At 37.9% G+C, this 72,089-nt stretch overlaps 5 protein-coding genes and 1 pseudogene across 5 annotated transcripts; 1 reads left to right on the forward strand and 5 right to left on the reverse strand.

Annotated features, from left to right (window-relative positions):
- Window positions 1-142: 142 nt before the first annotated feature.
- LOC136319303 (taste receptor type 2 member 19-like) lies at window positions 143-1,137 on the reverse strand. The gene is given in 2 exon segments (XM_066252616.1): window positions 143-228; window positions 231-1,137. Coding segments are annotated over 2 exon segments (993 nt in total).
- Window positions 1,138-9,771: 8,634 nt separating this feature from the next.
- On the reverse strand, window positions 9,772-10,673 carry LOC136320047 (taste receptor type 2 member 46-like). Its single transcript, XM_066253192.1, is given in 2 exon segments — window positions 9,772-10,487; window positions 10,490-10,673. Coding segments are annotated over 2 exon segments (900 nt in total).
- Window positions 10,674-13,259: 2,586 nt separating this feature from the next.
- Window positions 13,260-14,204, reverse strand: LOC136319304 (putative taste receptor type 2 member 33). Its single transcript, XM_066252617.1, is given in 1 exon segment — window positions 13,260-14,204. A coding segment is annotated over 1 exon segment (945 nt).
- Window positions 14,205-36,861: 22,657 nt separating this feature from the next.
- On the forward strand, window positions 36,862-40,503 carry SMIM10L1 (small integral membrane protein 10 like 1). Its single transcript, XM_066264301.1, has one exon. The coding sequence runs from the start codon at window positions 37,007-37,009 to the stop codon at window positions 37,484-37,486; it is 480 nt and encodes a 159-aa protein (XP_066120398.1). The 5' UTR covers window positions 36,862-37,006; the 3' UTR covers window positions 37,487-40,503.
- Window positions 40,504-45,105: 4,602 nt separating this feature from the next.
- On the reverse strand, window positions 45,106-50,186 carry LOC136319305 (taste receptor type 2 member 42-like; annotated as a pseudogene).
- Window positions 50,187-52,450: 2,264 nt separating this feature from the next.
- LOC136320048 (taste receptor type 2 member 42-like) lies at window positions 52,451-53,398 on the reverse strand. The gene has a single exon (XM_066253194.1). It carries the CDS (start codon window positions 53,396-53,398, stop codon window positions 52,451-52,453), a length of 948 nt encoding a protein of 315 aa, XP_066109291.1.
- Window positions 53,399-72,089: the final 18,691 nt, after the last annotated feature.

A 72,089-nucleotide genomic window follows, 5' to 3' on the forward strand; every position in this document is an offset into this window, starting at 1 on the left:
TGGAATTTCTTATACCATTTTGTAAAATTGGATTGCTTGCCTGGAAAGAAATAATGTGTTAATCTTATAATAGCTCTTGTATTTTTTATAAACATGCACACATCCATATTTTTGTGTGTGTCTAGGTATACCTTACCCAATTCTATGCACATAAGGAAATGTAGTGGGAAGTAAAAAACTTTACAGACTCCATCAGTCTGTTTTCTGCCAGAAGACACATGGCACCCACTTACTTCCTTTCTTTCACCAGCGTCTCAGCTGCCACAGAATTGATAGAAATGCCTGTCGGAGCTTCTTGTTCCCCCAGATCAAAATTAATGCATGGTTTGAAGGATATAGGATAATAAGAAAGTGACAAACCATAAAAACTAAATTGTTCTTTATAGAACTGCACAATAAGATGCTTTGTGCCAGAATATAGAAGACAAATAGCAACAAAAAGGAGATCACACTTTGTATGGCTCTTATGTGGACCTCGGTGCTGGGATCTTGAGATCCTGTGCTACTGAGCTGCATCTTCCTGAGATGTTTCCACAGGGAAAAGATTAGCAACAGAAAAGCTGTCATGTTCACAGTAAAGCATATGAAGGTTGTAAGCATGAAAACAGTCATACTTGAAAGCCGTACAATGCCCATCGACTTGGTCTCTCCAGTAATGTTTCCTTCATATTCACCACTATGCATCCTTTCATCTATGCCTATCACTACAACATAACAAACCAAGAAGACTAAGCTCCCCAACAGTATCATGAGAACCACTCTTTCAGCTTTCCATTTTAGGCGAAGGAAAAAAGGGTTGGAGAAATTGGCTATCTTGAGCAAATAGAGTATGCACAGGCTAGTAGCAAGCCAGACGCTGAAATGGCTGCTTACTGCCCAGGCAATATAAGCAATAGTTCTTACTTCTGGACTATAAAAAGCTGAGTTAAGCAGAGTTCCGTACCAATGTAATCCTGTTGTCCAGAGCAAACCAATTCTGGAGGCCGCCAGAGCAGTGAGGATTTGATCACTGCAGGAGATCTTCCGTGTCTTCACCCAGTCAATGCAGTTCACCAGTGCTATGAAGCCATTGGCAATATTTCCTAAAACAATTTCTGTCATTACTAGGATGGAAAAAATTCTCAATAGTAAGGTCATGATGTCTAAAAAGTCAAAACAATAAGCTAAGTCTAATATCAGTGGTTGTGATTCCTTTAATAATCTGACCTTAATTTTTATGTGCAGCTGATTTCTGAATTTGCAGTGAAGCTCTGATTTCTTTTCAATACTGTGACCAATGCAAAGCAGGAAAGAATCAGTGTATGCTATTAGATGAGCTCAATGCTATGTTTATGGAAAATATTGTTATTCCCTAGTAGCTCAAATTGACTTCCTTTCAAACAGTGTGTGTCCCAGCCATGGGCTCTATTATTTCATAACCCATGCTGAAATGAAAGCTGAATTCTCATTTGCTAACATGCAAATAAGATATATTGTTTTGCAGTTATTTTTCTTGTTTGACCTCTTCATAATCTGTGTTCATCAACATTAGTTGTTTGTTAATAAAATTAAAACACCCAAGATACAGTGAATGTCTAAATTATTAGGTGGATCTTGGTCATAACTAGGATAATCATCACTATGAATGTTTTTTTAATGCCAGAATTGCATAGAAAGAATTCCAGCTTTTCCTATCAAAAGCATCCAAGATTCTCTTGGGAACCCTGGGAAGCCAATATACCCTAATATCTGGCTGCTGATAACAAACACTTTTGTATAATTTTATTGTCAACAAGCTCATACACAGACACACACAAACACACATACATCTTAGGGATAAAATTATTGTCTTATACCTTCCAAAATATTTATTCAGTGTCAGGAAGTCAGTTAGGTTTAAATCCCACTTCTCTCCCATGCTGACTTTTCAACCTATTGTTAACAGTTCTCATACATACCATTTATGCTTAAGTCTGTGATAAAGTTTCCCTTTTGAGTTTATGTAATATTTAAATATTAATATTTAATTTAAATATTTAGTAATTTTGTGTTTTCTTGTTGTTTTTTTAATGCAGGTTCCAGATTTCCATATAATATATGTATATTTAGTTTTATTTACTCTGTTTAATTCATGTTTGACTACTTAAATACATGTATTTTAACATTAATAGATTTTAAAGTCAACCTCTGCCCTGTGTTTTATGCAGTTTTAATTTTTATATCATAATATAATAAATTTCAGCAAGGGTCTTAGAGCCTGACTGCCAGGATGGAAAACTCTTCTTTGCTTTGTATATCTCTGAATTCGGACTTTGTTCTGGAACTACTCTTTGTCTCAATGTAATTATCAGTAAAAAGTCAGTTAACAATGATATCCTCTTTGCATTGTCCTTGTGAAGAATAGGTATACTATTAGTATAGAGTGCTTTCAATTGTGCCTGTCTGATTACAGACAGCAGGCAAAAGGATTGTTACACATTTTATACTACAGAGTTTACCTGGGAGAACCTGGGTGTATGAGTATAACGTAGCACTAGGGAAAGGCAAAATTTCCTCCTACAACAACGAATATAAAGGTAGGAAACTTCCAAAATTATATTTTAAATTCATCAGAGAGCTGAACAAGGAAGCTGGATCAATTGAATTAAAATCTGGAGTGAGAAGAGTCTTTTCAGATAAAGAGAGGATCTGTCTATTCACTGGATTTCTTATCAAATCCCAGCAGGCTTTATATGTAGTGAGTGAATAACTATTCCTAAAATGTATATGAAAATATGAAGTAGCCCTGGCCTGTGGCTCAGTGGAGAGATCATCAGCCTGGCTTATGGACATCCAGGGTTCAATTCCCAGTCAGGGCACACAGGAGAAATGAACATCTGCTTCTCCCCACCTTTTTCTCCACCTTCTCTTTCTCTTCCACTCCAGCAGTCAGTGGCTCGATTCAGTTTGAGCATGGCCCTGGGTGCTGAGGATAACTTCATTGGAGCGTATCAGACTCAGTTGCTAAAAATAGCTTGGTACTCAAGAGCATTGGCCCAGAAGGGGTTGCCAGGTGGATCCTGGTTGGGGCTCATGCAGGAATCTGCCTCACTATCTCACTTCCTCTCACGAAAGAAAGGAAGAAAGAAAGAAAGAAAGAAAGAAAGAAAGAAAGAAAGAAAGAAAGAAAGAAAGAAAGAAGGAAGGAAAGAAAGGGCAAGAAAGAAATAAGGAGAGAGAGAAAGAGAGAGAGAGATAAGAAAGAAAGAGAGAGAGAGAGAGAGAAAGAATGAAAGAAAGAAAGAAAGAAAGAAAGAAAGAAAGAAAGAAAGAAAGAAAGAAAGAAAGAAAGAAAGAAAGAAAAGGAGGGAGGGAGGGAGGGAGGAAAAGAGAGAAAAGAAGAAGAAAGAAAGAAAATACAAAGCACCCAGAATAGCCAAAAAAATTATTTTGCTTTTAGGTGAGAGGAATAGAGATAATGAGGCAGACTCCCGCATGCGCCTGACCAAGATCCACCAGGCAACCCATTCTGAGTTGATGCTCGAGTACTTTTCTATTTATTTATTTATTTATTTATTTATTTATTTATTTATTTGGAGCGAGAAAGAGCAAGAGTGAGGAAAAGAGACAGACAAGGAGAGAGAAGGGAAGCATCAACTCATAGTTGCATCACTTTAATTGTTCATTGATTTTTTTCTCGTATGTGCCTTGACAGAAGTGTTCAAATCAAGCCAGTGACCCCTTGCTCAAGCCAGAGACCTTGAGCTTCAAGACAGTGACCTTTGGGCTCAAGCCAGAAACCATGGGATCATTTCAGTGATATCATGCTCAAGCCAGTGACCTCAGGGTTTCTAACCTGGGACCTCAGCATCCCAGATCGAAGTTCTATCCACTGCGCCACCACCAGTCAGGCAAATAGTTGTTTGTATTTATTACCTAGTTTATAGATAACATATGTGGTCATTACTTTAAGTAAAATATATTGTATATACATTTTTACTCCTTTTCATGTTTTCCTTGTTGTCCAATGTTTTCACGTAGGCTAGATTAGTGATCACTGGTTTCACAGTATATTCTATAGATTATAAATTATAGAAGAAAAATCAGGACAAAAATAGTGGACACATTGGTATTGTCCAGAGACCACAGGATGAAATAGGAAAAGTATTTTTTGGATCTGTGACTTTGGTGGTTGGAAATATGACCGAATACTTTGACACAGCCTACATAAATAGGTGGACTCTAATTTTCCTACCATCCAGTATGGGCCATACTGATTCATTTTAATAAATAATTTGTCATAGAAGTGACACTGGGCAACTTCCTAACTAGAATGAAAAGCTGATTCTTCTTGGGATATCTGCCTTTGGAACCCTGAGTCACCATGCTGGAGATACCAAAGAAACCAAATAGAAATAAAGACTTGAGATGCCTAAGGTCTTCCAGTTCTCAGCTATTCAAGTGTTTCCAAGTGTCTGCACTAGAAACCTTCAGGATGCCCCCAACCACTGTTTGACTGCAGCCTCTATGAGATTCAGAGTCAAACCATCCAAATGAGTCATTACTGAATTCCTGGCTCTAGGAACCATGAGATTACAGTGATTACTGCTGTTTTAAATTACTAAATCTTGAGATGATTTGTACTGCAAAACAGACACTTCATATGGTGGTGGAGAGCTTCCTTTGTTAGACAGGAGCAAGGATTTTTTGTAAAATTAAAATGTGGAGTAAAGGATGAATGTAGAAGTAAAGAAATAGGCTATGTCAGACAATTCTTATTCTTTTCAGTCACCCAGGAACTGAAGCTTGAAACTATGCTTTATTATTTTTAATATTTTTTTATTTTTTTATTTTATTTTATTTTTTTTACAGAGACAGAGAGTGAGTCAGAGAGAGGGATAGACAGGGACAGACAGACAAGAACAGAGAAAGATTGAGAAGCATCAATCATTAGTTTTTCGCTGCGCGTTGCAACAACTTAATTGTTCATTGATTGCTTTCTCATATATGCCTTGACTGCGGGCCTTCAGAAGACCAAGCAGTCCCTTGCTGGAGTCAGAGACCTTGGGTTCAAGCTGGTGGGCTTTTGCTCAAACCAGATGAGCCCGCGCTCAAGCTGGCGATCTCGGAGTCTCAAACCTGATCCTCAGCATTCAAGTCCTATGCTCTATCTACTGCACCACTGCCCGGTCAGGCAATCATCACTATTTATCTTTACATACCATCATCCACTCATTTTTTATATATAGCCTAGTACACATGCACCAAGAAATTCTGTAGTACAAAAAGTAAGAGTACAGTTAATGGGTCTTGGGATGTGCATCTCCAACTTAACAACACCGTACTGTAGTACAAAGTCATTTTACCAATTCATAATCCGAGAAATATAGTAAAAAAATTCCCATTACTTCAGGTGTTTCCCAAATTAGAAGCATCAGACTAATATTTACACTTTAATATTTTTATACAGTATTATCACACTTAATCTTACAATATTTATTCTAATTTCAAAATTATCTTTAGTTAGAAAATTTTGCATTGCTTGTTCCCTTTCAGTGACTATAATTTTATATATTTCATTGTTTATACATATATAATTATACATGTATATAGTTCATTGTTTCTACATTTATCAATATTACATTATATACATTTTCTTTGGTTCTTGATACAGAATACTTTTTTTAATTTTTTTTAATTTATTGCTTTGACATGGATTTTATTCTATACTTTTATGAACTATCTTCTCCATGTCTCAAATATTCTTTTGCTGCCAGGAAGTGTTATTTTAGCAGAGATATTTCATGTAATCAAGTATAATATAATATCATTTTGAGAAAATATAATCACTGAAAAGCATGTTGTGAGGGAAGTTTGAGCGCTGTTTAACAAAACCTGAAAGGACCTGATGAAAAGAATGCAGAACTTGAAAAGGAACCTACAGGGTTGCTTCTATTTTGGACCTAATAGAAAGTACAAAATACCTTCTATTAAGGTATTTTCCCATGAAATACAAAAAGTTATTTTAAATTCTCTCTTTAAAGTTAGAGATTTTGCTTGTCTCAGAGAATTTAAGATGCCAGAGAAGTCTCAAGGCGGTGTGTTGTAGCTTGCTGTTTCCCAAAATTATCAATAAAGAATGTCCTGAGGGAAAGAGAGTTGAAATCACCATGACAAGCATCATGGCCTGATATCTCTGTACCTTAATGAAGATCCAACTTGCTATCAGAGTGCAAATAAAATAAATGATGGAGAAAGGTGGTCACCATTTCCATGGCCCTTCTATGGGCCTCTGTGCTAGAGTCCCTGGAGCCTGTCAGGTTGAGCTGCAAATTCTTGGAGTGTCTCATTAACGACAGAAATAAAAGGACCAAAGAGATCAGGGACAGGAGAAATGAGAAACATAGGTCAAACTCAGAAAAAGAAGACTTTTAAGATAGAAAATTTTATTTGCATCTAAATGCAAAGTCATATTTCTTGCATGTACTCTGTAGGTATTAATCCACAACTCATTGAGAGCTTCCTGCATCAAGAGGTTAACGCACAACAAAGAAAAACCCCAGGAAAAACACAAGAACCACTCTGTTGACTCTCCATTTCAGCCAGATGAAAAACAAATGGGAGAAATTGGCTATCTTAAGGAAGTAGAAAATGCTAAGGCAGGTAGCAAGCCAGGTAGTTAAGTGATTAGTTAGTGTCCAAAGAACTGTAACCACTTTTGCTAGTTTCCCGTTGGCATAGAGATGTGGAGATAGTCTCATTATAAATGAATCCAATAGTGTTACCCACATTGAATGGTTCTGGCCATAGCCAAGCTGGTGAGGATGAAATCAAATGAGGAAATCTTCCCATTTTGACCCATTCGATGCAGTTCACCAGTCCAATGAACCCATTTCCCAGCATTCCTTAAAGGAGTTCTCCTGTTGCCACTACCAGAAAAGGAACCTTCACTCCAGCTGACATTTGTATATAAACGTTTCTAATGTTGTGCCTCATGGACAGCTTTATAGTGATACTGTTGCAGAAGGATATCTATTTATGATGCTTTCTGTCAATATTTTCATCATAATTTTGGAAAGTATAACCAAAATTCTGCTCTGTGATAATTTCAGAGATCTTTACAAAAAAATAGTTCATCCTACTTATATTGTAATCCTAGTGATAAACAAAACAGTTTTTGAATGCCTATCCTATTACTTACAGTCAGCCACCACAAAATTTCCAGAATAAAGGCAAATGATAACCATCCCTCTGGCATCAGCTGCAAATTTCCATTTGTTTCACTGACTAAAATGGTGAAGTAAAGTATGTAAGCATGCTAATATGATCATGATGATTTTCCACCAATTTGTACTTGCATCTCCATGAGCCACACATTTAAAAGCAAGTATGAAAAATTTGAATAGTAATAGCTATGAAAAAAACTTTATATAATTCAGTCACCATTTGTTACTCATCAACAAGATCCTTCTACCTGTCAAGTATTTTGTTGATACAATTTGTTTTATAGATATAATTTATTGTAATTCCTTTTAGTTCAAAGACCACACCCAAATCAAAAATAAATATCTAAAAATAATTAGTAAAAATATTTATAAATGCTAAATCAGAACTTATAAGCAAAGTATACTGGGAATACACATGAGGCAGCTATAAATGCTATAATACAGAATCAAGTATTGTTTTAGGAAGATAGGAATATTTAGTGTGAATTTGAATGATTTAGAATATATAAAGAAATACAGAAACAAATTCAAGACTGGTAAAAGGGCATGTCAAATTAGCTAAATAGAGGAACTTTTTGTTTTACAAAAACTTACTGGTTTTTCTATTGAAATGTTGCAAAATGCCCTCCAACAATCACATGTACTGTATTAAGTGTTTTCATCTTCTCTCTGGGCTATAGAGTGACTGTCTTTTCCAGTCTCCCTTACAAATGGTGGGCACTGTGACTAAATCTGATCAATGTCTTATGAGGGAAAATCATGTGCACCATTTAATGGCCTTTCCTAAAATAATCTCCCCACACATGTTCCTCCGTGCAGCTTTGCTTTCTGCTGTCTAGAATGAAGATGACTCATAGGCCATCTTGGAAGCCACTTATTTAAGATGGTGTATTGTGATCAGCCTCATTCCCTAGATAACAGCTTATAGGGGGCTCCTCAAACACATCAGTATTGTTTTAAAAGCAAAATAAATTTAGATTATGGATGAGGTACTTTTTGTATGATGAGCCTATGTGTGACAGCAGTTGAGTTACCCAGTCTAAGGCAGGTATTGGAATTGAGCATGTGCAGAGTGATATAGAGGCATTTGAATAGTGAAGAAATAGAACCAAGAAATCTATGCCACCTACATATTTTATGTTGGGTGTGATTTTCATTAGTTTTCAGACCAATTTATTGGTAGTTTATTAATCCATTTATTGAGACCATAGGCTGGCTTTTGTGTCCTGCGGAGTCAGCAAAAAACAGGATAGATATCATCCTGCATTATAATGCTTATATTCTATTGGGACAGACAGATGATTAAAAACAAATGAATAAGTCGGATGTAGGGAAGATTTATCTTAAGGTATAGATAATGTTGTTAAAATTTCATAATACTAAGATTTAATATACATGGGTAAATTTTCAGTTCTTGAACAATATTATATTTCTTTTCTGTGAGAGAACTTATTACAAACTTATGCTAACAGTTTCTATATTATTATTCTCTAATAATTTATCATAAAAACAGATCTTAAAGACATTTTTATTATTACATAGATGTCTTAGATAACAACTTTCATATATGCATTAAGTAATTGATTTCTGTACTATAATTTTTTACTATTCTTATATTGAACATGTGTTTAAAATGGGAAAGATTTGAATCTTCTTTCTGAAGATTAAAAGAAATTTTAGTAGCAAGACAGAGAAGATGACTGGCAATTCAGAGACCAAATGGTGATTTAGGGGAAAACTGAATAAATTGACATCAGTTTTCACCTTCAAAAAGGGTCCTCTGCATTCAAAGCCTTTAAGAAATGACTTTTCTAACTGGATATAAACCAATAGCAACATTACAAACATCATAATTTTGCTTTCTTCCTCATCTCTGTTGTAGAACTTAAGTTTTTTTCAAAGCTTTTTCTTACTTATATTACATCTATTAATCTTTAGTACAGTTTATTGTACATTTGCATACAATATATTCTAAATGTTTACCACTCTTTAGTTTCATTATCTGCATCTTTTCTTAACAATGTTTGAATTGTTCACTATTAAACAAAGTAAGAAATCACAATGAAATCATATTTATTCCAAATATCCATCCTTAATGTGTGATATAGAATTCAATATCCTTACCACCCAAAAGATTAGAAAATCAAACTAAAAATCTAAACACATTGTGGTACATACGTGTGGTATTAATTACAATGGGGAAATGGCAGTGGTTTCTTGAGATGAGTCATCAATCTTTAAAAATGAATAAATTCAGATCATAAATTCTTCAACTGTAAAATGATGAGAAACTTTAAATGTGAAAAATTTATGTTTCTATAATCAAGAGGAATTTTTTACACTATTTTGTAACTTAGATTGTTTGCCTGAACAATAATGTAATTATAATCTTTCTTGTTCTTGTCATAAACATGCAAGTATACATTTTGTGATACGCTTAGGTCAAAGTTTTTCTAGATATAACCTACCTAATTCTATCTACCTAATTCTATACACATAAAGAAAAGTAATAAGAAGAACAAAACTTTACAGACTCCATCTTCTGTTTTTTGCCAGGAGACACATGGTGCCCACTTATTTCTTTCTTTCACCAGCACCTCAGCTGCCATAGAAATGACAGAAAGGCTTGTCGGAGCTTCTTGTTCCCCCAAATCAGGATAAATGAGTGGCTTGAAGCATACAAGACTGCAAGAACCTGGCAGAGCATGAAAACTGACCTATTCTTCAGGGCATTAGAATTCCATGTTAAGGTGATTTGAGTCACAAAGTAAATGACAGATAGAAAGAGGAAGGAGATCACATTTTGCAAGGCTCTTATATGGACCTTGTTGCTGAGATCTTGAGATCCTTTACCACTGAGCAGCATCTTCCTGAGATGTTTCCACAGGGAAAAGATTAACAACAGAAAGGATGTCATGGACATAGTAAAGGATATGAAGTTTGCAAGAATAAAAATAGTAATATTTGAAATGTGTACCATATCCATGAAGTTGGTCTCCCAAGTAAAGTTTCCTTTATATTCATTCATATACACTTTTTCATCTATGATTACCACTGCAATATGACAAACCAAGAAGACGAAACTCCCCAACAGTATCATGAGAACCACTCTTTCAGCTTTCCATTTTAGGTGAAGGAAAAAAGGGCTGGAGAAATTGGCTATCTTGAGCAAATATAGTATGCAGAGACTAGTAGCAAGCCAGACGCTGAAGTGGCTGCTTACTGCCCAGGCAATATAAGCAATAGTTCTTACTACTGGACTATGTAAAGCTGGGTTAATCAGAGTTCCATACAATGTAATCCTGTTGTCCAGAGCAAACCAATTCTGGAGGCCGCCAGTGCAGTGAGGATTTGATCAGTGCAGGAGATCTTTTGTGTCTTCACCCAGTCAATGCAGTTCACCAGTGCTATGAAGCTATTGAAAAAACTTTCTAGAACAAATTCTCCTATTATTAGGATGAAAAGAATGCTCAGTATTGAACTTATCATGTCTAGAGAAAAAGAAAAAAACCCAATTCTACTATTGCTGGTTGTGATTTCTTTAATATTTTGAACTTAAGTCTTATTTGCAACTGATTTGAATGTGCATAAAATTCCTGGTTGTTCTTTTAATCCTATAATCAATGCAAAGTAAGAAAGCTTCAGGGTGTGCCAATATAAGAGCTCAGTCCTTTCTTTATCAAAAATATTGCTATTCTTCAAACAGCTTAAATTATCTCCTATTCAAATACTTTGTCTTTGCTGTAGGCTGGAGTATTTTATAACTGATGTTTTCTAAGCTGAATTCTCATTTGTTCACATGCAAATATACACATATTCTCTTTCATTGTTTTGCACTTTTCTTTAGTTAACCTCTCCATAATTTCTCTTCATCAACTTTGTCATTAGTAAAATTTAGAAACCCAATACATTGAATATATAATGAATGCTATGAAGCTTGACCCTAGATAAGATCAATATGACTACAGATATTTTTTTATTTTTATTGAACTCATTGGAATAACATTTGTTAATAAATTATATGTTTCAAGTCTAGAATTTTATAATATATCACCTTTATATTGAATTGTTTCTTCATCACCCAAAATCAAGCCACCTTCCATCATATTTTATCCTTGTTTTTTTATTTTTGTATATAATGTCAAATGTATATAGAAAGAATCCAAGCTTTTCTTATTAAAGCATCGAGGTTTCCTTGAGTACCCCAGAAAGGCCAATACTCAGTAAGTGCTGATTGCTGATAACTAACATTTAAGTATAATTTTAAGCTTATAGACTCATAAACATACAAACACACACACACACACACACACACACACACACACCCCTCATGGTTGGAAGGAATTATTGTCCCATAGTTCTCAAAATGGAAAAAGTAATTCTCAGTAAGGTCATTCAGGTTTAAATCTCTTTTATTTCATTCAGGCTTTTCAGCTTATTAATGGATAACAAACATATCTCTCATGTTATGGCATTAATAAAGTTTCTCTTTTGTATCTATTTAATATTTAAATATTATTTACTTAATTAAAACTGTCAAAAATGTTTAAAAAAAAATTTGGTGTTTGACCAAGTGGAGGTGCAGTGGATAAAGCGTTGTCCTGGGACTCTGAAGACCCAGGTTTGAAACCTTGAGGTCACCTCCTTGAGTGCGGGCTCACCATCTTGAGCAAGGGGGAACCGGCTTGAGTGTGAGATCATAGCCATGACCCTATGGTCACTGGCTTGAGCCCAAACATTGCTGTCTTAAAGCCCAAGGTCGCTGGCTTGAGCCCAAGGTTGCTGGCTGGAACAGCAATCAATGAACAACTAAGGTGCCGCAACTGTGAGTTGATGATGCTTCTCATCTCTCTCCCTTACTATCTGTCTGTCCCTGTCTGTCTCTGTTTCTCTCTCTCTCTCTCTCTCTCTCTCAAGAAAATAGTCCTGATCATTTTGCTTTCTTTTTTTTTTTTTTAATCTATAATTTATGGTTTACTCTTTATACCTTACACAGCATTTCCAGGTGCACTTTAAATCTTTTTTTTTTTTTTTTTTTTTTTTTTTTTTTTCATTTTTCTGAAGCTGGAAACGGAGAGACAGTCAGACAGACTCCCGCATGCGCCCCACCGGGATCCACCCGGCACGCCCACCAGGGGCGACGCTCTGCCCACCAGGGGGCGATGCTCTGCCCATCCTGGGCGTCGCCATGTTGCGACCAGAGCCACCCTAGTGCCTGAGGCAGAGGCCACAGAGCCATCCCCAGCGCCCAGGCCATCTTTGGAGCCTTGGCTGCGGGAGGGGAAGAGAGAGACAGAGAGGAAAGCGCGGCGGAGTGGTGGAGAAGCAAATGGGCGCTTCTCCTGTTTGCCCTGGCCGGGAATCGAACCTGGGTCCTCCGCACGCTAGGCCGACACTCTACCGCTGAGCCAACCGGCCAGGGCTCATTTTGCTTTCTTCTTCATCCATACTGTAGAACTTTTACAAAGCTTTTACTTACATGGTTTAAATCTAATAATCTTTGGTACTGTTTGTTGTACATGTATACAAAATATATTCTAAATATATTTGTCACTCTTTAATTTAATTATGTGCATCTTTTCCTCTATTAACAAAAAAAAATAGTTCGTGATGAAATAATATCTATTCCAAACATCCATCCTCAACATGTGATTTAGAATACAATATCTGTACCATCTAAAAGATTGCAGGTTCAAACAAAGAAAATCTAACTCACTGTGGTAAATATTTCTGGTAATAGTTAATAGAAAATAGCAATGATTTCCTGAGATGAGTTGTCAGTTCTTAAAAAATGCATAAATATAGATCATAAATTCTCAATTTCAAGATTATAACTTATAACTAGAATATGTATGTGAAATATTTATGGCTCCCTAATCCAGTGGAATTTCTTATACCATTTTGTAAAATTAGATTGCTTGCCTGGAAAGAAATAATGTGTTAATCTTATAATATTTCTTGTATTTTTTATAAACATGCACACATACACATTTTTTATGTGTGTCTAGGTATAACTTACCCAATTCTATGCACATAAAGAAATGTAGTGGGAAGTAAAAAACTTTACAGACTCCATCAGTCTGTTTTCTGCCAGAAGACACATGGCACCCAATTACTTCCTTTCTTTCACCAGCATTTCAGCTGCCACAGAAATGACAGAAAGGCCTGTCGGAGCTTCTTGTTCCCCCAGATCAAAATTAATGCATGGTTTGAAGGATATAGGATATTAAGAAAGTGGTAAAGCATAAAAACTGAATTGTTCTTTATAGAATTGCACAATAAGATGTTTTGTGTCAGGATATAGAAGATAAATAGCAACAAAGAGAAGATCACACTTTGTATGGCTCTTACGTGGACCTTGGTGCTGAGATCTTGGGATCCTGTGCTACTGAGCTGCATCTTCCTAAAATGTTTCCACAGGTAAAAGATTAGCAACAGAATAGCTGACACGTTCACAATAAAGCATATGAAGTTTGTAAGCATGAAAACAGTTAGACTTGCAAGGCGTTCAGTGCCGATCGAGTTGGTCTCTCCAGTAATGTTTCCTTCATATTCACCATTATGCATCTTTTCATCTATGCCTATCACTACAACATAACAAACCAAGAAGACGAAACTCCCCAACAATGTAATGAGAACCACTCTTTCAGCTTTCCATTTTAGGTGAAGAAAAAAAGCACTGGAGAAATTGGCTATCTTGAGCAAATATAGTATGCAGAGGCTAGTAGCAAGCCAGATGCTGAAATGGCCACTTACTGCCCAGGCAATATAAGCAATAGTTCTTACTTCTGGACTATATAAAGCTGAGTTAAGCAGAGTTCCGTACCAATGTAATCCAGTTGTCCAGAGAAAACCAATTCTGGAGGCCGCCAGAGCAGTGAGGATTTGATCAGTGCAGGAGATCTTCCGTGTCTTCACCCAGTCAATGCAGTTCACCAGTGCTATGAAGCCATTGGCAATATTTCCTAAAACAAATTCTATCATTACTAGGACGGAAAAAATTCTCAATAGTAACTTCATGATGTCTAAAAAGAAAAAAACAATAAGCTAAGTCTAATATCAGTTGTTGTGATTCCTTTAATAATCTGACCTTAATTTTTATTTGCAGCTGATTTCTGAATTTGCAGTGAAGCTCTGATTTCTTTTCAATACTGTGACCAATGCAAAGCAGGAAAGAATCAGTGTATGCTAATAGATGAGCTCAATGCTATGTTTATGGAAAATATTGTTATTCCCTAATAGCTCAAATTGACTTCCTTTCAAACAGTGTGTGTCCCTGCCATGGGCTCGATTATTTCATAACCCATGCTGAAATGAAAGCTGAATTCTCATTTGCTAACATGCAAATAAAGACATATTGTTTTGCAGTTTTTTTTCTTGTTTGACCTCTCTATAATTTGTGTTCATCAACACTAGTTGTTTGTTAGTAAAATTAAAACACCAACTATACAGTGAATGTCTAAACTATTAGGTGGATCTTGGTCATAACTAGAATGATCATCACTATGAATGTTTCTTTAATGCCAGAATTGCATAGAAAGAATTCCAGCTTTTCCTATCAAAAGCATCCAAGATTTCCTTGGGAACCCTGGAAAGCCAATATACTCTAAGAGCTGGCTGCTGATAACAAACACTTTTGTATAATTTCATTGTCTACAAGCTCATATACAGACACACACAAACACACTTACTTCTTAGGGGTAAAATTATTGTCTTATACCTTCCAAAATATTTATTCAGTGTCAGGAAGTCAGTTAGGTTTAAACCGCACTTTTGTCCCATTCTGACTTCTCAACCTATTGTTAACAGTTCTCATACATACTGTTTATGCTTAAGTCTGTGATTAACTTTCCCCTTTGAGTTAATTTAATATTTAAATATTAATATTGAATTTAAATATTTAGTAATTTTGTGTTTTCTTATTGTATTTTTAATGCAGGTTCCAGATTTCCATACAATATATGTATATTTAGTTTTATTTTACTCTGTTTAATTCATGTTTGACTACTTAAATACATGTATTTTAAGATTAATAGATGTTAAAGTCAACCTCTGCCCTGTGTTTTATGCAGCTTTAATTTTATATCATAATATAAAGGATTTCAGCAGAGGGTCTTGGAGCCTGACTGCCAGGATGGAAAACTCTTCTTTGCTTTGTATATCTCTGAATTCGGACTTTGTTCTGGAACTACTCTTTGTCTCAATGTAATTATCAGTAAAAAGTCAGCTAACAATGATATCCTCTTTGCGTTGTCCTTGTGAAGAATAGGTATACTATTAGTATAGAGTGCTTTCAATTGTGCCTGTCTGATTACAGACAGCAGGCAACAGGATTGTTACACATTTTATACTACAAAGTTTACCTCGGAGAACCTGGGTGTATGAGTATAACGTAGCACTAGGGAAAGGCAAAATTTCCTCCTACAACAACCAATATAAAGGTAGTAAATTTCCAAAATTATATTTTAAATTCATCAGAGAGCTGAACAAGGAAGCTGGATCAATTGAACTAAAATCTAGAGTGAGAAGAGTCTTTTCAGATAAAGAGATGATCTGTCTATTCACTGAATTTCTTATCAAATCCCAGCAGGCTTTATATGCTGTGAGTGAATAACTATTCTTAAAATATATATGAAAATATGAAGTGGCCCTGGCCAGTGACTCAGTGGATAGATCATCAGCCTGGCATATGGACATCCAGGGTTCAATTCCCAGTCAGGGCACACAGGAGAAATGAACATCTGCTTCTCCCCACCTTTTTCTCCTCCTTCTCTTCCTCTTCTACTCCTGCAGCCAGTGGCTCGATTTGGTTGGAGCATGGCCCTGGGTGCTGAGGATAACTTCATTGGAGCGTATCAGACTCAGTTGCTAAAAATAGCTTGGTACTCAAGAGCATTGGCCCAGAATGGGTTGACAGGTGGATCCTGGTTGGGGCTCATGCAGGAATCTGACTCACTATCTTCCTTCCTCTCACAAAAAAGAAAGAAAGAAAGAAAGAAAGAAAGAAAGAAAGAAAGAAAGAAAGAAAGAAAGAAAGAAAGAAAGAAAGAAAGAAAAAAGAAAGAAGGAAGGAAGGAAGGAAGGAAGGAAGGAAGGAAGGAAGGAAGGAAGGAAGGAAGGAAGGAAGGAAGGAAGGAAGAAAGGAAGGAAGAAAGAGGGAGGGAGGGAGGGAGGGAGGGAGGGAGGGAGGGAGGGAGGAAAAAGAAGAAGAAAGAAAGAAAATACAAAGCCCCCAGAATAGCCAAAAGAATTCTTTTGCTTTTAGGTGAGAGGAATAGAGATAGTGAGGCAGACTCCCGCATGTGCCTGACCAGGATCCACCCAGCAACCCATTCTGAGTTGACACTCGAGTACTTTTCAATTTATTTATTTATCTGTTTGTTTGTTTATTTATTTATTTATTTGGAGTGAGAAAGAGCAAGAGTGAGAAAAGGGGACAGAGAAGGAGAAAGAAGAGAAGCATCAACTCATAGTTGCATCACTTTAATTGTTCATTGATTGTTTCTCGTATGTGCCTTGACAGAAGGGTTCAAACCAAGCCAGTGACCCCTTGCTCAAACCAGAGACCTTGAGCTTCAAGACAGTGACCTTTGGGCTCAAGCCAGAAACCATGGGATCATTTCAGTGATATCATGCTCAAGCCAGCGACCTCAGGGTTTCTAACCTGAGACCTCAGCTTCCCAGGTCGAAGTTCTATCAACTGCGCCACCACCAGTCAGGCAAATAGTTGTTTGTATTTATTACCTAGTTTATAGATAACATATGTGGTCATTACTTTAAGTAAAATATATTGTATATACATTTTTACTGTTTTTCATGTTTTCCTTGTTGTCCAATGTTTTCACGTAGGCTAGATTAGTGATCACTGGTTTCACAGTATAGTCTATAGATTATAAATTATGGAAGAAAAATCAGGACAGAAATAGTGGACAAATTGGTATTGTCCAGAGACCATAGGATGAAATAAGAAAAGTATTTTTTGGATCTGTGACTTTGGTGGTTGTAAATATGACCGAATACTTTGACACAGCCTACATAAATAGGTGGACTCTAATTTCCCTACCATCCAGTATGGGCCATAGTGATTCATTTTAATAAATAATTTGTCATAGAAGTGACACTGGGCAACTTCCTAACTAGAATGAAAAGCTGATTCTTCTTGGGATATCTGCCTTTGGAACCCTGAGTCACCATGCTGGAGATACCAGAGAAACCAAATAGAAATAGAGACTTGAGATGCCTAAGGTCTTCCAGTTCCCAGCTGTTCAAGTATTTCCAAGTGTCTGCACTAGAAACCTTCAAGACGCCCCCAACCACTGTTTGACTGCAGCCTCTAAGAGATTCAGAGTCAAACCTCCAAATGAGTCATTACTGAATTCCTGGCTCTAGGAACCATGAGATTAGTGATTACTGCTGTTTGAAATTACTAAATCTTGAGATGATTTGTACTGCAAAACAGACAGTTCATATGGTGGTGGAGAGCTTCCTTTGTTAGACAGGAGCAGGGATTTTTTCATAAATTTAAAATGTGGAGTAAAGGATGAATGTTGGAGTGAAGAAGTAGGCTATGTCAGATAATTGTTATTCTTTTTAGTCACCCAGGAACCAAATCTTGAAACCATGCTTTATTTTTTATATATATATTTTTTTTAATTTTTATTTATTTATTTATTTATTTATTTATTTATTTATTTTACAGAGACAGAGGGTGAGTCAGAGAGAGGGATAGACAGGGACAGACAGACAAGAACAGAGAGAGATGAGAAGCATCAATCATTAGTTTTTCACTGCGCGTTGCAACACCTCAGTTGTTCATTGATTGCTTTCTCATATGTGCCTTGACCGCAGGCCTTCAGCAGACCGAGCAACCCCTTCCTGGAGCCAGCTACCTTGGGCTTAAACTGGTGGGCTTTTGCTCAAACCAGATGAGCCCGCGCTCAAGCTGGCGACCTCGGAGTCTCAAACCTGGGTCCTCCACATCCCAGTCCGATGCTCTATCCACTGTGCCACCGCCTGGTCAAGCGAAACCATGCTTTATTAATGCTTTCATTTTAGAACACTAAATTGAAATATTTCCCCAGCCTCCTGTGAAATTATAGAAGCTACTGGAGTGCCAATTAGGCTAGGATGAGCTGCATTCTCTAGAATTCTTTTTCTAGTATGTTCCTGGTTAAGGTGTCCTACAGGGAAGATTCTCTCAAGCTAGCTGGATGGCAGAAGGGAAGTGGCAGCCAATTTGATACACCTTTTCCAAGTTATCTGTTCTAACACTAGTTGAAGTACTGCTGGAAAGGGTTTTTCAGATGTAATTAAGGTCTCAAATCAGTTGATTTTGAGTGAATCAGAAAAGAGGTTATTCAAAATGGGCCTGACTTAAACAGGTAAAAGCACTTTAAGGAAGGACTGGGCCCTCCCTGTGGTTGAGACACCAAGCAAAAGTAAACAGAAACGTGTGAAATATTTCTACATTTGGAACTTCAGCACTCTGTCCTTGATCTGTTGACTCGTCTCACTGACATAAAGCAGAGGCTGTGACTGCAACTGCTCTCCATGGCTTCTGGCTCGGCTATTTTTGTAACTATTGGCCAGCTGTGTATGTTGTTTCATGACAAATGGCTATGGCTTCTGCAGGACACGCTAGTCACCAAGGTCATCTGTTGTGGACCGTTAATGGCAAAAAGCCATTATAGATTCGAGGCTTGGCAGAGGGCTAAGTTCTACCCCCTCCATCTCCATATTTGGCTTTGATGCTGAGTGTTTGCACCCACTCCACTTCCTTCCTTGGGTTGCAGGAAGCAATATATATACCCTTCCTCTGACTCTGTTTGTTTCAGATGTTTGTAAATTTCACTAATGTATCCTGTTTTTGCCTTGGGAGAGTTCCTGTCTTAGCCTTTGATGTGCAACTTTGTATCAGGGTCCTTGATTTGCATAGGTCCATATAATAAAGCGAACTGGGGCTGTGAGGCACTCAGATACTGCCAGGCAGTTTGAGGAGTCCTCCCGGTCCCATCGGTTTTGTTCTGACAAAGTGTGTTTCCTTAATTCCGCACCGTTATTTGGAGCTGCGCTGGTCCCCGGCAAGTGGCGCCCGAACAGACGACTTGAGTATGAGGAAACTAAAACTGAAGGAAGGTGACGGAACTCCCCAAAGTGAAGTGCGCACAGTGAGTAAAGAAAGTTTTTGGGGAAAGTGTAGTTGGGAGTAAAAGAATATGGGACAGATAGGGTCAAAAATAGGGGACCTTTTTGTAAAAATGTTTCCATATGAAGACAAATCATTGTCTGAAGAGTATCAGGGTAAGCCGGAAACAGAGGGATGTGAATATGAGGATAACTTGAAGTCTGAGGATGACAGGGGGGATGAAAAATCCGTGGCTATGGCTGCCTTAGCCACGGGGCCTCCACTGCCCTCAGCTCCTTCCTACATTCAACCCTCTGCTCCTCCGTTCCCTTATCGGGCTGATTCCATAGTCTATAGCTCAAAGTCTGGGAAATCTCCTCTCCAACAATCTATAGACCAGGCTCGAAATATAGGGGAAACAATAGATGGCTTTGCCTGTTTTCCTATTGTGGAAAGACAGGATGATACAGGGAGACTAGTGCGAGAACATGAACCTGTACCTTTTAAAACTCTGAAAGAGCTTAAACTTGCTTGTGCTCAGTATGGGCCTACTGCTCCTTTTACACTTGGTTTATTAGATACCATTAGTGCAAAGGCTCTTCCCCCAAATGACTGGAAGGCGATTGCTCGTGCTTGTCTCTCTGGGGGTGATTATTTGTTGTGGAAGTCAAACTTTCATGAAAAGGCTATAGAGCTGGATGAGAAAAATCAGCAAGAGGAGGTTGCTGTTACTGTAGATATGTTAACTGGAGAAGGACAGTATGCCCATACGGCAACTCAATTAGAGTATCGACCAACTATTTATGATATAATTAATCAGCTAGCCACACAGGCATGGAAATGCCTGCCTATTCCAGGGACCAAACCAGAAGAATTTGGTAAAATTAGGCAGGGTGCAGACGAGCGATTTCAAGACTTTGTCTCACAGCTAATTCAAGCAGTTGAAAGAATAGTAGGGGATAAAAATGTGGGAAAGGTTTTAATAAAACAACTAGCCTATGAAAATGCTAATTCTGCTTGTCAGGCTGCACTTCGGCCTCACCGCAAGAAGGGAGATATAGAGGATTATATTAGAATTTGCGCCGATGTTGGGCCTTCATACATGCAAGGTCTTGCCTTTACCACAGGTAATAAGGCAAGATTTCCAGGACAAAATTTTGATAAAGGACAGAACAAGCGAAGGAAGGAAGGTCAGGGAAGTACTTTTGCCCATGGAAACTGTTTTCAATGCAGGGGTTCGAGGCATTTTGCTAAAAATTGCCCTGCTTTCCCCAGATATTGGTCTCGGCCTCTCCCTCAAGGACAGCCAGCCCTTAAGGCTCCGGACCTCTGCCCACTTTGTAGACAAGGGAAACATTGGAAGAATAAGGGGAGGCCTAAATGTACTACCGCAGGGCAGGGAGACAGACAATGGGGCCCTCCCCGGCCCCATCAAACAATAGGGGCAATGTCAGTGTTTCCTCAGCAAATTCAGATTCCAACAGGCCAAACATTGCCCAACTATCCCAGGCAACAACAGGCAGTACAGGACTGGACCTCAGTCCCACCTCCCAATTCATATTGACTCCAGAGATGGGACCTCAAGCCATACCCACTGGAATTTTTGGGCCACTTCCCAGTAACACAGTAGGAATCTTGTTAGGCAAAAGTAGTTTAACTATGAGGGAATTCTTTGTTCTTCCTGGAGTGATAGACTCTGATTATACAGGGGAAATTAAAGTAATGGCTCACACTTTGAGGAATATAGTCACTATCTCCCCTGATATGAAAATTGCTCAATTAATCCTTTTACCTCTTTTAAGACAAGGCCAAACCCTGCTAAAGGGACCCCGAGAGAATCAAAGATTTGGCTCCACTGATACTGCCTATTGGATTCAAAAAATAGGTCAGGAACGCCCTGAAATGGAACTAACAATACAAGGGTGTAAATTTAAAGGGCTTTTAGATACTGGGGCTGATGTATCTGTTATTGCAAAGCTACATTGGCCTCCTTCCTGGCCCACTCATGCAGCAGCCACAGAATTACAAGGTATAGGGCAGAGTAAATCCCCTCAACAAAGTTCTAGTTTTTTACAATGGGAAGATAAAGAAGGTCATTCTGGACTTTTTCAGCCTTATGTGCTCCCTGGATTGCCAGTTAATTTGTGGGGTAGAGATGTTTTGAAAAATATGGGGGCATTGCTTGTCAGTCCTAATAGTTTAGGTAGCACTCAAATGCTTGATCAGGGATTTTTGCCCACTAAGGGTCTAGGGAAAGAACAGCGAGGAATTCTCATCCCCATAGAAGTGGCACCCAATACCAGAAGGCATGGATTAGGATATCAAAATTTTACATAGGGACCTTGGTAGCTCCTGCTACCCCAATAATGCACTGTGCAGACCCAATTACTTGGAAATCAGATAATCCTATATGGGTAGACCAATGGCCCCTTTCTCAGGAGAAACTTAGGGCAGCTGCTCAATTGGTACAGGAACAGCTACAGCTTGGGCACATTGAACCATCTAATAGTCCATGGAATATGCCTATATTTGTTATTAAAAAGAAATCAGGACATAGAGAGTAATGGCGGGGTAGGAAGCGATACCGATAAATCTCCCCCAAAACTCAACAAGATCTTCAACCAGAAACAGAAAAACCTATACTTGGAGCTTCCAGATGCTTCGCAATACACCCAAAGGTATGACTGAGTGAAAAATTGGCTAAATATATAACCAAACCCCGAAGGAAATAGGGAGTAAGAAATGCTCCACCTTCCTCACTAACCTAAACAGGGCGGCTTTCTCTGGTAACTGTGAATATAGAAACTGAGGCGGGCAAAGGGGGTGAATAGATCCAGGCCGCCGCGGCACAAACGGCCGAACCAGGCTGTGGCACACAGATCCAAGCCGAGGAAAACCTGATCCTGTGGCAACCCGGGCAATACAAGCTAACACTCGCGCCAAACCCAAACAAAGAAAGACAAGCGGAGCGGCCATTTTACCCGGTCTCCTGGTCGGTGCGCAGTTAGTGGGCGAGAATTTCTTCCTAGGCCCCAAGAGTGGGTGCCCGTGTTGCCCCACGGAGAGGCAGGGTCAGAGGCCTTTCTGTGGGCCGAGGACAGAGTCTCTGGGCAGCCCCAGTGCCCTGGGAAAGCCACGAACAGGAGGGAGTTAGAACTAATTCCAACGGTGGAGATTTTCTGTGCTGGAGGGTGTTTCACTCAGAGGGAACCGCGGCCGGCCTCATATCCTGGTTTGCGCACGCAGATAAGGAGTGAGTGATTCCTCCGAGTGCCTTGGCAGTGTGCGCCCATGTTATCGCAGAGAGGGGCAGAGTCAGGGGCCTTTGTGTGGGCAAAAGCGGAATCTCGAGCTGCCCCAGCGCCTTGCAAAAGCCGCGCACGGGGACGGAGTGAGACTCAATTCCAACGCTACAACTTTTCCCTGCAGTTGGGGGTTTCACTCAGAGCGTGAGACTGCTGGCTGGATATCCTGGTCGCAGACAGTGAGTGAGAGTTTCCTCCAAGCGCCCCCCAGAAGTGGGCGCCTGCTTGTGTTACCGGACAGAGTGGCAGAGCCAGTGGTCTTTGAGTGGGCGGAAAGCCCGCCTGATTATGCTAGCAGCTCTGACTGACTGAGCCTTACCCAGAGCCCTGTGCTGAGTGGAAATAGAGTGGGGAGTTGCCAGCTCTTTGAGCCTCTTACTATCCAGGCAGAGGCAGCAGCAACCCCATAGCTGGATTATCAGGCTACTAATTGAGGAAGGAAAGACTAGGAGAAAGGCTCCAGGAACACGGACTCTCTCACTGTCGGAGCCTATAAATGCTAATGAGCCTCGACTCCCACGAGACTAAAGCACAATACATGACATTGCCATAGAGACTTATCAACTGCAAACCTCTACCTGAGCGTGCCAAAGGGGCAGAACCCGGGGTACAGAGTCACCGACCAGGAAGAGGGAGAGAAAAGAAAAAGCAAGAAGATAACCTCTCAAAATCAAGAATAATCTGCAGACTTTATAACCTATCACATTTTATTATATTTGTTCGTTTGTTTCTCTTATCTTCATTCTTGATACTTTTTTTTCCTCCTCCAATTTGGCCGATTAACTCTCTACCGGTCTTACTCTCTCCTCTCCTTGAACTACACTACCCATAAGTGTTACATCTCCAATTATCTTTTCTCTTCTCTTCCTTTCTCTCTATGAGGGTTGCACTCCAAAACCCTTAACTCTCTCTCTCTCTCCTTTCTGTTTTCTTCTTTTAGTGGTTCCCTCTTTTTTTTCTCTCTCTCTCTTTCTTTTCTCCCTCTATATTAGTTTCTTCCTTTCTCCTTTACATCTCCTCTCATTCAAACCTCAATAACAAACAAATTATCTTATCTGGGACTCAAACCTATGTTTGTGGCATTTTGGGGGGTTTTTACTTCACCTTTTTAACTCACTAGCAGTGCTCCCATCCCTGGCTCTCCATATTATCTAGTTCTTGTTCCACTAAATACAATAGTAAGTTTTTAATTTGTCCCCCCATTTTTCCGTTTTCCTCTTATTCCTCTCATCATAACTCTTAGACAACCAACACCTAAAAGCAAATCATTTTATTCTTGACCCAAATTTTTTCCTTATTTGCTTTTTGTGGGTCCATACGCTCTTTTTTTTTTCTCTTTTTTCTTTTTTTTTTTTTTTTCCTTTTTTTTTTTTTTTTTCTTTTTTTCGTTTTTGCCCCTTTATTACTTTTCCCCAATTCAGGCCCTCCATCACAGGCATTGTTTGTTATAACTCACAGTCCACCACAAGATTTTCTCAAGAAAAAGGGGAGAGGAGAGGAGAGGAAAAAAGGAGGGGGGGAATAATTTCCTTTTTTTAAAAATTTTTATTTTATTTTATTTTTCTTTATTTCATTATTAATTTTTTTAAAAAAAACAACTCTTTTCGATTTTTTTTTAACTTTTTATTCTTTATTAAATCTCATTAATACTATCAACAAAACCACCCTCAGATGCCATTAAGGAAGAGAAAATCGAATATCATGGATACAAAAGAAAGAGAGGTAACACAGCTAGATGAGGAAAAATCTATGGAGAAAAAATTTAATATATTGGAAACCTTGGAGCTAAATGACAGAGAATTCAAGATAGAAATACTAAAAATCCTCTGAGATATACAAGAAAACACAGAAAGGCAATGTAGGGAGCTCAGAAAACAACTCAATGAACACAAAGAATATATGTCCAAGGAAATTGAAACTATAAAAACAAATCAAACAGAGATGAAAAACTCAATTCACGAGCTGAAAAACGAAGTAACAAGCTTAGCTAATAGAACAGGTCAGAGAGAAGAGAGGATTAGTGAAATAGAAGACAAGCAACTTGAGGCACAACAGAGAGAAGAAGAAAGAGACTCAAAAATTAAAAAAAATGAGATAGCCCTACAAGAATTATCTGACTCCATCAAAAAGAATAACATAAGAATAATAGGCATATCAGAGGGAGAAGAGAGAGAAAATGGAATGGAGAACATACTCAAACAAATAATAGATGAGAACTTCCCAAGCCTGTGGAAAGAACTAAAGCCTCAAGTTCAAGAAGCAAACAGAACTCCAAGTTTTCTTAACCCCAACAAACCTACTCCAAGGCATATCATAATGAAATTGACACAAACCAACAGCAAAGAAAAAATTCTCAAGGCAGCCAGGGAAAAGAAGAATACAACATATAAAGGAAGGCCCATTAGATTATCATCAGATTTCTCAGCAGAAACTCTACAAGCTAGAAGAGAGTGGACCCCAATATTTAAAGTCCTGAAAGAGAGGAACTTTCAGCCACGAATACTATACCCATCAAAGCTATCCTTCAAATATGAAGGAGAAATAAAAACATTCACAGATAAAGAAAAGATGAGGGAATTTATCATCAGAAAACCCCCACTCCAGGAATTACTAAAGGGGGTTCTCCAATCAGATACAAAGAACAAAAAAAAACAGAGCCACAAAAAAAGCTCCAAGAAGAACACAATAAAACCAAATTTAAACTGTGACAACAACAAAAAGAAAGAGGGGGAGAAGATGGAGATTAACAGTAGCAAAGGACGATGGAGTGCAAAAGTACTCACAAAATAGTTCACTACAATGAACAGGGTAGGGACCCTTTTCATTACTCAAAGGTAACCACCATTGAAAAAACCACCACAGAAGCACATGAGATAAAAAAAGATAGCAACAGAGGAAAGATGTATGGAATACAACCAAATAAAAACAAAAGATAGAAAAACGAAAGAGAAGGATCAAACAAGACACAAAACTAACAGAAAGCAAGATATAAAATGGCAATAGGGAACTCACAAGTATCAATAATTACACTAAATGTAAACGGATTAAACTCACCAATAAAAAGGCACAGAGTAGCAGAATGGATTAAAAAAGAAAATCCAACTGTATGCTGCCTACAGGAAACTCATCTAAGTAACAAGGATAAAAACAAATTCAAAGTGAAAGGCTGGAAAACAATACTCCAAGCAAATAACATCCAAAAAAAAGCAGGTGTAGCAATACTCATATCGGATAATGCTGACTACAAGACAGGAAAAGTACTCAGAGACAAAAATGGCCATTTCATAATGGCTAAGGGGACACTGAATCAAGAAGACATAACAATTCTTAATATATATGCACCAAACCAAGGAGCACCAAAATATATAAGACAGCTATTTATTGACCTTAAAACAAAAACTGACAAAAATACAATCATACTTGGAGACCTCAATACACCGCTGACGGCTCTAGATCGGTCATCCAAACAGAGAATCAACAAAGACATAGTGGCCTTAAACAAAACACTAGAGCACCTGGATATGATAGACATCTACAGGACATTTCATCCCAAAGTGACTGAGTATACATTTTTCTCCAGTGTACATGGATCATTCTCAAGAATTGACCATATGTTGGGCCACAAAAACAACATCAGCAAATTCAGAAAAATTGAAGTTGTACCAAGCATATTTTCTGATCATAAAGCCTTGAAATTAGAATTCAACTGCAAAAAAGAGGAAAAAAATCCCACAAAAATGTGGAAACTAAACAACATACTTTTAAAAAATGAATGGGTCAAAGAAGAAATAAGTGCAGAGATCAAAAGATATATACAGACTAATGAAAATGACAATACGACATATCAGAATCTATGGGATGCAGCAAAAGCAGTGATAAGAGGGAAGTTCATATTGCTTCAGGCATATATGAACAAACAAGAGAGAGCCCAAGTGAACCACTTAACTTCCCACCTTAAGGAACTAGAAAAAGAAGAACAAAGACAACCCAAAACCAGCCGAAGAAAGGAGATAATAAAAATCAGAGCAGAAATAAATGAATTAGAGAACAGAAAAACTATAGAAAAAATTAATAGAACAAGGAGCTGGTTCTTTGAAAAGATCAACAAAATTGACAAACCCTTGGCAAGACTTACCAAGGAAAAAAGAGAAAGAACTCATGTAAACAAAATCCAAAATGAAAGAGGAGAAATCACCACGGACACTGTAGATATACAAAGAATTATTGTAGAATACTATGAAAAACTTTATGCCACTAAATTCAACAACCTAGAAGAAATGGATAAATTCCTAGAAAAATACAACCTTCCTAGACTGAGTCAAGAAGAAGCAGAAAGCCTAAACAGACCTATCAGTAGAGAAGAAATAGAAAAAACCATTAAAAACCTCCCCAAAAATAAAAGTCCAGGCCCTGACGGCTATACCAGCGAATTTTATCAAACATTCAAAGAAGGCTTGGTTCCTATTCTACTCAAAGTCTTCCAAAAAATTGAAGAAGAAGCAATACTTCCAAACACATTTTATGAGGCCAACATAACCCTCATCCCAAAACCAGGCAAGGATGGCACAAAAAAAGAAAACTACAGACCAATATCTCTAATGAATACAGATGCTAAAATACTAAACAAAATACTAGCAAATCGAATACAACAACATATTAAAAAAATAATACATCATGATCAAGTGGGATTCATCCCAGAATCTCAAGGATGGTTCAACATACGTAAAACGGTTAATGTAATACACCATATCAACAAAACAAAGAACAAAAACCACATGATCTTATCAATAGACGCAGAAAAGGCTTTCGATAAAATACAACACAATTTTATGTTTAAGACTCTCAACAAAATGGGTATAGAAGGAAAATATCTCAACATGATAAAGGCCATATATGATAAACCATCAGCTAACATCATATTAAATGGCACTAAACTGAAGGCTTTCCCCCTTAAATCAGGAACAAGACAGGGTTGTCCACTCTCTCCACTCTTATTTAATGTGGTACTAGATGTTCTAGCCAGAGCAATCAGACAAGACAAAGAAATAAAAGGCATCCATATTGGAAAAGAAGAAGTAAAGGTATCACTTTTTGCAGATGATATGATCCTATACATCAAAAACCCCAAAGAATCCACAAAAAGACTACTAGAAACAATAAGCCAATACAATAAGGTCGCAGGATACAAAATTAACATACAGAAGTCAATAGCCTTTCTATATGCCAACAATGAAACAACTGAGAAGGAACTCAAAAGAATAATCCCCTTCACGATTGCAACAAAAAAAATAAAATACTTAGGAATAAACATAACAAAGAATGTAAAGGACTTATATAATGAAAACTATAAACCATTGTTAAGGGAAATCGAAAAAGATATAATGAGATGGAAGAATATACCTTGTTCTTGGCTAGGAAGAATAAATATAATCAAGATGGCTATATTACCCAAAGCAATATACAAATTTAATGCAATTCCCATCAAACTTCCAATGACGTTTTTTAAAGAAATAGAGCAAAAAATCATCAGATTTATATGGAACTATAAAAAACCCCGAATAGCCAAAGCAATCCTAAAGAAAAAGAATGAAGCTGGGGGCATAACAATACCTGACTTCAAACTCTATTATAGGGCCACAACAATCAAAACAGCATGGTATTGGCAGAAAAATAGACACTCAAACCAATGGAACAGAATAGAAAGTCCAGAAATAAAGCCACATATATATAGTCAAATAATTTTTGATAAAGGGGCCAACAACACACAATGGAGAAAAGAAAGCCTCTTCATAAATGGTGCTGGGAAAACTGGAAAGCCACATGCAAAAGAATGAAACTGGACTACAGTCTCTCTCCCTGTACAAAAATTAACTCAAAATGGATTAAAGATCTAAACATAAGACCTGAAACAATTAAGTACATAGAAGAAGACATAGGTACTCAACTCATGGACCTGGGTTTTAAAGAGCATTTTATGAATTTGACTCCAATGGCAAGAGAAGTGAAGGCAAAAATTAATGAATGAGACTACATCAGACTAAGAAGTTTTTGCTCAGCAAGAGAAACTGATAACAAAATAAACAGAAAGCCAACTAAATGGGAAGCAATATTTTCAAACAACAGCTCAGATAAGGGCCTAATATCCAAAATATACAAAGAACTCATAAAACTCAACAACAAACAAACAAACAATCCAATAAAAAAATGGGAAGAGGATATGAATAGACACTTCTCCCAGGAAGAAATACAAATGGCCAACAGATATATGAAAAGATGCTCATCTTCTTTAGCTATTAGAGAAATGCAAATCAAAACGGCAATGAGATACCATCTCACACCTGTTCGATTAGCTGTTATTAGCAAGTCAGGTAATAGCAAATGTTGGAGAGGCTGTGGAGAAAAAGGAACCCTCATACACTGTTGGTGGGAATGTAAAGTAGTACAACCATTATGGAAGAAAGTATGGTGGTTCCTCAAAAAACTGCAAATAGAACTACCTTATGACCCAGCAATCCCTCTACTGGGTATATATCCCCAAAACTCAGAAACATTGATACGTAAAGACACATGCAGCCCCATGTTTATTGCAGCATTGTTCACAGTGGCCAGGGCATGGAAACAACCAAAAAGCCCATCAATAGACGACTGGATAAAGAAGATGTGGCACATATACCCTATGGAATACTACTCAGCCATAAGAAATGATGACATCGGAACATTTACAGCAAAATGGTGGGATCTTGATAACATGATACGAAGCGAAATAAGTAAATCAGAAAAAAACAGGAACTGTATTATTCCATACGTAGATGGGACATAATACTGAAACTAAGAGACATTGACAAGAGTGTGGTGGTTACGGGGGGGAGGGGTAATGGGAGAGGGATAGGGGGTGGGGAGGGGCACAAAGAAAACAAGATAGAAGGTGACAGAGGACAATCTGACTTTGGGTGGTGGGTATGCAACATAATTGAACGACAAGATAACCTGGACTTGTTATCTTTGAATATATGTATCCTGATTTATTGATGTCACCCCATTAAAAAAATAAAATTATAAAAAAAAAAAAATAAGAAATCAGGAGACTGGAGGCTATTACAAGATTTGAGAGCAATAAATAAGACTGGAAATTATGGGTCCTCTCCAGCTAGGACTTCCTTCTCCTACTGCCATTCCATGGAACTATCACCTTATAGTTGTTGATTTGAAGGATTGCTTTTTTACTATTCCTTTAAGCCCTCATGATTGCAAGCGTTTTGCATTCAGTGTTCCTTCACTTAATTTTCAGGCTCCCATGGAGCGATACCAGTGGAGAGTTCTGCCTCAAGGTATGGCCAACAGTCCCACCTTGTGCCAAAAATATGTTGCTCAAGCCATCTCTCCAGTACGAAGGCAACACTCTAAGGCATACATAATTCATTATATGGATGATATCGTTATTGCTCATCCAGATAAAGACACTGTGTTGACCATTTTGCAACAACTAGAATATTCTCTGAAAAAATCAGGACTTTATATAGCTCCTGAAAAGGTACAGCAATCTTTACCTTTTTCTTATTTAGGACAAATTATTGAGGGACAACAAATTCGCCCACAGAAAATAGAAATCAGGACAGATCATTTGCAAACTTTAAACGATTTCCAGAAACTGTTAGGAGACATTAATTGGCTTAGACCTTCCTTGAAATTAACTACTGGAGAACTGAAGCCACTTTTTGATATTCTTAGAGGCTCAGCTGAACCAGCTTCTCCTCGGCTACTTACACCTGCGGGACAACAAGCTTTAAAGCTTGTAGAAAAGGCCTTGCAGCAAGCACAACTAAAACGCATAAATCCTGAGGAATCAATTGCCCTACTAATATGTCCCTCAAGTTACACTCCAACAGGACTATTGTGGCAAGCTTCAGGTCCTATTGAATGGATTCATTTAGCTGTTACTCCTAAGAAAGTTTTATCTCCATATTTTGATCTTGTTGCCTCCTTGATTATCAAGGGGCGTAGGCGACTCTTGCAGCTTATAGGTTTTGAGCCACAGACTATTGTTCCTTTTTCAAAGGATCAACAACAATGGCTCTGGGAAACTTCCACAAAATGGTAAATCGCTTTTGCAAATTTTACAGGCCAAATTGATTCTCACTACCCAGCTGATAAAATAGTTCAATTTTCATTAATTACTACCTTTATATTTCCTAAGACAATTGTTAATGAGCCCATTCCTGAAGCACCTACAATCTTTACTGACGGATCCAGCTCAGGAATAGCAGGCTTAATAATCAATGGACAACTTTATACTGAAACAGTCACCTTAAAATCAGCCCAAAGAGTAGAATTACATGCCATTATCATGGCTTTTCAGCATTTGCCATACTCCTCCTTTAATTTATATACAGTCAGCAGATATTTACTTATGGTTGTTTCCACTATAGAGACTGCTGTCTTAGGGACAACTGCTGATGAGGAACTATTTCAGCAGTTCCTCCTTCTTCAAAGACTTGTACGTCAACATACAGCTCCGTGTATTATAGGACATATTCGAGCTCACTCCATGCTCCCTGGAGCTTTAGCGCAAGGGAATGCCCTTGTTGATCAAGCTACCCAAAAGAAAATTATTGGAGCAACCATGACAGATCAAGCTATTCAGTCTCATAGTATCCATCACCAGAACGCTGCAGCCCTGCGTAAACAGTTTCAACTTTCTCGGGAAGCAGCACAGCAGATTGTTAAATCTTGTCCAAGGTGCCCTATATTACAATCTGTCCCTTCGTTTGGAATTAACCCTCGAGGACTCCTACCGGGACAACTTTGGCAAATGGATGTTACTCATATACCTTCATTTGGCAAACAATCCTTTGTCCACGTTACAGTAGATACTTATTCTGGATTTATAGTAGCCTCTGCCAGAACAGGAGAGGCTGCTAAACATGTTATAGCTCATTGCTTGTATGCATTTTCTATTATTGGACTTCCTAAACTGATTAAAACTGACAACGCTCCTGCATATGTAGGAAAAGCATTTACTACATTTTTTCAGACCTTTGGACTTGACCTAAGGACGGGAATTCCTTACAATCCCCAGGGTCAAGGCATTGTAGAGCGTGCACATCAAACACTTAAAAACCAATTGGAAAAAATTAAAAAAGGGGAATTATACCCTCAAACTCCTGCAAATCTTCTTTGTCATGCTCTTTTCACTTTAAATTTTTTGAATACTGATGTACAGGGTCATTCAGCAGCAGAGAGACTCTGGAACCCTGCAAGGAAAGCCTTCCCTGAAGTGCGATGGAGGGACCCACTCACAGGAATCTGGCAAGGGCCAGACCCTGTTCTCTTATGGGGCCGAGGATATGTGTGTGTTTTTCCTAGGTCTGCTGAAGCTCCTTGGTGGATCCCTGAACGACTGGTGAGACACCATGATTCTAGATGAGAGACTCACTTTACAAGAGCAATTGCATAAGACTTACTATGCTCTCTTCCCTTTCTCAATTATTATCTAATTTTTTTAATATTTTAGATCATTTTTTTTTCCTGATCCATTGCTTGAAAAGAGGGCGAAAGGAGGGCCTGATTTGGGTATTGCTGAATAGAAATCTCATACGGCCGTCTTGAGATTTTTCGAGAGAGATCTCTGTTTAGTATATATCCTTATTACGATCCTATTAAGGTAGCCCTACTTAAGATCAAGCAGGCCATAGTTTAATCTCTAAAACCCCGGGTTTCACTCTTGATTTGTGTGATTGTATGTGAAGTCTTTGTTTAATGTCTAAGTGTTTTTGTTTATAAGGCCTGAATTAAGTCCTTACATGAAAAGTAATGATGATAATAGTTTTGGAAGTGCCGGCTGTAGTATTGAAAACAAAACGGGAATAATTTCATTTCCCTATATAAATATAATTTTGTTTGGAATAAGTAGAGCACGCTCATTTTGGATCCAAAAGACTTGCTGGTTTGGCCAGGCTGCTCCAGGCCGCAAGTGAAAGGCTTGAAGCAGCATAGATTTACATAATAAAGGTGTAAAGATTTTTTTTTGCTGTAGAAGAATAATGAAGATCACAATGGGATTTTTCAGTTTTGATATGTACTCTCTAAAGTGCCTGTTAATTAATGTTAAGGGGGTGTTTTGATAAGTGTGGGAATGTTGTTTGGAGGTGCTTTTACTCTATTTTTGTTAAAAGTTAACAAAGTCAAGAATTTCTTGCAATAGAAGTCAAAATATTGTAAAGTGTGATTCAATTGTAAATAATATAAAAAGAAAGGGGGAGCTCCTGCAGGTCTACCCTGTTACACTTTTTACTTCAAACAGTTTATCTTGAATGCTGATGTACAAGAGATGCCCAAATTTTTGTCCTGCAAACTACTACCCTTTTTTTTACTTTTATTTGATTCCAGCTAATGACACTGTTTTATTCTTTTCTGAATAGCTCCAGATATATAGGCAGATAGGGACTCTCAAGCCCCTCAGCGAGATCTTCTGAGCATGGCTTTTAAGGTACCAAGAGGCCGAAAAAGCCCAAAGGAGATCAGGTAAAATACTAGCTCTTGGCATACGCCCTCAGAGGCTCCAACGCTCCAACTGGAACTTCATCAGGGCCCTGCTTCAATAGTGGAAAGGATGGTCATTTAAGCCAAAGCCTGCCAGGCTTACATGCCTTTGCTGTGAGGAAGAAGGGACACACTGGAAGGTAGGCTTCCCCCTCGCTCCTCTAAGGGAGGGTTCAGTCTCTTCCAGCCCTGCTCCAGCCACCTGTGACCTAACCTTGCCCAGAATACTGGGATTTGCCACTGAAGGCTAAAAGGTGCCCAGGGCCGTCGGCCCCATCTTCGACACTGTGGACGAGCCTGGGGTATTTCTTCCAAGTAGCTGGTAGACTGGTCTCATTTACACAAGGGCTATTTAACTAGGTCTTGCCTGAATATTCAGGTTTTTAATTCTTCCCTCGAAGATCTCTGTTGTGGGTATTGATAGTCCTGTTTTCTGCTGCTTTGATTAATATATAGTCTTTCTTTTATTCCTCCTGCCTCAATGCCCCACTCATAGTTTAGGCTAGGACCTACTCCTAATTCAGAGCTCCTTTTTTCCTTTTTTGCCAATTTACAAATTTACCTCTGCCACCCAGCTTAGTGTATCCCAACGTTCTCCTCACCACTCCATGGCTGTAAAGCTCCAGTATAGGACCCCTGGGTTCATCTTTCCAGTTTAAAGAAAACGGAAGCTCCGTCTTCATGCGTGCTGCGAATGGCTTTTCCAGTCTACCTGGGTCATTACCAGCTAGGAGCAGCGGTCATTGGGACTTTGACGCTAACTGCAGAGTGTGGAAGTGTGACGGCAATTCCAGTGCCATGAGGACTTCTCCTGAATGTGGACTTTTCCTGGACTCCTGCTCCTGTGACAATTTTTGATGGACTGAACTGGGGTTGGGTTGCATTTGCAGAGATTTGGAATGGTGTTGGTGCCAACTTGGACTTGGTGAACACTTTAAGGACATTACTCTTTTATAGATTCTTGTTGTATTAGCTTAAAGAGTTTGCTCAAAGGCTTTGATCACTGTGATGTATTGGTATACTTGTTTTGGGTATCTGTTAGCATTGGCTATACTAATTTTGTGTTTGTTTTGTATTTTTTCCATCTGCCTCCAAATTAGAAAATCAGATGAGTGCAAATCTCAGCACAAATTAAAAAGAAAAGGGGGATATGTTGTGGACCGTTAATGGCAAAAAGCCATTATAGATTCGAGGCTTGGCAGGGGGCTAAGTTCTACCCCCTCCATCCCCATATTTGGCTTTGATGCTGAGTGTTTGCACCCACTCCACTTCCTTCCTTGGGTTGCAGGAAGCAATATATATACCCTTCCTCTGACTCTGTTTGTTTCAGATGTTTGTAAATTTCACTAATGTATCCTGTTTTTGCCTTGGGAGAGTTCCTGTCCTAGCCTTTGATGTGCAACTTTGTATCAGGGTCCTTGATTTGCATAGGTCCATATAATAAAGCGAACTGGGGCTGTGAGGCACTCAGATACTGCCAGGCAGTTTGAAGAGTCCTCCCGGTCCCATCGGTTTTGTTCTGACAAAGTGTGTTTCCTTAATTCCACACCGTTATTTGGAGCTGCGCTGGTCCGCGGCAGTCAGCAGCAACAAGGACAGGCATGATTCAGTGCATCCTCATGGGGCTCTAGCTCATGCTTGTAGGGTTCCAGCATAATCATGATCTTCTTTTCCTAACTGCCAGACTGCTAGCTTTGGGCTCAAACATTAGACAATCTTGCAGAAAAACATTAATCAGCTACCCATACAATTATGTATGTACAATATGTTATCTTTGTTTTGCCATACAACTGGAGTAAAAACTGTGGCAAAAGTTTTCTGAGAAGATGGATTTGGATTAAACATATGGGAAAAATACCTTTAAATACTACCCTTAAAATAAGGTGACCAACTTTTTGACAATGAAAAGGAGGACAAAAATAAATTGAAGAAAACAATATCATAAATAAAAGAAACATTTTATTCATTGCAATACACTATAATATGATAAATGCATAATAAAAATATTTGTAATATTTTATATTATAATTATGCTTACATGCCTATTAATTTTTAATAATAATTGTAAGGAAAAAGTGCTCATTTAGATACAAATACGTCACATCACACACAATGGATCAACTCTGCATCAATCAAATACAGACATTTACTGATTAGTCTTCCATTATCAAAAAGGAGGACATGTTAGGTAGGACACTTTCCGAGGAAGGATGAAACTTATAAAAGAAGGACTGTCCTGCCTAAAGGAGGACAATTGGTCACCTTATTTAAAATATTTCCTGATAGAATTGTCCACAGAATGGTCTTGATTTGAATCTTTAGATTACATCTTCCATTTTTATTTTTCTCTATAATGTTACTATATCCATCCACATAACTTTAAAGGCAATGCACATCCCCTTTAACATTCTCTAGGTCAAAGTAGAGGAATGCTTCTTTATAACTGCAAATGAAATTAACAGAAATATTTCATTAACTTTCTGCAGGGGAAAACAATCTACACGTTATAGGTTTCATATCTTACTATAGGAAGTTCACCTCTAGTGAAAAAGGAAGGATGACCTCAATTATATGAAATCTAATGAACAATTATATGTGGAATCTAATGAAGTGAACTGAGGAACAGAATAGAGGCAGAGGTGGGGTCACAGGGAGCAGAGGGACAGCTGTCAGAGGGAAGGGGGATGAGGCGATGGGATAAGAGGTAAAGGGATTAGTGAGATTATGTATATAATATATAACACAGAGATACAGATAACAGGAAGGGGGGAGGAAGTTAGGAGAGGAAAAGGGGTGTGGGTGGGAATGCAGGGGTGGAGGAGGGTGTTGCATTCAGTGGGACACTTGAATCCATGTTAACATAATAAATTAAAATTAATAAAAAAATTTCAAAAGTGGAAGGGAGGGAGGATTGAAGGAAGGAAGGAAAGAAGAAAGGAGGAAGGGAGGGAGGGAGGAAGGCAGGAAGGTGGGGGGGGGAGGGGGAGATTCTAAAAACAAAAATATTTTGCAGCTGAGAAATTTTGCCTTATGGTCCTCAGTTCCCTCCCCTGCCCCCCCTGGATTAACCTACTTTTAACGTTTTCCTCATTTAGAAGCAAAGTTTTCTGTAAATAACAATAAGTAATAAGCACAGCAAATGGACAATTCTTGAACATAGTTTGATATTTTCAGGGGGCATTCAGCACATTTAAAACTGTACTAGCCCTGGCAGGTTGGCTCAGTGGTAGAGCATAGCCCAGAGTGTGGAAGTCCTGGGTTCAATTCTCGGCCAGGGCACACAGGAGAAGCGCCCATCTGCTTCTCCACCCCTCCCCCTCTCCTTCCTCTCTGTCTCTCTCTTCCCCTCCCGCAGCCAAGGCTCCATTGGAGCAAAGTTTGCCTGGGCACTGAGGACGGCTCTGTGGCCTCTGCCTCAGGCGCTAGAATGGCTCGGTTGCAGCAGAGCGACGCCTCAGATGGGCAGAGCATCACCCCCTGGTGGGCATGCCAGGTGGATCCCGGTGGGGCGCATGCCAGAGTCTGTCTGACTCCCTGCTTCCAACTTGGGGGGGGGGGGGACACCAAAAAAAAAAAACAAAACAAAAACCTGCACTGATTTTATTATAACATTGTAAAATTATAAACTCATTGTAAACTATGTATATAATTATTTCTAGACATACAGGAAAAATTTGACTCCAGAGATACGTTTTAGAATACAAGAAAGTCCAAAGGGAGAATACAAATAGATATTTTTAACTCCCCATACCTTCTTAACATACTTATTTTCTTCTATCTCCTCTTTTAAGCTTACTTTCATTTTAAAGTGAAAATTGTATCTGTATGACTGCTCATACAGGCTCTATGAAGTAATGCATGCGGCACGTACATATAAACAACCGTCCCGCGCCCACCACACGTTAAACTCTAACGACCTTCGCAGACGCAGACCGGAAGGGGCGGGGCGCCCGCAGCGCCAGGCCCGGCAGTTCAGAGGAGACGCGGCAGACCGAGGCGCAAGAGGGAGCACCACCGGCTTAGTGCCTCCGCCCGTCGCCGTCCCGGCTATCGGTCGGGAGTCAGCCGGCCCAGCGGTGATCCTCGGCACCAAGCGCTGGGCGAACGGCGACACCGGGGCCACGGCCATGGCCATCGCGACTGTTCCGTTTTCCTTGGCCCTCGGAGTCTCCAGCCCGGCGGTAGCCCCCAGCTCGTACGGGGTATTCTGCAAGGGGCTCTCCCGCACCCTGCTCGCCTTCTTCGAGCTGGCCTGGCAGCTACGCATGAATTTCCCGTACTTCTACGTCGCGGGCTCTGTGATCCTCAACATCCGTTTGCAGGTACATTTTTAGAGCCGTGATTAACCTAACGGTCTCGGGCCAGCACAATGGCGGACTCCCAGGAGGCCTGGCGGCGGTGCGGAGTGAAAAAGAACCAGTCAGTCTCGCGAGAGGACGTCGGCACCCTCCGCGGCTGCGCTCACCGCTCCGAGCCGAGTTCTCTCTCAGACGGGCTTTGATATTCCTGCTGTGGCTAGCTAGACAGAGAACGTTCAATATGTTACAGGAACTGTGAAGAATTTCATTAAGGCCCACAGCAGTGAAGAAGCTGTGCGTCCTTAAAACAAAATTAGAACGAACAGCAAGCATTAGGAAAAAGGAAGACTACTATATTTTTCAGGAAAAAATGTAAAATACAAGTTTATGGTTCGAATTAAAATAAGTCCTAAATTTCGGGAATATTGGATTGTATTGTAAGCAAAATATTGAATGAGGATGACCCTAAAGATCTTAAATATATGATGTGGAAGGCATATATTTTTCTTCGTGCCACAAGAGGAACAATGACAATCATCGATTTTCAGTGGGGAATAAAAACTACAGGGAAGAGCATCCTTCTAATACCAAACAATGTGAAATGCAGGATTTTGAACAGCGTTGAAGTTTTAGGACTATTTCAGTGCCCCTGTGAGTAGCACGGTTCAAGACCTTGATGCCAAAGAAAAGGAAATCCAGTTATAATACAGAGCTTGACTAATGAATAACATTTAAATGATCAATTTACGTAAATGCTGTTGATGGTTTTTTTTCTTTCAAGAAAACAATTATGATTACAAAGTAAAATTAAAAATACAGTTTTCAATTGGGGATGTTGAAGGGAGGAGAAGGTAAATGGAATAGTAGCTATATCTTTATTAAAGTAGGAAGTTGAAAGTTACAGTGTCCTAGAGGGGGGGGAAAGACATTTTATTAGAGAATAGCCGTAAAGTTGCTAAAATATGGATGTAGCTTTATTAAACGGAGGAGAGTAGAAGAGAACAGGAAGTCAATTAGCAGGGTCTAAAGTTGGAGAGTCCAGTGGAATGTCTCAGAAAGAAAGACTGAGAATACTTGGTGTGTTCAAATACAGAATCAAGAGATTTGTAGCGTTTCAGGGAGTCTGGAGATTAATTAGCAGTCTGCAGGTTTTTAAAAAATAAGAAAACAGCTGAGGCAATTATGAACCCCAGGGAAAATAAGTTGTACAAGAACTACACTGCATAGCTCAACTGTGAATAATATTAGTCATAAAGTCGGTCATAATTATGTAAACACAATATGGATATAATATGATTAACATTGGGGGGTGGAGAGGAGAGGTGTATGTAATGGGGGAGAAGCAGTCAATAAAAAAGCAGTATTGAAAATGTTATTCAAAAACTGGGCAATAAAAAATAGCTAAGAGTTAAAAGTGTGGTTGCAGAAAAAAAACATCAGGGATGGGTAGAAAAAAGGTGGAGGATTGCAGTTTTCCACTACCAATCTAACATGATTTTGAGTTTTCTTAACTATATTTATTTGCTTGATTAAAAATGAAATAAACTATTTTTAAGATTGTTCAGGAAATTGAAATGTTCACCGCTGGCTTAGAGCCACCAGTAAAAGGATTGGGTTTTTAAATCAGGCAGACCTTTGTTAAAATGCAAACTATAATTTTGTGGCCTTGGGTGAGTCCATTAATCTTCCTAAGCCCCAGTTTCCTCAATTATTAAATGATGATCAAGTGTTCAGCTTGACCCATCAGTCTGAGAATTAAAAATAAGCCTGCTTTAGTGCTTGATATATGCACAATAAGTGGTGTTTGTTATAACAATATCTCAACAGATGAAAAAACTTAAAACTCATGGAATGCCTGCTTTTCCAATGGAGATTTTCAGTCTTAAAGAAATGTAGGGTAGTAACCTGAGGGGTGTGAGAAAGAGCCTGCAAGATTTTAGGTGAACATTTGAGCTGAAGAAGCAAGGTTTAAAACTATTAAATATTTGCAGTGTTCTATATTTCCACAAATTATGTTCAACAAACAAGTATACTCTAGGCATGCAAGATAAGCACCCCATCTAGCACCATGTCTGGATTTGGTAATTGTTCCTACCCTTTATTCCTTGTCTCCAGCGAAACTTGAGCACAGCCTCCTCTTTCTACTTACACTTTCTCCTGCCTTCCCACCCCTCCCCTGTAGTTACTTGGCCTGTGTTTTATGCCTAAATTTAGCTGTAACTTTTTCCATCAAATTTTCCCCAGATTCCTCAGACCAGATTAGAGAGTTCATTTTTTTGTTTGTTTTTTTTACTCCATCCAGGGCTGTGTTTATACCAATCTATGGCTTTCTCACAGGCTGCCTTATTGTTGTTGCCTAATTCATTAGTTATCAGGTTTCTTTAATATCAAGTAAGACAAATTGCTTTAATCTCTTCTCAGTAATTACATATGACTGTGATAGAGTGCAGAAACTAAGATATTTTAGTCTAAAATATAAATATAATTTGATGCAAATAGCGGGCATCCCTATTCTCTAGAAGCACTAATGTCTCAGTTTGTAACATAAAAGAATGTGATTGCCATTAACCCTGGAATGATGGGATACAGAGATGCTCTGGGAGGCAACATGAATGTGTACCCTCTTCAACCTTTTCCCTTCAGATCAGTCTTTTGTTACACTGAAGAAACGAAGGCACTTTAGCAAACTTATTATTTATCATCTTTCAACTAGATTTGAGCACTGTGAGGGAAGATACTGTATTTTAAAGCCTAGAGTGTCAGCAAATATATAGTAGGAACTGAATGAAAGCCCCTTCATTTAACATTTATTCTTCAAAAAGGTGTGTATTTTTCTTCCCACATGATGCAACTCGATGCAGTTTTTCAGGGGAGGAAATAATATTTTTGCCCTGACTAAACCAGTTCGAATTTATGAGTAATTTTATTCCTCTTGGCATCCTTTCAGGCAACATCCATGAAGCCAAAGATTTTGTTTGTTCGTTGCTCTGTCCCAACCTTAGAGCATTGCCTAATATAAAGTACACAATAAATATTGTTGAATGAATGCCAAACTAGTGTATTTTTTACAACTAGTCATTAGTCAATAAAGGAAATAAAGATATATTTGCCCTTGATATTAAGGTGATCTACTTTATTATGCATAAATTGAGCTTTTTCAGTCCATCATGAATATTGATTGGTCCAGAGAGTATTTAAGCATGGTAAAGCTAAGTTAGATAGTGTAATTCTGGCCAAATAAACAAAACTTGTTGGTCCTGGCCAGTTGGCTCAATAGTAGAGCATTGGCCAGGTGTGTGTATGTCCTGGGTTCTATTCCCAGTCAGGGCACACAGGAGAAGCACCCATCTGCTTCTCCACCCTGCCCCCTCCCCCTCTATACACACACACACACACACACACACACACACACTCTCTCTCTCTTTCTCTATCTTGCTCTCTTTCTCTTCCTCTCCTGCAGCCATGGCTCTGGGCGCTGAGGATGGCTCCATGGCGTCCACCTCAGGTTCTAAAAAGAGCTTGGTTGCAGAGCAACAGCAATGCCCCAAATGGGCAGAATATCGCCCCCTAGTGAGCTTGCTGGCTGGATCCTGGTTGGGGCACATGCAAGAGTATCTGCTTCCTTCCTCTCACTGAAATAAAAAATAAATTTAAAAAGCTTGTTTATGAGGTATGACTGATAATGATTGGGAATGGTGACAGAGTTGAACCATAAAAGAGAAATAGTGATTATAGTAACATATAACTTAAAGCTTAGGGAACAAGAATTTAAAATTGAGAGAACACATGTAATTAATACCAAGAACTATGAAAAGTTATTTATATTTAAATATAATTCTATATATATTCCATAATTCTCATGTGTACCCTGTGAGGAAAACATTTTTGTTATTAGTTTTCATACAAGGAAATGGACTTAGAGTTTAAGTAACTTCTCACACGGTCATAGTTACTTTCCAGACCACAGATAAGGAAATGGGGACTTAAAGAGGGTAACTTTCCACAAGGTCATAGTAACTGTCCAAACTGCAACTGAATCTCGTTTATTCTTAAAGATACATTTGATCAGGGGTTCAATTTTTTAATATTTAAGTAATTCTGAATAATCTTGTTTTCTCAAATTTTCAAACATATTACCTAGGTAATAGCATTATCTTTTTTAAAAATATAATTATTGAGCGTTTTATGTATTAGAATATAAATATTTAATATGATTTGATGTGTAAGTTCAAGTTATTTTATACTCTGCTGCCTAAAGCCATTTGGCCTATTTATGGGAGAGGAAGAGAGGGGATGGAGGCAGGTGGGAAAGGACATTACCCCTAGGATGGAAAGGGCTAGTGAACAGGTAATCATGAATTTTGAAGCTATGCCCATCACTACCCTGAGGAGACCTAACTAACTTATTATTTTAATGGAGGCTTGTCCTGGTGGAGGAGCAACCATAGCCCTTGATAGAGTCAGAAAGAAAATAGGACCTACACATGGAGAAAGGAATTACCCATTAAAGGAATGGGAACGTAAGGTTTAGGAATGTAGGGACAAAAGGAGAGGGAGAGGGAAATTCTAATGCCAGAAACTTTGAACTTGGAAAGTAGTCTGAAGGTAGACTTAGAAGTTTCCATGCAAGTAGATCAAGAAAAGAACCCCTGTAATAACTATCAGAATCCCCTAGTTGAGTAGGATTGCGTCACATTGGTCTACTGCTTGGATTACCATTGGTGTGGAATTTCCTTGGCAATTTTTACAACAATTGATAGTTTATTGCCTAGTAGGATTACCACGGAGCCAGGTCATGAACCTTTGCAGTTGAAGTCAATGCCTCCTCACTCCCAAACCCCACAAATACAGATTTCAGCAAGGCTCTTGGGACAACTGTAAGGCCAAAGAACATTCATGAGTGTCTATAACAAATGAAGAAACTGGAATTCTTAGTAGTTTAATTGCGATACATCTGAGAGTACCCTTTTCACTTTCAAATAGAGCTGTTGTTTGTCAAGACTGTTTTAGCTTTGTCATTGATAAAAAGAAAACTTTGAGAGCATCTTAAACTGAAGTCAGAGAGGAATATAATTAATAGAAGCTTTAAAATTCAAAGGGCAGATTACTTCTACATGCAAGGATAAAGAAATTATTTTTAAAACTAAATCACTTAAACATGGGATTAAGAAGTAAAGGTACCAATATAAAAAAGCAATGACCATCATTTTTACAATAATTTGGTCTCAGAATAGGATACGGTTCTCTTCAGATTGTATGGGACTAGCTATAGATGCAATAGAAGGTTTTCTTGTGTAATGGCTGAGGTATCTAATACAGGCTCTTTGGAAAGAGGAGGCACAGGGCTTAATCTCAAAATGCCAGTTTAGTAGGGAGAATGCAGTCAAGCAGTAGGGACTACTCAGCCTGTTACTCAGGCTTTATCTTTTAATAGCCTTTTTCTGTGCCACTGTTACCAGGAATAGACCTCTGCTTCTTTGAGCCTCATCTCTCCAAAGTTCAGTACACAAGAAGTGAGGCCTTACTTCTAATGAGATGTTTACTGCTAAATCCAACTCATAGAAGAAACAAGGGTTTTACTTAGTTGTTTAAATATTTTTTTATCTTAGTCATTAAAGAAAAGTTTAGGAACATTAAAGTGTAAATCTAAAAACTAAAGCTAAATATGCTTACTTCTAGTAAGTACAAGATAATCTTTAACTTTTTTCTGAAAGATACTATTTCTAAGCCAAACTATCCTCACATCTGAACCTAAGTATAGCCAGTATGATTAGAATTTCATATTTCTTTAATCGTTAGGAAATCTTTATATTTTTTTCTTTCAGTTGAGATATAATTAACATACAGCACTGTATGTTTAAGGTATACAGCATAATGACTTGACTAAGTTTAGTTGACTTCTATAATCTCATATAGATACCAAAAAATGTCCTTTTTCTTATGATGAAAACTTTTAGGATCCTCTTTGTTAGAAACTTTCAAATATACCATAAAGCAATGTTAAGTATATTTAACACTTTCAAATATACCATAAAGCAGTGTTAATTATATGTATATCAGTGGTAGTCAACCTGGTCCCTACTGCCCACTAGTGGGCGTTCCAGCTTTCATGGTGGGTGGTAGTGGAGCAACCAAAGTATAAATAAAAAGATTTAACTATAGTAAGTTGTTTTGTAAAGATTTATTCTGCCAAAATTAGCAAAAACCAACATAAAGTACTTGGTAATTATTATTATATGCTTTAACTTGCTGTAACTCTGCTTTATAAATTTTATAAATCCCTACTTTATAAATCACCATTACTGTGGAACTGGAGGGTGATGAGAAAATTTTACTACTGACAGAGATACAAAAGTGGGCAGTAGGTATAAGAAGGTTGACTACCCCTGATGTATATTATATTCCCAGTACTTATTTATCTTAAGACTGACAGTTAATACATTTAGACCACCTTCATCCAATTCCCCCCACTCCCATGCAAGTAATTTCTTATATAGTGTCCAACATAATGAATACAGTTTAAAAATCTAAATCTATACGTAGGTCTGGATATACATGTGTCATCATCATCATTATCATCATAGATACATCAGACATCATTTAGCACAGTTCCATGAATACACTTTACAAGTCCTTAGGGTTTTTATATTCTTTCCAGCACCACACTTGACCCACTGCCCCACCAAAATTAATTTATAACCCACATATAGTCAACATTTATTTTCTCGATTGTTTTTGTTTTCCTCTACCACTTGAAAAAGTATGGCGATTGTAACCCGTAACAAAGATTTCTTCATTATTGATAGTTTTTTATGTTTACGATTATCATCTCTAAAATTACTATATTTTCAAACTGTTATATTCAAAGTTGTAATATTATTAGCAAGCACAATTTGACTACCTGCTGGCCTTCAGACTGTATACATTTTCAGATACTTTGATTTCATTTCAACTGTTTTATAATGAAAGTCAACTCAGCACACAAACATTTCTAAAACAAATATGTGAATTTTCTTATAAACTTTCCTCACTGTTTTTATCCCTGAGGAGTTGGTCAGTTTATCCTCTCTGACAAGGGACAGTAGTGTTCATATAATTTGTACGTGCACACAGACCCTACACACAAATTGTGTCTAGGCATGATTTTGATCCTTGTAGAGTAGATATATAAGTATTATTCCTTGTAGAGTAGATATATAAGTATTATTATGCACATAGCAATGATTATTCAATTTCCTTTTATAAATTCAGTAGATTTTATCTTATTCTGCAAAGATAGTATCTATTCTAGCATAAATTCCTTATAATCTGCTTCTTTGTTTTAAAAGTTATATCTGCTTTTATGAGATTATGTGTTTCTAGCATTTCTATTCCTTGATTTATTTTTTACTTAATATTGTAAAATACTTCACTTGCTCCAGCTTGGAAGGGATTTTTACTTCTAAAAACTCATGTAGTTTTTTCACATATAAATAAACATTCACAAGGGCATATAAAATTAATACATGTCGCATTATATATTTTCATATTGTCTCATGTTTTGTTGTTAGCAAGTGTTATAATGACAATACTTGCTTTTTAAAACTATGTTCAGTAGGTTGTTAGTTTATAGGTCATTCTAGGGAATGTTTGTGATGAATCCAGTGAGACAGAAGTTAAAATGGATCTTCAATGTCTCCCCATTGGTTTAATTCTCTTGGAATATAAAAAGTTCTGGAAAAGTCTATGAACCTAAAACTTTCCACCTTTTTCGCGTGGCAATTAAGATGCCACAGTAGTGCCAAGGCAATTTGTCTCAGCTTCCTTTTTCCCAAAATTAGGATAAATGAGTGGCCCAAAGGAAAAATAATTGATGTTAACAGGGAAACCAAACTGGCTGTCTGTTTCTACACTATGAGGAAACTCCAACCTGTTAGTAGGAGAAAAGAAACACAAAGTATGAAGAGGAGGAGGAAAGATGTCACCACTTTCATGGACCTTTTACAGACCTCTGTGCTGAAGTCCCTAGAGCTGGAATTCATCTGCGGATTCCTGGTATGTCTCATCTAGGAGAGAAGAAAAAGGAGCAGTGAAGTCAAGGACAGAAGAAAGAGAATTAAGTAGGTAAAATTAGAAACAAGCTCTTACGACACAGTTTTACTTACAAGTGAAGACATTATTAAGTTTCCTTTATGTATTTTATAGTCATTCATCCAGAAATCATTGAATGTATCTATTAACACAGAGTTGAAAATCAAGAAGAACAAAGACCCCAGTGGAAGCACGAATAGCACTTTGCTGATAGTCTACCTCAACCAGGCAAAGCAGGGAGAAATGGACTATTTTAAAGAAATAGGAAATGCTTAGACTGGTGGCAAACCAGGTAGCTAGGTGATTGGACAGTGTCCAAAGAATACCAGTAAATTTTGTTAGTTTATCAGTGGCATATAGATGTGGCCACAACACCATCAGAAATGAATCAAAATAGTGTTATCCAAAGAAGAGTGATTCTGGAGAGAGTCAGGCTGGTAAAGATGCAGTCAGCTGATGAGAGTGACTCTTCACCCAGTCAATGCAGTTAACTAAGCCCAGGAACCCATCTCTCAGCTTTCCCGTTATTGCAGCTATCAGAAAAGTATTCTAAGTTAAACATGGCATTTCTACAGAAAGTATCCAGAGAGCTAATATTATCTTTCACTGATTTCTTTGCTGTCAAAATGTAGAATACTCAATTTGATACTTTTTACTTTTATACTAAAAATGCTCCAGAAAACTCAGGTACTGTCTCACTTATCCTCTGAAGGATTTCTCTTTTATTCCAGCCGTAGGTCTGAACTATGAGCAAGGAGATCCAGTCTCACGGGTCTTACTGAGAAACATTAACATTACTTTTAATCAGCTACTTCTTTCCAAATTAAACAGTAAATGTGCCCACTCATCATTGGCACTGGCAGCAGTTTTCCGCTTGTGAGGACATCCAGAAGAGTGGTGTCAGGTGTGCAAGCATGCAGATAGGAGACATTCCTTTACACTGATTTGTACTTTCCTTTGCAGTTGAAACTCAGCGCTACTTGGATTCAAGTTTCTTAATTTTAATAGCTTTCTCTAAAAATAATCTCTATTATACAAGCATTATTTGTTCATTTCACATAATAAAATCCATATTTTAGACACTATTACAGATTAAATAAGTGTAATAAGAGGAAGCAACATAAAGCACTCACAGAGTGGTGGGAAAAGCAACATTAGATGAATTATTACTATTTCATGTGACAAAAATCTGCCCACAAACTTTTGCAAAACATGCAAGTGGAAATTAGGGCCCAGGAAGAGAAAAGTGGAATCACTCAAGTGGTCAGTGGTCTAGATTACCCAGGATTTTCTAAATGGGGAACTCCATGGGTTGGAGCGACCTAGTTTCTTATCTAAGTGTTTTACTAGAAGCTGTGTCATACAGTTGGCAGTCAAAAGCTTAATGTCAGGCATTTACACCCCATAACCTTAACCACTACATAACCATGGCAACCATGAAAGCTTCTGGAGGGAAGGGTCCATTTTGTTGTTGACTACTGATCTATATCCAATTCCTAGAACAGGGAGGGCTTGGCAAATACTATGTCCTTGATTGTTTGTTTGTTTGTTTTGAGAGAGAGAGAGAGAGATGACAGAATGGGAGAGAAATGAGAAGCATCAACTCATAGTTGTGGCACCTTAATTGTTCATCGATTGCTTTCTCATATATGCCTTGACTGGGAGTCTCCAGCCAAGCCAGCGACCTTGGGCTCAAGCCAGCAACCATGGGGTCATGGCTATGATCCCACACTCAACCTAGTGATCCTGTGCTCAAGACAGATGAACCCACACTCAAAACAAAAATTAAATTAAATTAAAGCGGGTGACCTCAGGGTTTCAAATCTGGGTCCTCAGCATCCCAGGCTGACTCTCTATCCACTGTGGCACCATCTGGTCAGTTCCTCAATAACTATTTGTTGAAGGAATGAGTGCTAACTTAGTTGATAATTCTATTGGGAACACAGAAAAAGAGAAAATAAGACTTGACTGTGAAACTAGTATAAATGCAAGAAAAGAAAGCAACTCTTTAAAACTAGAGAAAATTTACAACTTATATAATATATGAACTCATGAATGATTACTGAAATAACCAACACTGCTCTCTAATCCTTGTAGTTCTGGTCTAGCACCCAGGATGTGGAGGCCTTTATACTTTTCCTCATGAAAGAGAACTACTTTCAAGCCTAGGGAGTTGGAGAGGGGTAGGATACTTTAGATTTCATGACAGTGGGGCAAGGAGGCCCTAGAGATCTCTGATGTTTTTATAAATGCTCTGAAATGGTATAGAAGATTATTGAAGAAGACAACTCCACTGGTAGGCATGTTTTAGCAGTTGACAAAAGCCAGATAGCAACAAGTCAGCCAAGAGATGCTTAGTCATTAAAGAATACTTGAGTTCATAGTGACATTAAAGAAGCAACCCAATCTAAAGCATGTAAGGACAAATTTAAAAATCACAAGCACCGTACACTATGAGAATTGAATTCAAAGTCCAGGGTAAGAATCACATTTTTTTATTTTTACAGTAACTACAGACCTGTCTCAACTCCTGGGTTGCACTGTCTCTACATGCTTCATTCTTAAAATGGTTGTGTTATATATTTATCATGAAAAAGTGTTATTGTATATATAAATATAAGGTAGATTGTTACAAAATTTTTGGACAGGTAACAATTAAGTTTATGTATATGTTATAGTGAAAGTCCAAAATAATTAGTCTAGACCTATAAGGGCCAGAATTAAAATCAGAAAATTTGTGAACATTGATTTGATCAGTAAAAGAATGTTATTTCCTCCAAGGAATAGTGAGAAAATACATACAGAAGTCTTCTTTGACCTGTTTCCTCCCTGTATCTATGACATCTCCAGTGAAATAACATGCATGAGCTTTTCTATTTGACTTTTTCTATTGTCTTTCCCCTCCTCAAGCCGACATTTATAGATCTCCCAGTACTCACAGAGAAGCCAGCAACACATGCTCCCCTAGCTGTGATGATCCATCTGATCCTATAAATAGCAAGCTTTTCTATTTATTTGCCAGCAAAGAAGTAGGCTTCTATTTCTTTTTGAACCACAACGTGGAACTTCCATACATTGAACTTAGCAATAACTCCTTTGATAATCACTAAATTGAAGTACTGGTCTTTGTGTTTATTTAGGTAGGAGAGACACTTACTGTTTCTATGGCTGTACCCCAGCCCAAAAACAAGAATTAGCTGGAGTCAGGGCCATAGTTCGAAGGGACAGAGATTTCATCTTTCACAAATGGAAGATATTTGCCTGGCTTAATCACTGCTATCCCTGAACATCCTTTCAATTTCATTGTAGACTTTTGTTTCATATAGCATACTCTTTTAATTTTCAAAACAGGGAGCTTCTTTTTTTCCCCCTCAAAATCTTTAGAGGGCAAGCATATCCCCACTGGCTCTTCCTCATGACAAGCCCAAGACAGGGCCAGTCCAACTTACTAAAACCAACCTCCACACTGACAAGCATTAGAATTTCATGCTCAAAATAAGAATGGTTGGGTATTTATTTGGTCTTCAAAGTCTGCATCTGTATTGCTATTTTTTTAAGAAGGAAAATTTGAAAATCTATAGTCTGTGATATGGGATTTGGTATACAAAAAGACAAAAAAGTTTGCCTCTATCTGTTCCTCAAATTCATTAAACTTTTCAGATCAATTTGTTCTCGTGAAGGGTGGCCCTGAATAGGACATAGATTACTCTAAACAACATATCCACTGACTTGAATGACAGAATTGAGAATGATTGTGTGATGATGCAAATACCCCTTACAGGGTTTCCTTGGCTCAGAGGAGATGGGGTCTAATCAAGATCTTGCCAAGGAGAAGCCACCTACAAATTGATAGCAGGTAAGTCACCTGAGACATTGAAGAAAATGTCATGTCTCTTTTGAGAGATCAGTATAAGTATGTGTTTCTATCTGATATATACAATCACTAGGGTTCAAGAAAATGTGCCTTGCTATATGCTTGATCTATGTCTTATCTGATGCCTTCAGCACTAGACCTATGGATCAGAGATACAACTGTTTCATCAGTAGTAATGAGCTATTTGTTTCTCTCCTATAAATCACTTGTGTGGACAAATGGAAACAAACAGTGGATTATACCCAGATTCTTAAAATGAACATTTATTTGGTGAGTGATAGAGGGTAGTTAACAAGAAATCAATGATAATATCTTTCTTTCCCCAACTCTTTGTTCCCAGAGTGGGATATAGTCATGTCAGTCTTTCTTCCAGTCTTTATTCTCCAGGTTGTATTGGACTGGCAATGCATGTGTTGGGAGTAGCTTTTCTTGAATTGTGGCTTGGCTGCTGTTGGGTCCTCCACAAAGGCTCTTGTTATGGAGAAAGTGTAGGCGCAGAACTTGATCTCAGGTGCCATTCATTTATGCAGATTACAGTACATCAATTGCAATAAGCCCAGCCTGTGACTTAGTCTTCTCTTATTAGTCCATCACTATACTTTTCTGTCAGAAATAAAGCCCTGTAATAAGTATGGATTTACTCCTAGGTTCAAAGTAACTTATTTATCCCAAAAGCCCACTTAACAGAAAGAAGGGTTACTTGTAAGTTGGCTCAATTACTCTATCTAGCTTACCTGCTAAAAATTTTATAGCAAGGCACATCTTCTTGAACCCTATCAGATAGAAACCCATACTTATACTGATCTCTCAAAAGAGACATTACATTTTCTTCAATGTCTCAGGTGACTTACCTGCTATATTTAGAAATTTTAGTTAAACATTAAAGATATTTTTGGTTATCATCTTATAAAGAGTACAAGATTATCCTTAAGTCATTTACATGAAAGAATATTTAGCAAACTGAGTATATGAATCTAAATGTATTTGGCTTGATTTGTATATTATCTTCTACCAGGTCAAGATCATTACAGTGGTAATCTTTGGTAAAACACTAAGTTGGTGTCCAAAATAATATATGTACCTTTTATTTTTTAAATATAAATTATTTAGTAATTTATAATTTACTAAACTTTAGTTGCTCAATTAACTTCTTTATCAACATTTTTTTTGACAGAGACAGAGAGAGGGATAGATAGGGACAGACAGAAAGGAAGAGAGATGAGAAGAAAGGGAGAGAGATGAGAAGCATCAATTCTTCATTGTGGCTCCTTAGTCTCCTTAGTTGTTCATTGATTGATTTCCCATATGTGCCTTGACCAGGGGGCTACAGCAAAACGAGTGACCCCTTGCTCAAGCCAGCAACCTTTGGGCTCAATCCAGCGACCATGGGGTCATGTCTATGATCCCACACTCAAGCCATTGACCCCATGCTCAAGCTGATGAGCCCTGGCAACCTCGGGGTTTTGAACCTGAGACATCCGCATCCCAGTCCGTTGCTCTATCCACTGCTCCACCGCCTGGTCAGGCTTTTTTATCAACATTTTATACATCTTCTACATAGTCAAGTTTATAATTCATCTTGATTTCTAAAGAACTATATGCTTCTTCCCTCACATATGAGTTGAAATTATGTGCATCTCTTGCATATAAAATTAAATAGAAATTCTTTCTTATCATTAAAACTATTATCAACATCAGTATTGTTATTGATACACAGAAGTACCGCATAACCTAGAGGTGCTTGCAGTTTAGTTTATTAAATATAGTGTAGGAGGATGGGGAAATGTTCATTCTAACACCATTTCCTGCTCCAAGGAGCAGCCCTAGAGCAGTATCCTTGCCAATGGCTCCATTAGTATTAATTTACAACCCACATATTTATCACTATTTAATTACAGCTTTTTCTTTGTTTACTCTAACACAATTTAAAGATCATATCAAAGTTAAACCATAAAAAAGAATTCATTTTTAAAGAATTGCATTATTTATACATGTATATCATCTATACAATATTATAATCCATACAATCATATTTAAAATTCTGTAGTACACTTTCTCATCCTTAACCTTATTTACAATGTGAATTTAGAGTATTAAAAACATCACTGTATATACTTATGCATATCCAAAATGTACGTTGTGGTTTTGTTATAAATTTTACTTCCAATGCCTTCCCTATTGACCTGTGTCTATTTGTTTCTTAAAAACTCTAGTGATCAGGTTACAACAAAATGTATATGCACAAACACAAACATAATCTTAAAGTATAGTTATGATGTTTTTATAGTAAATATGAGTGCGATTTTGAATTAAGGAATAATTCTTTTATATAACTTTAAGTCTTTTATATAACATGGTAGAGATATCAATTTCTGCCACTCTGAAAATGTAAATTGCATATCTTGGAATTTAGCAAAATTAATAAATGCCTAGATACATCAAAAATATTTATGATGGTAGTTTCAAATTAAGATTAGCATTATAAGTATATATTTCCAGTTTCTACTTAAAGATCATTTCACTTGGCACTACAAATATTATTCTTAAACATCTCATTCCCTTGCATCACGAAGTCCTTTCAAGAATGCAATGCTTCTATATTTGATAAAAAAAAAAAAAACTTTAAGCTATGAGGTCATGTTTTTCCCATCTCTGACTTTAGTTGCTCAATTAACTTTTTTATCAACATTTTATACATCTTCTACATAGTCAAGTTTATCATTTTTCTTGATTTCTAAATAACTACATGCTTCTTTCCTCACATATGAGTTGAATTATGCATCTCTAGCATATAAAATTAAATAATTTATATTCTCTTTTAAAATAATATTGGAGATTTAAAAATATTGGTAACCAATGTTTTAAACAAAAGTTATTACTTTTAAAATTATCTTGGCTGGCTATGTGTGAATAATCATCAAAAGCAACCTATGCTAGGGGAAATTTTAATTATGCTTAACAATAGGAATCCAGTAGGAAAAAAAAACCTGTAGAAGCGAAAATTGATCCTCAAAGTTTCTCATTAAGTTATTATATTTGAAAAGACTCTGGAAAGTCTACCTGTAAAGCTGGAACAGATTTTTCCTTCTCAAGGAGGTTTCAAGGTGTTGCAGTACCTTCAAGGCGGTCTTTCTTAACTTGCTGTTTCCCAGAAGCAAAAGAAACGGGTGGCCTGAGGGAAAGATGTATACCGCTAACAAGACAAATTTGACAAACCTGTTTTTTGCAAATATAAAAAGTATCCAATTTGCCACTTGTGTGGAAAAAAAATGAACTGTGAAGAGGAAGAGGAAGCACATCACCATTTTTATGGCCCTTTTATGGGCTACTGTGTTGAAGTCTATTGAGCCCATGCAGTTGAGCTGCAAATTTCTGGTATGTCTTACCAAGGACAGAAATAAAAGGAGCAATGAGGTCAGAGACAGAACAGTAGGAAACAAATAGTTCAAGCTAAGAAGAAGCATGGTTTCAAAATACAGAGTTTTCCTTTCATCTGCATATAAAGTCCAATTACGTTTGTCTTGTAAATGGAAACTCAAAAAGTAATCATTAAAGGTTTCTAATAATAGTAAGTCAAAAATCAAAAAGAACAAAGAAAATACAAGAATCACAAGAACCACTCTGTTTATCCTCCATTTCAGCCAGAAGAAAAGGGGATGGGAGAAGTGAGCTATCTTAAAGAGGTAGAAAATGCTTAGGCAGGCAGCAAGCCAATTAATCAAGTGATTAGTTATTCTCCAAAGTAAAGTAGTAGGTTTTGCTAGATTATAAGAGGAATTTAAATGTAGAGGTAGTACCACTGAAAGTGATTGCAGCAGTGAAGCCAACAAATGACTGATTCTGGAGATAGCCAAGCAAGTGAAGATGAAGTTGGCTAAAGAGATGTTTTGGTTCTTGATACATTCATAGCAGTTTACCAGTTCAATGAACACATTCCCCAGCACTCCAATTATGAATTCTGCTATTGACAGTATCAGAAAGATTATATCCAATCCAGAAAGCATTTCCACAGGAAAAAATCCAACTTTCTGATACTACATCTCAGAGACAAAATTATAATCAAACTGTTGCAAAATAGCATCCACTTCTAATACTTATCTTCATTGCTTATTTTTTGCAATTTCAGTCTTAAGTTGAACTTCTTGCTGTTGGATACAGTCCATATACTTTCTTTAAAATGTTTTTATTTCTTTGAAAGAGCTGCTAATTTCCAAACCAAACGCTTTGAGTGTCCGTCCGTCATTGGCACAGATGAAAATTTTTCACTCATGGCAATGATTAAAAGGTTAAAGTCAAATATGTTAGCATGCAAATATTGGTCAGATTCTTTTTCATTGATTTGTATTTTACTCCTCAGCTGAAATACTGGACTATTTGGATCCAAATATTTCAGTTGTTTTTCAAAAAAAGCTCTAGAGATCATCTAAATAATTTAGTTATTATTCAATAAATATAAATTGTAAGTGCCTGCTCTGCATGGAAACTTTTTTCTAATGCAATATAGGTTAATACAGAAACAAACAAATAAAAAAACAAAGTATTAAGAAATCTATAAAATAGTGAAAACACAAAGATACCATGACCACAGAAAAGATAATTACAACATATTATCAAGGAGAGAGAGGGAAATGATATTCAACTTGGATTTTGAAGTTACTTGGAATTTCATGAGGAAACTGGCAAGTCATATTTTGGACTCATCATATAATATACAAAAACACACCAAAACCCAAACGACTTTTCTGAAATGAAAGTCTTTGATAATTTGCTGTAATTTCAATCTCAGTGTTCCTCAGGTATCTCAGAGTAACATCTTCACAACTCGGCATTCCCCAGTTTTGCTCTTTACCGTTGTACTTGCTGTTCCTTTTGGGCAGCGGCATAATGCTGTCAATTTACCCTTAGCAGACAGAAAATAGGTAAAAAGTCATTTCAGATAAAATAAGGAGACAGCAAACAAAAGTATCTGTTCTACATTCTAGGAACAATGATTTTTACAAAAGCCATTAATATATCAGACATGAACTCAGAGCTATAGACTTTCAGTCCTGGTATGTCAGCAACTGTCTACTGTTAGTATTAAGAGTTTAAATGTTGCCAAGTAACATCCAAAAAAGATGAATGAAATTAAAAAAAAAAAAAAAAAACTTGGTCTTTTTCAATGTTTCTGTCACACTCCTCAATTAAATTCTATTAATTAATGTTTTAAAGTGTATATTTCAAGAACAATTATGTGTAATGAACTATTGGTAAATTGTTTCATATTAACAAAAGTATTTTAATTTAGGACAAATATTTGAAATTATAAGAAGAAAATAAAAATGGAAGTTAAGGGAGGGAGGAAATTTTTAGAGCCAGCTGAATGAAATAAAGAAGTTTGGTAGTGTTTTAGAGAAGGGAATGAGAGCTTTGACTACATTAATGTTTAGAGGTGGAGAGAAATCTATGGCTATGAGGAGCGTTCAGGAGGCAGAGGCAGTAAGGCTTAGTTGAGGGCTATAAGAATGAAGAGAAGCCAGCAATGGCATTGAGGCTTCTTTTGCACCTTGGATGCATGAAGTACTATAACCTGAGGGACTCACAGGAGAGAGAGTAGGTTTAGAAGCCCAGGGGTAGGAGAGAGAAGAATAGTTGGACAGTGGTCAGTTCTGTTTTGAACATTTTGAAAAGTCTGTAAATCATCTGAGTGAAAAGATGGATTAGGCACTTGGGTATTTTTTATTATATGACAGAAAAGGACTTTGAGCTATAAGCCAAGCACATAGTTGATTCTATAAGAGGTGATGAGCCCTAAGGGCCCTGAGGAACATCAGCAAATGGAGAAACCAAAGAAAAGACTAAAAAGCAGTCAGATGGAGGATGGAAACCAAGAAATGAGGGTTTTGAAGCAACCAAGAGCAAGGAGTGGTACAAAGAGAGAGTAATCAATACTTCCTGATACTAATAAAAGGGCACTTACAAGTAGGTATAAGGAGGCTGGCTCTTCATTAACATAGCAAGAATAGTTTAACTAAATAGAAGCTAAACTGCCTTAGATTACATAGTCAATAAGACACCAATAATGATGCATTAGAAAACCAATTAATATAATAATACATTAACATATTAACAGATTAAATGAAAAGAAGTCTGATACAATTCTACGTCTATTCATAATAAATGTTCTTACCAAATTGAGAATGTAATGAAATATTCCTTTTCCTGAAAAAAAGTTGTCTACAAAAACCTAGTGGAAATACTACACTTATCAATGATATATTGAAATTATTACCCCTGAGTTTGGGGAAAATAAGCCATAAACATCCTATGACATTTATTTTTTGGATGTTTTCACTAATACATACAGTAAGGCAAGGAAATGATGTAGAAGATATAAAATTGTAAAGCATAAAAAAAACTGTCATTATTCACAGATTATGATTAAGATTAGAAAATCCAAAAGTATTTTTAATACATTAAAATATTATTTAGCAAGATTTCTACATGCAAAGTAAATGTACATAATCTGTTTCATTTCTTATAATTAAAATGAAATGTTCTTTTAAAATATGAAATTAATATAACCTCAACAAATATTGACTATTTAAGTCACACACAGAGAAAGTATGCAAAACATTTATAGAAAATATTTAAAAGTCTGAAATGGCTTTAGCATTTTTTAGTTATATGACTGTTATATGACGGGTTGGGAACCTATGGCTCGCAAGCCAGATGTGGCTCTTTTTTTTTGTTTGTTTGTATTTTTCCGAAGTTGGAAACGGGGAGGCAGACAGACTCCCTCATGCACCCGACCAGGATCCACCTGGCATGCCCACCAAGGGGCAATGCTCTGCCCATCTTGGGGCATCGCTCTGCCGCAATCAGAGCCATTCTAGTGCCTGAGGCAGAGGCCACAGATCCATCCTCAGCGCCCCGGCAATTTGCTCCAATGGAGCCTTGGCTGCAGGAGGGGAAGAGAGAGACAGAGAGGAAGGAGAGGGGAAGGGGTGGAGAAGCAGATGGGCGCTTCTCCTGTGTGCCCTGGCTGGGAATCAAACCTGGGACTCCTGCAAGCCAGGCTGACGCTCTACCACTGAGCCAACTGGCCAGGGCCAGATGTGGCTCTTTTGATGGCTGCATCTGGTTTACAGACAAATCTCTAATAAAAAAGTAATAACATTAAAAATGTAAAACATTCTCATGTATTATAATCCATTCATTTCCTACTGCTCAGGTTCATGGTTGTGGGTGGCTGGAGCCAATCACAGCTGTCCTCCAGGACAACACCAAATTTTTATTGGATAATGCATAACATACACGGATCGTTGTATGGCTTTCATGGAAATTACATTTTAAAATATGTGGCATTCATGGCTCTCTCAGCCAAAACGGTTCCCAACCCCTGTTATATGACTAATTATAGGATTTGTTTGTTAATATGTTACATACTGGATATAATAGAGCCCTCTAGATTTTTTTAAAAATTTAAACCATTATTGAATACATTTTTCCACTTTAGGTATGTTATCCAAAGACATTAAATTCTCGGACTGTGTTGTTGAATATACTAAATTTTTCTTCTTGATATCTAAATCATGGATTTGTCTCAAGTCTAAAAGCAACCACTTCTAACATCATATTGGCCATCCTTATCTCCATGAATACGAGCCCTGTTCTTTTCACCTAGTCCAGCCACTTGGGGTTTTGGGGGGGTGGGTTGTTTTGTTTTGTTTTTTTGCCATGGCTATGGGCTCCAATTTTCCATGTGAGGAAATAGATGACAAGATAGTTTCTTATTTGCTAATATGCAAATACAGACTGATATTCTATCACTCTTTTTGCATTTTCTTTGCCTAACAAAGTTATGTCTATATCTTCAGCTGTGGAAGATAAAGCTAGAATTTGCAGACTGTAAATTTTAGAAGTCAACCTAAATATATCTTTATCCAAGTATGGGAGAAAAATATTGATCAGAAGATGGTCCAGTATAAGAACAAAATCCATGTCATGCCCTATCATCTGCCATTAAGCAGTTATTTCACCATTTACAAATGTACTTAATTGCACCAATCTACTGTTCTGAATCTCCATTTTGTCCACAAATATCAGGTGCATCTATATCTGAAGATTACTGGAGTCAAGGTATAAAAATGCACACTACTGTCTCATCTGTAAATTTAAGAACTGAACCACAAAGGAAATGTAGTTTCCCAGAACTTGCAATTCTTATGTTAGCATAGAGAATATTTGTACTAGCATCACCACTAAGTGCAAAGGTTGCCGGTTGGATCCCCAGTCAAGGCACATACAGGAATGGACAGATGTTGTGTCACTCTCTCACTTGCTCCCTCTCCTTTCCTCTCTCACTGAAATCAATAAATTTTAGAAAAAGAATTTTTAAAAAGGAGAATATTTGTACTATTAGAGTGGTTCTTGTCAAGATTTAAAGTAATAACTGATATGTATGTCCACTTGTCCAGGTATGTCTTTTTTAAATACTGCAATGATTTTAAAAGTGAGCCAGGAAATTAGTTAAGAAGAACTCAGACAATATCTGGTACAGAAATTATAAACAGTTTTAGTCACATATTTTACTAATTGTAAAAAATAATCATAACAAACATAAAATAATAGGTAGCATTTCTAGAACTCAGTTACTATATGTGGGTAAAATGATTTATTTACATTTATGCACATATTTACCTAATAACACATGTAAGAATATTTATGTATTGTTTTAAAGTAGTGTTCATACTTTAAAACAATTAAAATTAAAAACTACAATTAAGTAGTATGTGGGTGAATTTCACAAACACAAAGTTACACATTCATCTTTATAAAGAGGCAAAACTATGGTGTTAAAAATCAGGATAGTAATTATCTTTGAGACGATGGGTAGTGATAATGATTAGGAAAGGATGTCAAGTAAGCTTTTGGAGTCCAGGCATACTTCTATTTCTATCCTTTTTTTTTTTTTTTTTTTTTTTTTTTGCATTTTTTTTTTTTCTGAAGCCGGAAACAGGGAGAGACGGTCAGACAGACTCCCGCATGCGCCCGACCGGGATCCACCCGGCACGCCCACCAGGGGGCGACGCTCTGCCCATCAGGGGGCGATGCCCTGCCCATCCTGGGTGTCGCCATATTGCGACCAGAGCCACTCTAGCGCCTGAGGCAGAGGCCACAGAGCCATCCCCAGCGCCTGGGCCATCTTTGCTCCAATGGAGCCTTGGCTGCGGGAGGGGAAGAGAGAGACAGAGAGGAAGGCGCGGCAGAGGGGTGGAGAAGCAAATGGGCGCTTCTCCTGTGTGCCCTGGCCGGGAATCGAACCCAGGTCCTCCGCACGCTAGGCCGACGCTCTACCGCTGAGCCAACCGGCCAGGGCCACTTCTATTTCTATTCTATAAAACAGCTATAATAAACCAACTTTGAAGGTTTGTTCTAATGATTGAGATCATGTATAAAAATAAAAATGCCTAGCACTGTGCCTTGCACATATTGAGTGCTCAATAACACGTCCAATCTTGTTTTAAAGAGCCCTTGTTCTGAACGAATTTTCCAAATAAGTGCTGATAAAGACTTTTTTAATTTCCTGTACCCAGAATATAATTTTATGCTCTTTATTCAAACTTGTAAAGATCATTTTCAAAATTCTATTTATGGGTGTCAAATTTTGGTTAGGATAACAAAAAGGTAAAGAAGAGGTTAGCCTATACAGTTGAAATTTTCTTCTACGGTACCTTGGTTTGCTTTGAAAATAGTTGGATTTAAATAATGGATATAAGTTGGCTCAATTTTTTTAATTAAAATTAATTGAGTGCTAGTTGTATGGCTCAACCAGAAAAACAAATGATTGGTTAAATATGCTCCTTGAAATAATAGTAATTAGACCCCTCCTTTATGCCATAGACAAAGAGGCCAGAGAAAAGTTGGTTTGGTTTCCGTAAACAGAAGCAAATGGGGGTGGAAAGAGCCCTGTTCCCTGATGTAACATAGTTGATGTTATAACAATTTACTTAGAATGAAACTCTAATATCCAGTCTAATGGTTCTCTCAGAGATTAAAAAGCTATGGGTCCAAAACCAGTTTGAATGGTCTTCATGGATCTATTTAATACTATGTAACCTTTTTTTTCTTTTTTTCTTTTTTTTTTTTTTTCTTTTTTTTTGTAAAAGAAACAGAAAGAGGGACAGATAGAGACAGACAAGACAGACAGGAAGGGAGAGAAATGAGAAGCATCAATTCCTTGTTGCAGCACCTTCGTTGTTCATCGATTGCTTTCTCATATGTGCCTTGACTGAGGGGTTACAGCAGACTGAGTGACCCCATGCTTAAGCCAGCGACCTTGGGCTCAAGCTGGTGAGCCTTGCTCAAACCAGATGAGCCTGTGCTCAAGCCAGCAACCTCGGGGTTTTGAAACCTGGGTCCTCCACATCCCAGTCCAATGCTCCATCCACGGCCCCACCACCTGGTCAGCCTAAAACTATGTCACCTTTAAACTATATCTAACCCTAGAGTGACTCTCAGATCTGGGAGTCAGGCCAGAGATGGAGACTGGATGTCTGAGCTTTGGTGTCATTTTTCTTTCTTTCCTGTTTGCCTCAGACACCCAGTATATGGGTTTTGTTGTTGTTGTTGTTTTCAATGTGTATGTTATTAAGAATGCACAAGGTGAATGCAGGTTGGAATTATGATCATAAGAGATGTTCTATATCCCTGCAGTTACTCTATGGGATTTCAACATATACTCACACCTGCCCCAGAATGTGAGGTATGGATCTGATCTGTGGAGTTTGTTGGTGTTATTATTGTTGCTTGTTTTTCTTTCTTTCTTTGATTTAATGATCTAAGTTTGTGGTCATAAAGAAGTGTAAGCTTCACCTCTAAAGTTAGACCTTGTCTTCATTTTCTAGTCTTCAAGACTTTAACTCACACATAGTTCACAACTAGAAACATGGATCTAAGTTTGTCTCAGAAAATATTCAAGAGTATGTATCATTCCTTAAATTGCAAATTAGTAAATAAGATATTACCATGCCTTACATTATCACACATGCAAAAAATTAATACTGTAATGATAGTTGTTTTTTTTAAGTCACAAAATATCTTCTACACCGATGAAAGGGATTAAAAAGGTTTGTAGAAAATAACTACACCACTATCAACAACACAGTTGTAGTGGGTGGAAGGAGAGTATGACTTTAAACATTGTTCATAAATAGAAGAAAACCACTGTAATTAAGAAATCATGATAAGGAACTATACATGTTATTCTATAATTGCTTAATTAAAAATCTGATCATGAATCATGTAACAATCTCTGTAGAGATCAATTACAGTGACAGGAGTTGGTGATTAATTGAATGGTTATAAGAATTTATGCTCTCACTGTCAATAATTTAAATTACCAGTTACCCTATATCCTTGCTAATTTTATTAATGTTTAAATTTTTCATTGATCATTAATGATAATTTGAAACTTCTCAAAAATGTATGTCATATATATGAGTAGTTGTGAACTTTACATTTTGTCCATTTTAATATGCCCATTCTTTCTATTTATTTGTAAGCCCTTTTATATATGAAGAGTATGAAAGCTTTATTTCTTATATGATTTAAAATTATTTTCTCAGAATTTTATGTTTCAATGGGTTTTGGAGTCATATGCCATATAGAGATTTAATGGGATCACCTGACCTGTGGTGGTGCAGTGGATAAAGTGACAACTTGGAATACTGGGGTCGCTGGTTCAAAACCCTGGGCTTGCCCAGTCAAGGCACATATAGGAATTGATGCTTTGTGCTCCTCCCCCTTTCTCTCTCTTTCTCTCTCTTCTCTAAAATGAATAAATAAAATCTTTTTTAAAAAGTTTAACAGGGTCTATTCTAATGCTTATACTCCAAAAAGAGGAGCCCTCTTATTGCAATTTATTTTCTCTGAGTCCTTCCTAGCTCTCAGATTTTGTTGAAAACATCTGGAATTTAATTCCAGACTACTACTAACTGTTCTTTACATTATGACTCATTTATTTGCTGATGCATTTAATTAAAATTCAAATCACATAAAACCCCAAGGTTTAAATAGCTGAAATCAGGAATATGATTGAAGTACACAAAACTAGGAAGATTGCCATAGCAAATTGCTTTGACAGAGTCAGCAGAGGGAGAAACTGATGTTAAACTCAAAGAACTTCAAGGACAGAAACTGCATAGTATCACTTATTTGTGGAATCAAAACAAAAGTAGAACCTCAAACAGTAGAAAAGTGGTTGCCAGGGGCGGGGGGGGGGGGAGGGAATAAGGAGCAGTTGGTAAAGGGCACAAACCCTCAGATGAAATGAATAAGGGCTGAGGATCTAATGTAAAACACGGTGACTATAACACTGGGGAACAAAATTTTTGTTGCACCCACAAAAACACTTGTTCTTACCTAATTCAAGTGTGCTGATCTCAAATATGACATTAGTTTTTCTCTGTAAGCTACAGTTGTTTTGCAATTCAATATTTTAGGTTTTCATCTTATTGTAAAATTTTCAACATTTAGTTTAACATAATGAAGTAGAATGTCTTCTCGGGCATCATCTTTGTGAAAATATAATAATTTATATAATGCAGTATATACACTAATACACTAAAAGATATCATTGCATCAGAATTTGTCTACAATTTTAAAATAGAACATATTAAAACTTATTTTAATCATAAAATTTGCGCAAAACTTCTTTAAATTCTATTCAGGCAAAAATTTGCGTTTGTAGCTCTGGAGTTTGTGTACTTGTTGAGGACAATCTCATTTGATGCTCCAGCAATATTCTGCTCATCACTAACAGCTCCAAGATTTTTGGGAAACTTATCAAGGTGACTGTTCAGGAAGTGAATCTTAATGCTCATATTACATACAATGTCACAGAAAGCCAACAGCATCCTTTGAACCAGAAGTTCATAGTTTTCTGCTTTTTTGTTGCCAAGGAAGTTCTTTGTAACTGCCACAAAAGACTGCCATGCTGCTTTCTCCTCCTTATTCATCTTCCTGGCAAATTCTTCATCATGTATGAAGGTTCGAATTTGAGGTCCATCGAATACACCTGCTTTTATCTTCTCAAAAGACAAGGCAGGAAAAGCAGAAATAATATATTGAAAGCATTCACTTTCTCTATTCAAAACCTGAACAAACTACTTCATTAAGCCAAGTTTGATGTGAAGTGGGGGGAAAATGATCCTGTCTTGATTAACTACAGGTTCGTTCACAATGTTTTGCATCCCTACTTCCAGAGCTTCATGTTTCAGCCACTCCTTCTGTGTCCAGTGTTTCTCCCGAGCTCGGCTGTCCCACAAACACAGAAAGCAAGGATACTTCATGAAACCTCTCTGTTGTCCTAGCAGGAAATTTACCATTTTAAGATTTACACAAATGATCCAGTTATGCTCCTCATACTTCAGAAAGTCGAGGATAATTTTTATGTCATTATAATCTTCTGGCAGATGAGTTGAATAACCAATTGGAACTGCTGCATAAACATTACCGTTGTGTAGGAGAACACATTTCAGACTCCATTTAGAGCTGTCAAGAGATAGCCACCATTCTGTTGGACTGTAAGTGGTAACACCTACCTGGCTGAGAAGACTACTGATATCATGACAGTAAACAAAGTGTTTGTCTTCGGAAAAAAAGTCCACAAAAATTTGTTCACACTTCCTGAAATGGGACACTTTAGCTGACTGGTGAAGTACATTCTTTTCTTTAAGCCTGGAGACTAATAACTCAGCTGCTTTCTTTGATAGGCCCAGATCTCTTACTAAGTCATTCAATTCAGGTTGGCTAAACTGCTGAGGGGTTAATGACTGGTTGGCATCAGAAAAAGACCCTTCAGGGGAGCAAAGATGGCCATGGAGTAGGCAGACACACCAACTCCCACTTCCCAGAGCCAAGGTGGATTGCAACTTAAATCTGAGAACACTCATTGTGAAAGACAAATTTTGGACTGAACTAGGAGGATTCTACAACCAAGGACCACCAAAGAACCCACACTAAATATGAACCCACACAGGGGCGGAGACCGGGAGAATCTACCCCGCTCCCGAGAGCAGGGACCCACTCAGTGCCCAGAAGGATTTTACACAAAGGGAAGGGCTGTCCAGCGAGTTACAGGTCCTTATCCCCAAAACGGGAATCCCAACCTAGAGCCCTGGAGCCGGGAAGGGGCTGAAGGGACTATATTTGGCTGAGAAAAAAGCCTGGATACGGTCTGAGAGAAGGAGGCAGGACTCCTAGACCCAGGCTCTGTATTAAAGTAACTGCACCGAGAACCTCGCTCACAGCCACTTTTCCAAAGCCCCAGGAGGACACCCTAATCCCTGGGCTGAGTCACTCCCCAAATTTAAAGTGAACCAATATCACCAGCAAAGGAGAAAAAGTGCCCCGTCCACAGGAGGCTCCCCTACCCTAACTAAAACAAAGGCACTTAGAGCCAAGCGCCGTATTAGGGACACAAATAGGGAGTACAGAGGTCTAAGCTATGCCACCCATCCCGCTGCTGAGTGCTCGCCTGGAGGCAGACAGGCCTGAGGCGGCAGGGCGTGGCTGCGGTTTGAGCAAGCAAGCAGGAGCTGGCCCACGGAGCTCGGGACCGCCCTAGTTGTTGGGGAAGCCTGGGCTAGTGCAGGTTTGAGTGGCCCACCCTAGGTGGACATGGAGGCCCGAGAATCAATGGAGGGGTAGCGCGAGGGCACGCGCAAGCCTGCCAGCAAGGGTGGAGCTAGCCTGGAAGCCAAGGGGAGCCCGGCTTGTGCGCAAACAGCAAACGGCCCGGAGCTGGGTGCGCCCTTGGCGGTGATCGGAGCAGAGGCAGAGCCCCAGTGGCAACTGAGTGGGGAAGCGCAGGTGCGTACGCGAGTCCTCCAGCGATGGCAGAAGTCGCTTGGCAGCCACGGAGAGCCTGGCAGGTGCACAAACCAGCCCAGGGCTGAGCGTGCCCCAGTAGCAACTGAGTGGGCAAGCGTGGGCACACGTGGGACAGTGGGCCAGCAACAGCGGAAGTCACCTGGCAGCCACTGGGAGCCAGGCAGGCGAACAAACCCGCCTGAGGCTGTGCGTGCCCTTAGCAGTGATCCAAGCAGAGGCAGAGCCCCAGTGGAAACTGAGTGGAGAAGCGCGGGCGCGCACAACCGAGAGTCCGCCAGCAACGGCGGAAGTTGCACCAGCTACTGCAGGAATCCAGGCAGCGTGCTAACCTACTTAGGGTACAGACATGCTTTCAGCAGTAACTTCAGCAAGGGTGACCTTGGCAGAGATCCAAGAGGGTGCAGCGACATCCGAGGCAGGGCAGCCGCTGAGAGCTGAGCAAACAGAGGCAGTCCCTGAGGTGATCCAGGTGGTCGCGCTGGCTGACCAGGGCAGTGGCAGTTTTGGAGGTGGGCTGGAGCCAGCAGCACCTGGACCTAAAAGCCCTGGCAGCAACAGCAGCACTGGCCAGGGAGAAAGACCACAAAACAGGAGCTAAAATGTCTGGATAGAAAACCACCTGAGGCGAAGAAGTAGGCCACATCTAATACTGTACCTAATCACTAAATTACAGTACTGAGCCCAACAAGTAGCCAGCAATAAAAGCCAATAGAAAGCGGAGTTTAGGGGAACTTGAACTTTTAAAGTAACTTCTCCCAGGCCAAGAGTAGATAAAAGTAAACCTAAGAGTGCAGCTGATATTTACAATGCCACCTGGACCCAGGAGAAATACCCACAAGATCCGGATAACCTGTAGCTCCCAAATAGTGGATAAGAACCAGTCACAGGCAGTGACCCCACTTATCTCCCCCAGGTCCCAGTCAGGGAAGTCCAGGACAACACAAACAAAATGGAAGACAAAGAAATGCAATCTAAATGACTCAACAAGAGAAACTCAGAAAAAGAGCTGAGTGAGATGGATATAAGCAAACTACTAGAGGCAGAGTTTAGAATAATGATTATTAGAACGCTGAAAGATCTTAGAACAACAATGGAAGGTTACAGTGAGCACATAAATAAAGAAATAAAAAGTATTAAAAAGGACACTGAAATAACAAAGAAGAACCAATCAGAAATGATAAATACAATATCTGAAATGAAGACTACACTAGAAGCAATTAAAAGCAGGTTGGATGAAGCAGAGGATCGAATCAGCTATTTAGAAGACAAGATAATTGAAAACACTGAAGCAGAGCAGAAAAAAGAAAAGAGAATGAAAAAATCTGAGGAAACTCTAAGAGAGCTGTGGGACAATCTAATGAGAAACAACATTTGCATCATAGGAGTTCCTCAAGAAGAAGAACAAGGGTTAGTAACCTTGTTCAATCAAATCATAGCAGAAAATTTCCCTAAGTTGAGGCAGGAAAATGTCACACAAATTCAAGAAGCACAGAGAACTCCATTAAAGAGAAACACAAAGAAATCCACACCAAGACACATCACAATTAAAATAGCAAAGCTAAGAGATAAAGAGAAAATATTAAAGCTGCTAGAGAAAAAAAGGCTATCACCTACAAAGGGGCCCACATAAGGATGACATCCGACTCCTCAACAGAAACACTTGAGGCCAGAAGGGAATGGCAAGAAATATTCAAAGTAATGCAGAACAAGAGCCTACAACCAAGACTACTTTATCCAGCAAGGCTATTGTTTAAAATCAAAGGAGAAACACAAAGCTTCCCAGACAAAAAAAAACAAACAACTCAAGGAATTCATTACAACCAAACCAAGGCTGCAAGAAATGTTAAGGGGCCTGGTGTAAACAGAACAAAGGGGGAAAAAAACACAGCAAAAGAGGAATATATTTTAAAGAATAAAATGGCAATAAACAACTACATATCAATAATAACCTTAAATGTAAGTGGATTAAATGATCCAATCAAAAGACATAGAGTAGCTGCATGGATAAGAAAACAGGACCCATATGCATGCTGTCTACAAGAGACACACCTTAAAACAAAAGATACACATAGACTAAAGGTAAAAAAATTGAAAAAAATATTTTATGCAAATGGAAATGAAAGGAAAGCTGGGGTAGCAATACTTATATCAGACAAAATGGACTTTAAAACAAAGGGATAAAGAAAGTCAACTACATAATGATAAAGGGAGCAATCCAACAGGAAGATATAACAATCATAAATATCTACGCACCTAATATAGGAGCTCCTAATTATATAAAACAGACTTTGATGGATATAAAAGGCGAGATCAGCAATACCATAATAGTAGGAGATTTCAATATCCTACTAACATTACTAGATAGATCCTCAAGAAAGAAAATTAACAAAGAAACAGCAGATTTAAAGGATACACTAGATCAACTTGATTTAATAGATATCTTTAGAACCTCTTATCCTAAAGCAGCAGAATATACATTCTTTTCAAGTGCTCATGGTACATTCTCTAGGATAGACCACATGTTAGGACACAAAAGCAGGCTCAACAGATTTAAGAAGATTGAAATCATATCAAGCATTTTCTCTGACCACATAGCATGAAACTAGAAATCAACCACAACAGAAAAACTGAAAAATACTCAAACACATGCAAACTAAATAGCATGTTATTAAATAATGAATGAGTTAATGAAATCAAAGAAGAAATAAAAAAATTCCTAGAAACAAATGATAATGAACATAAAACAACTCAAAATTTATGGGACACAGCAAAAGCAGTACTGAGAGGGAAGTTTATAGCACTACAGGCATTCCTTAAGAAGCTTGAAAAAACTCAAATAAACAACCTAACCCTACATCTAAGAAAATTAGAAAAAGAACAGCAAGTAAGGCCCAGAGGTAGTAAAAGGAAGAAAATAATAAAAATCAGAACAGAATTAAATGACATAGAGGCTAAAGAAACAATACAGAGGATCAATGAAAACAAAAGCTGGTTCTTTGAAAGGGTAAACAAGATCAATGAACCTTTAATGAGACTCACCAAGAAAAGAAGAGAGAGGACTCAAATAAATAAAATTAGAAATGAGAGTGGAGAAATAACAACTAACACACAGAAATACAAAGGATTGTAAGAAAATACTATGAAGAACTGTATGCCAAAAAATAAAACAACATAGGTGAAATGGACAAATTCCTTGAAACATATAATCTTCCTAAAATCAATCTGGAAGAATCAGAAAACCTAAACAGATCGATGACAACAAATGAGATTGAAACAGTTATCAAAAAGCTCCCAAAAAGCAAAACCCCGGGGTCCGATGGCTTCACTGGTGAATTCTACCAAATATTCAAAGAAGAACTAACTCCTATCCTTCTCAAGCTATTTCAAAAAATTCAAGAGGAAGGGACACTTCCAAGTTCCTTTTATGAGGCGAGCATAATTCTGATTCCAAAACCAGGAATCAGAATTCCAAAGACAACACAAAGAAAGAAAATTATAGGCCAATATCCCTGATGAATCTAGATGCTAAAATCCTCAACAAGATATTAGCAAACTGGATCCAGCAATACATGAAAAAAATGATACATCATGATCAAGTGGGATTTATTCTGGGGAGGCAAGGATGGTACAACATTCATAAATCAATCAATGTGATTCACCACATAAACAAAAGGAAGAAGAAAAACCACATAATTTCAATAGATGCAGAAAAAGCATTTGATAAAATCCAGCACTCATTTATGATCAAAACTCTTAGCAAAGTGGGAATACAGGGAACATACCTCAACATGATAAAGGTCATCTATGACAAACCCAAATCCAACATCATAATTAATGCACAAAAATTAAAAGCAATTCCCCTAAAATCAGGAATAAGGCAGGGGTGCCCCCTTTCACCACTCTTATTCAACATAGTCCTGGAAGTCCTAGCCACAGCAATCAGACAAGAAGAAGAAATAAAAGGCAACTAAACTGGAAAAGAAGAAGTGAAACTATCATTATTTGCAAATGATATGATACTGTATATAGAAAACCCTAAAGTCTCAGTCAAAAAACTACTGGGCCTGATAAATGAATTCAGCAAGGTGGCAGGATATAAAATTAATATACAGAAATCAGAAGCATTTTTATACACGAACAATGAAATGTCAGAAAGGGAAGTTAAAGAAACAATCCCCTTCACTATTGCAACAAAAAAAATAAAGTACCTAGGAGTAAATTTAATCAAGGAGGTTAAAGACTTGTATACAGAAAACTATAAAACATTGATAAAAGAAATCAAAGAAGACACAAACAAGTGGAAGGATATACCATGTTCATGGTTAGGAAGAATAAACATCATTAAAATGTTTATATTACCCAAAGCAATTTATAAATTCAATGCAATACCAATTAAAATACCAATGACACACTTCAAAGATATAGAACATATATTCCAAAATTTATATGGAACCAAAAAAGAACACGAATAGCCCCAGCAATCTGGAAAAAGGAGAATAAAGTGAGAGGTATCACACTTCCTGATATCAAGTTATACTACAAGGCCATTGTACTCAAAACAGCTTGGTACTGGCATAAAAACGGGCATACAGAACAATGGAACAGAACAGACAATCCAGAAATAAACCCACACCTTTATGGACAACTGATATTTGACAAAGGAGGTAAGAGCTTACAATGGTATAAAGATAGTTTCTTTTACAAATGGTGTTGGAAAAACTGGACAGCTACCTGCAAAAAAATGAAACTAGACCACCAACTTACATCATGCACAAAAATAAACTCAAAATGGATAAAGGACTTAAATGTAAGTCATGAAACCATAAGCATCTTAGAAGAAAACATAGGCAGTAAGCTCACTGACATCTATCACAGCAATATATTAGCTGATTTATCTCCACAAGCAAATGAAATAAAAGACAGGATAAACAAATGGGACTATATCAAACTAAAAAGCTATTGCACAGCTAAAGACAATATGAACAGAATAAAAAGACAAACCACACAATGGGAGAACATATTTGACAATACATCTGATAGGAGTTTAATAACTAAAATTTATAAAGAACTTGTAAAACTCAGCACCAGGAAGACAAACAATCCAATCAAAAAATGGGCACAAGAAATGAATAGACACTTCTCCAAAGAGGACATACAGATGGCCAATAGACAGATGAAAAAATGATCAACATCACTAATCATTAAAGAAATGCAAATGAAAACCACAATGAGATACCACCTCACACCAGTCAGAATGGCACTCATTAACAAAACAACACAGGATTGGTGCTGGCGAGGATGTGGAGAAAGGGGAACCCTCCTGCACTGCTGGTGGGAATGCAGACTGGTGCAGCCACTGTGGAAAACAGTATGGAGATTCCTCAAAAAATTAGAAATGGATCTTCCCTTTGACCCAGCCATCCCATTTATAGGAATATATCCCAAGGACACCAAATCACCAACTGAAAAAAAGAAATGCACCCCCATGTTTATGGCAGCATTGTTCACAATAGCAAAGATATGGAAACAACCCATGTGTCCGTCAGTGGATTAAAAGGCTGTGATTCATATATACAATGGAATACTATGAGGCTATGAGGAAGAAGGAAATATTACCTTTTGCAGCAAGATGGATGGACCTGGAAACTATTATGTAAAGTGAAATAAGCCAAGCAGAGAAAAAAAAATATCATATGACCTCACTCATTTGAGCAATCCAAGGAACAATGTGAACTGAGGAATGAATTAAACCTGAAGGGAAGGGGGGAGGGAGCTATTAGGAGGAGGTAAGGGTGATGTTGGAGGAAATACAGGGGTGGGAGGATGCTTTTGGAGAGACACTAGAATCTATGTAAACACAATAAATAAATTAATAAAAGAAAAGAAGAAGACCCTTCAGATTCTACAACCATTTCCAACCCAGCTAGTGTTGGAAAATTGCTTGATGCATCTTATCAAAATACACTTGATCACCATGTTCACTTTCTTTATCCTTAGAAGAAATGAAACCATTGAAAACTGGAACCAGGAATGTCTCAGAATGTGGGATAGGTCATATTGCTGAAGGAATATTAGGCTATGCGATCATATGCTGTTTTTTCTTGACAATGCCCTTTGTTTAGATCAGACAGAAATAACAGTCACTAATTCCCGTAAATCAGGATTTTTATTTTTCCACACCACCAAGCAATTTTCCAACACCAGCTGGGTGTCCTACAATTCAACTGAGCTCTGACACTATCCACCCAGAGACAGTATCAGATGCCATAAGTTAGGGGTTCAAATTCACACAATAGCCCCCAAGTTTAGAGGGTGTTACCGGACTAAGGGCTCTGTTTATTAACTAAGTGCTGTGGTTCTTAGGTTCATGCCTAACCATGGGAATACCAAAAGCCATTCCTTTGCAGTTTCTCTTTGTCCAGTCACGAAGCATTTCCTCACAATTATGACACACAATATGAGGAGCCAAATTCTTGCCTTGATCGCCAAGGGGAACTTGAAAATAGGCAATATATGCGCGTGTCACAAATGATGAAATATTGTGCCTTTGACGTTGAAGTGTGTAACAGCCACATATATAACAGAAGGTGTCAGGACTATTCTTACATTTACGCCTACTCAAAGAAGCCATGATTCAATCTGAAACAAAATAAGAGGGTGTTTTTTATCACATAGTAATTTTTTACATTTAAAAACAACTACAATTATGCCAAAGTGATGATTGTAAAAAACTAGTTGCCTTGTGGTTATGTTTTAAACTGCAGATGGGGGCCACTTCTGAAAATAAACCCCTAGTTTCTTTGCTGTAATCTCCTGTTCATGTCCTATTGAGCCCTTAGTCCAGTAACACCCTCTAAACTGGGGCTATTGTGTGAATTTGAACCCCTAACTTATGGCATCTGATACTGTCTCTGGGTGGATAGTGTCAGAGCTCAGTTGAATTGTAGGACACCTAGCTGGTGTTGGGAAACTGCTTGGTGGTGTGGAAAAATAAAAACCCTGACTTACGGGAATTAGTGATCAGAAAAATTAGTCACAAAGCTAGTAATTATGGGATGGATTTGAAACCCAGACCCTCTCGCTCCAGGATCTGGGCTCTTAACACCCACATTATGCCACTTATCGTTGTTCAGCACGACCCTCTGCATATTATCTTTTGCTTTATCTTCCACAGGTATCTAGAATCTTGACCTAAGGCAGATATTTTAAATTGAATGTGTTCACTTCTTTCCTCTTAGCTGAGAAGGAAGCACTCTCTCTGTCCTGAACGCCACTTTTCTATTGTGTTTTGTGTTCCAAGTGATATCAATACATCATCCAGGCACCCACAGGTGAATCAGACCCAGTGAACCGTGTCTCCCTCAGTGGCACTAGATCTTGATCTCTGTCAGCATTTTGATTTATTCACTCCACATCTGGGGACTCTGATGTCATTTCCCCATTCAAAAGCATAAGAGTGGAAAAGCAGGACACAATGTATAGTTTCATGGAAAGCACTGGGTGGTACCTGCAATGGGAACCAGCTTCCTCACCATTGACCTGTTTCTCTGAGTCTCAGTTTCTTCCCTTATGAAAGGTGAAGTGCATTTAGTACTTAGCTAACTGCTGGGTTTTGTGGACATTTTTTTAAAATGGAACAAACAGATTCTAAGTCACAAAATTAAAGATTCTACAAAAAAAAAAAATATATATATATATATATATATATATATATATATATATATATATATATATATATAAATCCTTTATGTGAGAACTTCTACAGCCTTAATGGGCAAAGTTGCTAGGACCCTGGTGTGAGATCCTCTGTGACTAATG

This window comes from Saccopteryx bilineata, chromosome 1, assembly GCF_036850765.1.
Source record: "Saccopteryx bilineata isolate mSacBil1 chromosome 1, mSacBil1_pri_phased_curated, whole genome shotgun sequence".
In the NCBI taxonomy this organism is placed as follows: Eukaryota; Metazoa; Chordata; class Mammalia; order Chiroptera; family Emballonuridae; genus Saccopteryx; species Saccopteryx bilineata.

Bases quoted from the DNA above. Each gene is read 5' to 3' on its own strand.
- LOC136320048 (XM_066253194.1), bottom strand. From the start codon at position 53,398: ATGCTTTCTGGATTGGATATAATCTTTCTGATACTGTCAATAGCAGAA.
- SMIM10L1 (XM_066264301.1), top strand. From the start codon at position 37,007: ATGCATGCGGCACGTACATATAAACAACCGTCCCGCGCCCACCACACG.